Genomic DNA, 72089 nt, shown 5'->3' on the forward strand with positions numbered 1-72089 from the left:
GGTCTATCGATTGTCCATACTTGGTCTTGATAACTTTAACAGCTAGGGGAGGAGGCCCTGTCAAACAAATGTTGGAAGAAAAAAAAGAAAAAACTAGTATCTCAATTGTTTGTAAAACAATTGAAAGGTCTTTCCTGTAAAAGTGATGTTTTCGTTATGTACTTTGTACGACCTTTCGTTTGATATACGACAAGCATACCTTTTCAAACTTTACGCTTTTAACACTTAATGACCACATCCGCCTACAGTTTTGAGATCGGAAGTATGATATATGTAATACAGAGTAGATGAGCTTTCATTTGATATGCGACAACGCCATTTTCTAGAAAGTTTGATTTTTGCACTTAATAACCCTATCCAACTAATTTTTTGAGGTCGGGAATTTGATATTTTAAATGTACACATCATGACCTTTCGTTTGATATACAACAACCCTATCTTTAAAGAAAATTTATATTTTGCACTCAATGACCCCATCCAACCCATTTTTGGGAGACGTCAATTTGAAATTTGAATTGTACGCTTTATGTTCTTTCATCTGATATGCGACAACCTTACCATCTGAGAAATTTGAATGTTTGCACTAAATGAACCCACCCTGCCCACTGGGATGAAAAGGGGGTTTAAAATTTTCATTTTTAGGTAGAGTTTATTTAGACCTTCAATTTGATATATCAGATGACCCCATTTGACAAAGTGCAAATAATGATGCAATGTCAACTATATAAATAGAAGTTATGAAACTTACAAAGTCAATGCAAAACTTGAAAATTTCAAAATGATTTTTTGGTGTATTTTTCCATGGAATGTTTTTGGTATTTGGTCAAACATATAACTATGTCAATCTCTTCAATTTCTAAAACATTTTAAGTGGTAAGCTCTTGTTGATTCAGAAATACATGCCTCCGCTCGCAAAACTTTAAACTGCATTATCTCTATAACGACAATAGATATCTCAAATCTGTTAAATGATAAATGATCTACAGTTGAAGGAAAACATTAAAGAAAAAGAATTGGGACAATTTCAAAGTTCACCAAGGTCACAATTAATCATCAAATATATGATGCAATACCAAACTTGAGAACCGGAAGTCATAGAGACATGGGACTATCACCCTTCAACTCAGGACCACTTGACCTTTCAGAGATCACAATGTCAAGGTCATAGTATAATGTGAAGGTCAAGGTGAAATTGCATCATGACGTAACATTGACCTCAAATTGAAGGTCTTGAATTACTGATCATCTTTGCAGTATATAGTAGGTTGATATCTGTTACATTAAAAAAGATATACACAAAATACTAGATTTTTAAGAATCATCCCGTTGTAACTTTTGAACAGACAGTCGGACATTTTTCGGTTTATAATATAAAATGTAGAGCTCGTCGAGAGGAACATTTTATACGCTGTATGTATGCAGCAAAGTCTTATCGTTTTCCTAATATGTAAGCTTGAAATTGCAGCGTAATTTTTTTTTGCACTCTGTGACCTTTGACCTTGGGTGCATATTGAAGGTCACATGAATTACAGATTATTGGTGAAGGTCCCAAGTCTCTACGACTTCCGGTTCTGAAAATAAAAAAAATCTAAAATTGTTCACAATTTTTCAAGGGGAATAACTCCTTATAAGGGTTAATAACAAAATGATTGTATATGTTCAATAACATTGCCATCTGTTCTTGTACATGTTACCGTTTTCAAATCGATTCTGTCTTGAATACTTTTTGAGAAAAATGTAAAAGAAAGAAATTGCTTCAAGGGGACATAACTCTCATAAGGGATGATGAAATCCTTAGCAGCCTCATATGGTAACACATCATGATAAGATCTAGCTATTTGTCCAAATAAGGTCATGATATCTTTTAAAACATTTAAGGGGGGCCATGTTGAAAAAAAATCAATAAAAGGGAGATAACTTCTAAAGGGGATGATGAAATCCTACAAAAGTTCATCTTGTAAAAGTTCATGATGAGGTCTATCGATGGTCCATATTTGGTCTTGATAACTTCAACAGAAAGGGGAGGAGGCCTTGTCAAACAAATGTTGGAAGAAAAAAAAGAAAAAGAAAAAAAAACATTAGAAAAACAATAAGGTCTTTCCTCACGTAGGGGAAAGACCTTAAAAACAGGAGAAAAACAATAAGGTCTTTCCTCACGGAGAGGAAAGACCTTAAATTAGTACACATTGAATTGATCTCTGAATTACATAACAATTCAACACAACTGTGAATATGTCTACACTATAGTAAACAATGTGGTCACCACTAAACCTCGATAACTGAAAAAACGTGATCCTTTTCTTATATACTACCCGCGAAATTCAAACCGGTCCTTACCAAAGGTACTACGCGACTAAAAATTACTACGCGTAGAGCATATAAATGTATTTATGAGCACTAAGAACTACAATTTAAATAATAGAATTATGACATTTTTTATTATTTTGATTTTTGACTGTTATATTTTAAATGGACAAGATGTTCAATGCAGTCATAGTATGACCCACACGTTTGATCTACAAAAGACTAATCATTTCATGTTCTTGCCTTGGTACAGGCATTTTCTGAATTAAAAATTTAATAATGGGAAGATAAAAGATAATTCTTCTTAAAGCATTCATTTGCAAATGAGCCCCCGTAACAATTTTTGTGTGAGAAAATGGGCAATAATCTCACCGAAAAGAGAAATTCAGGTTCATTTTTGTTTTATCTCTTCAAGTGAATTTAAATGCAAAATATAATGATTTAATTTAGACGAAGAAAAACATCTCATTTACACCATAGACAAATGTATTTCACAATTTTATAGAATATATATGGAAAAGTTATGAAATACCCAAAAATACTGAACACCGAGGAAATGTCAAACAATAAGTCCCTAATATTAACACTTATGATGTTGCAATAATCATGATATGATAAAGAATTAATGAATTAAAAAAGCAAAAGAACTTTCGACGGATTTATGCTATTTACGAACAGGATATTATGTATCTAATCGACTTTTGATGGGTGCATCAAAATCTTCATTTAAATGAAACAAAAATAAAACTTAATTTAAAATCAACTAACCGTCCCCTCCTTAAGGTATAATTTTAGTTTTTTAACTATTTGAAAAATTACGAATCATCATTTCAAGATGTAAATTTCATGTTGATTTTTCCAAGGTAATCAATGATGAATATAAGAGGATGTTAAGTTTCAAGCGCTGTCTCATCCAATCAGAATGCTTATTCAAATTAGGTTATTTTAGTTAAAAACTGCATATATATTGCATTTATAAACCACGATCGTTTAATGTAACACACACATTTGATATTGCAACTTAGATAATGGAGAGTTTGACTTTTCTTGAGCTCTCGGCGCTGTTTTGCAATGTTATTTTTCAAGGTAAGAAATTATGCCAGGGTCTACTTCACCAAAAATATAAGAAATGCTTTCTATTTTGTGACATTACGATATTGGTTCAGATAAGGGCGAAGTGTGGTACCTATTAAAACGTTAAAACCATCTGCATTTGTTTGCACCTATCCTAAGTCAAGAGTCTGTTGTTCAGTAGTTGCCGTTTGTTCATGTGGTTTATTAGTATTTATCGTTTCTTGTTTTTATATATTAGATTAAACTGGTTTTTTTTCCCGTTTGAATGGTTATACACGTCTAGTTATCGTTTGGACCCTTTATAGCTTGCTGTTCAGTGTGATCTAAAGCTCCGTGTTGAATACCGTACTTTGACCTATAATGGTTTAATTTTACAATTTGTGCAGGTGGGTCTATTTTCATGCGCAATTCGGACTAGACAGGTTTTTACAGCGTTGTGTTCGTTTGTTTTTTTATCTTTGTATTTATGTTTTATTTAATTGATACTTAACAGAGAAAGTGTATATTATATACTGTATAAGTCATCGAATACATAAAAACATTTGTGGGCGTCTTTGTCAAATTTACTATCAACTATAAGAAAACATTTGTTGTTAGCGTCTTTTTTAGACATTGCCATATAAATGGGAGGTTTGGCTAGCCATAAAACTAGGCTTTTTTTTTAAATGTCAGGAATGAGGAAATTATGAAATAGTCTATGTATGTTGGCGTCTATTTGTGTTGCAGTTTGGTGTTTCTTTTGGTCCGTTGTTTTTCTCTTGTAGTTGATGCGTTTCCCTCGGTTTAAGTTATAAAACCGAATTTGTTTTCCCTTAATCGATTCATGACTTTTGAACAACGGTATACTACTATTGACTGTATTAACCCTCCATTATTTTCGCAAAATACGTGTACCAATGACCTGTAATTTAAACTGTTATTTAAAAAAAAAATTAAAATAACAGTTTAAAGTACAGGTTTTCATTGATTCTGGATGATGTATAAGTACGTTGCCACGTTCAATTATTTTACCTCATTATACAAAACTTTTTTTTTCAATCACTATTAGACTGCTATTCGTTTGGAAGGCTTTAATATGTAAGTTCTGTTGTAATTGCCCTGCCGTTGTCTAATTTATACCATCCTGGATCGGTTAGGACATATTTGATTTTTTTGTTTGAGGACTGCCCTCAATGCAGCTGTTACATCTCAACTGTCACATCCTTTGGAAATCTAGAGTTGTGCCATTTCACATTGTAAATAACTATTTTTATTTTTGGCATATTTCTGTAGTCTTTGCGGTGTGTTTGGAAATTTTTAAATGGTTCCTTCTTATCACAACGTTTAAATCCTTTGAAACTGCACGTTTTATTCGATGTTTGAAGGTATATAAGGATCAAATACAACTTTACATCTATTCTCCGAAATCATTCCTTGGAGGGAACATCATGCAACAACATATAAATGACTTTTTGGTCTGTAAACGTCAATGTAATTCGCCGTTTCAGAATCTAAAGAATCATGGGTAATTTCATTGTTGGTATCCCAGAATGAAAATAACGTCACGTCATTGGTTGAATTTCCATTGTTTATGACATTTTTAACCAATCACAACGTTTTGGTGTACATTTTTGAAAATATTACAAAGGATGCATTAGATTCTGAAACGGCGAATTACATTGACGTTTACAGACCCAAAAGTCATTTATATGTTGTTGCATGATGTTCCCTCCAAGGAATGATTTCGGAGAATAGATGTAAAGTTGTATTTGATCCTTATATACCTTCAAACATCGAATAAAACGTGCAGTTTCAAAGGATTTAAACGTTGTGATAAGAAGGAACCATTTAAAAAAAAAGACATTAAGGGGGCATTCTTCTATCGCTTACAATAGAAAACAGATTGTTAAATTGAATGGTTGTGGATAACAAAAGGTCCAGCGACAATTTATTTTTAAAGGATGCTCAATTCACAAGAAATGACCTTTGTGATATGGAGAAAATTACTGAATGACTTGCTTCCCTCGAGTGTTCATTTTCTTCAAACTAACGGAGTCAGAGCTTAACTTAGGGCTAGGTTAAAAGTTTGAATGTCCAACTGGTATTTTTCACCCCTCATTTAGATCTAATAGCATAGCACTCATGTATTTAAGCCTCTTATGTGTTCAATTGTTTGTAGTTGTTTGTGCATTTTTAAAGTTCCTTTCAAAACAGATGTTACGAAGTTTGTTCTGTTATTTTATTCCAGTGCAAGCATCCTGTTCCACTAATGCCAAATATAGGACGTATGACGGATCTTGTAACAACCTGGTGTACCCATCATGGGGAAAAGCAAATACGGCACAAAGACGGTTTGAGTATAACGGTGTTATCATGATTGATTACGATGGTAAGTCACATGACTTCAATATAATGGAAATATCATTATTGATTACGGTGGTAAATCACATGACTTGAAGATGATGGTAATTTTGTGATTGATATCGGCGGTACGTCACATGACTTGAATACTGTAAGATATGAGGTAATTTTCGCGCTTTAATTTACTCATTAAATGAAAGATGCACAAGTTACACAAAAATAACCTGTTTTTTTACACATTCACGCATTATTGTGAATGCGAGACAATAAAAACAAAATCCTCCTCACGAAACTTTTTACATAAATTAGGTGATAAACATGCAATTTGTTTTGAAAATTTTAGAATTCCTTTTTAAAGAACAATAGACTGTCAATCGAAACCAACATTTGTTGTTACTTATAATAAACTCATCATAGATACTAGGATAGAAATTTAATATTTGCGCCAAACGCGCGTTTTATTCTACAAAAGACTCATCAGTGACACTCGACTCAAAAAAATATAACAAGGCCAAATAAAGTACCAAGTTGAAGAGCATTGAGGACCAAAACTAATCACACAGCAAAATACCTTACAATTTTAGAAGCAAAACTACACAATCGAGTAAACCAACCCATGATGCATGTAGATAATAAAAGTTACAAAAAAATACCATTACTGCTATTTTGAGTAGAGTTCGATGGCTTGTTTGTCAAGTTAGACAGGTATTTCAAAACCTTAGTCTATGTAAGCTTATCTTACCTTCTGAAGCATTCACAAAATCTAAGTGGTTGGTAAATATGTTCTTGCAGGTCGAAAAAAGAAATCATATTCTGCGATAAATGCATGAATAATTTATCAAACATGTATGTTGTGAATAAAGTTTTATACATATCGATTTCAGTGAAAAACGTATCGATTTAAATGTTATACGTTCCGAGTTAAGTAAAATACGAATCGATTTAAATGTAATTATATCGATACTATAGATTTAAGTGTCATCCTATCGATAATTTCGATTTAAGTGTGTTACGTACCGATTTTATATAATAAGTGTTATACATACCGATTAATTATAATATATATATATATCTGTCGATTTTAAATGTGTAATACGTATCAAATCCATTGCAGATGATAATAGTCCAAGAGGTGGATTTCCAAGTTGTTTACCAAGCCCTAGACTGATAAGCAACAAACTAATGGCAGATGAATTAGGACCTACTGACCAAGCATCTCCGACACTGTCTGGCCAGCATTTTGCTTTTGGACAAGCACTTACCCATGATCTCATAAAGACACAATTAAAGAGAAGTATGTGTAAACCAAATTATCGCTATTTTGTGAATTTTTCTTTTAATCTTTTGTTGTGATCATTTTTCATATCATGCTACTCGCTTGAGATTGAAAATTATCGCTAGAAACTAAGGAGGCACGTCGCATTGCTAAGGAAATTGACTTAAATTTGACATCGTCGTCATAGGTAAAATAGCGATAAACAAACTATCATTGGTCATTTCAACTCGATTGCTTTTCTAAAAAATCTCAACGATAATCTATTTATATCGGACGACAACTACCACAGATAATTTAGTATATTTTGTACTGATGTCCTTTTTAAAACCTTGATATAAAAAATGATGGGAATTTCATAAAATGCTAAAATGAATAGAACGTATTTCTCTTTCTTTGGTCTTGATTTTTCAGTTGCCTCCTTTTAATGGGGAGTTTTTTCTGTTTTTTTTCTTACAGTTTCATGCAGTGACATTTTTTAACGAATGAACGTGGTATTATCATAATAAAAAAGCTTTTGTACAAATGAAGCAGGTGTGTTCTTATCATAAATAGCTAATCGACCGAAGAAGTTTGTCTTAAATTAAATAAATGCAAAAAAATCACAAATGTCGGATGTTCTAAAAATGCACTTTTTGGGTTTAAAAAAATCTTGATAAAGATTCAACCAACAAACTAAGATTTGAAAATATTCGATTTAATGCTTCTCAAGGTATACGTAACACAAAATGGAAAACGACCACAACGCTTTAATTTACCTATATTATCTCTAGGTAAATTTTATTTAAATTTGCATGGTTTGTTCACAGCAAAGCTGTGTGATGACCGTAAATATAAATTTAATTATAATAGAATCTTTTTTGTTTTGATTTTAAATGTTTTCATGTAGATTAAGTTGTTGTAAACATCTTACCTTCAAATACACTGTACATACAATATCCTTGTATTCATTTATTCATTAATTCACTCATTTCAAATTTCAGATCTGAAATGCTGTGAAAACAATGAGTAAGTTAAAAACTACAAAAAAACATACAGATGATTTGAATCTAATATGAGTTTACAAAACAGAGGGGGGGGGGGGGGGGGGGGGGGAATGGAGCATAAATAAAAATGCAACCAAAATGAAGAATTCAAACAATTGGCAAAATCAACAAAGAGTATACAACTAAAAATCAATCTCTATACTGCTTCGGACGAAATTATACAGATCAGCCTGAGAATATAATGTGCCATATGAAAAAACTAAATTAGTCCGTTTCTTCTTCAGATATGGAGTATTAGAAATAACTAGTTAAACAGTGTTTTGGGGATAACAATGATCGATAACTGTTACAAATAAACTCATCATAGATACCAGGACTAAATTTTATATATAGCCAGACGCGCGTTTCGTCTACAAAATTAAAGTATTTGGTTAATCGGTTTCAGTTTCATAAGCGTATGAAACAGCAAAAGAAAAACAATTAGGCGGGGAAATTTTTTTAACCAAAGTGTTCGAGAACAATTGACGGCCTTTTTCACCCAAAATGCACATATTGTTATATGAAGATAATAAAATAGGGCAAATCATTTCTGGTATCAGACAATAGCTTACTTGAAGCTGATTCCAAAAATATATGGTTCATTCACTTTTGCTTAAAGTAAGTGACATACTTGCTACTCCGGCGTACTAAATATCCATTCCATGGCTTTATCATGTATCAATATGAAGTTATAGCATAAGTAAACATCTAACAAGTCTAATTTATCTTTGACCTTTACCTTAATATCAAGGTACAAAAAAAGTATAGACTCATGTCTGGTGCGTTTATTACAATGAGTCTTTAGATTCTCCGGACAGCTTCGGTCAAAACTAAAAGTAATATTCTGAGCTTGAGGATATAACGAGCAATTTGGAATTCATTAACGAATGCAATGGAGTAGTCATAACAAGAAAAACAGTGTTCGGGGAGACAACTCTTACAAAAAAGTGTTAGGTTTAGTGTTGCCATTTTTAAAACACATTAACTGCTCATATTCATATTCCACGGAAAAGTGAAAAGACCTAGTAACTGGATGCTAAAATATATATATTAAAGAGATAGAGAATAATGGCGTACAAATTTAAAGATATGATAACAGGATGTCTAGCATTGATTTCAGCATAATTACCCCATCGATATTTGATATTTTCATTATACATGATAAATCATACGTATGTTTGAAGTCGTTTAAATTGTAAATGTGTTTTGCTATTAAACTTCGTACTTTTGGCCTTTTAAACTCGTTTTGATTCGAGCCTCACTGATGAGTCTTTTGTAGACGAGACGAGCGTCAGGCGCATATACAAAACTCAATCCTGGTATCTATGATGAATTTATTTATTGTACTTTTAATCAAACCTTGTGTTATTTTTATTTTTATTTTTATAAAGCATCGATGTATGTTTCCCTTTTGATATACCTGCTGATGACAAGGATTTCACCCCTGGTTGCAGAAGTTTTCAAAGGACTGAAAGATCCCCGGATGTAACAGGTAACATATTTGCATTATTATTTATGCACAAAACTTCATCTAAAAAGAATTGCAGTTATTCATAACACAACGCAAAATCAGAACAAGTAAACCAAAGACAAAGAATATCAGTGCTTTGCTTTGCAGCTACTGCAACTAGTGCCATTCGTTACTCCACAATTCTTCTTTTTTTTTCATTTTAACAAATGTAAATATTGTTAACTTTTCTATATATATTATTTTCGTATGCTGAGCCAAGGTTTTTAAAAAAAAATTGCAATCAACACTTTTTGCGTCCCCAGCGCGTTTCTGCATATATCAGGAACGCTTAAAGCCAAATATGAGTTCATGCGATTCCCTCGGTTATTCTTTGTTTCTTTATTTGTCTCTTCTTAATCGATTAACAGGATGTGTACATCGGTTAACTACTGTCGCCTTACACAGGTTAACATAACATTTGAATCAAGTGACGGTTTGTGCCTTAACATGGTGAATGATCACATAATCGACACAGTGACAACATGATCTAAGTAGTTTTACTACTGTAATTACGTGCACTAGCCACTCAACACTGAAGTTGTCAGTTCGAACCCCACTTCTGCGGGTGCACTCGACTATAATCTTAATTGACTAGGATTTTCAGTTTTTCTTTCAGAGGCTGGTGGTTATCTCCGGCAAATCCGGTGTCCTCCACCAATAAAAACTAGCCGCCACGAAATAGCCCTAATGTGGTGCAAAAATGTGGCGTTAAACATCAACAATCAATCAGTTAATTATAATCGACGCATTTATGGAAATCGAGCCAATCCGTGTACTTTTGCTCTGTTTATATAAATGCGTATATAATTAAAATCTATTCCGTATGAAATCTTCTTCCGTATAAGCGTGTTTTGTACTTTCCTTTCAGGTTACAGAGAACAGATAAACGATGTGACATCATATATTGATTGCAGCCATGTATATGGTAGTTCTGATGCACAGTTAGAAACCCTTAGAGATACGACAGATTCATGTAAGTTTTTTGAAGTACAGAACTGAGCATGCCTTAATTTTGGTATTTGTCTAAATGATGGCCACTCATGAAAAAAAAAATATACGGGTTCTCTTATGTCGTTTCCGTTATAAATTTCAGTATAAATGTGAACTAAATGCTTTATCAATATAGTAAAGCTGCAAAAGAGAACCATGTCAAAATAATCATGCTCTTCAACAAACCAAATGACTTTATGCAATATAATTACACTCAACATAGATACCAGGGTTACACATGGTATGTACCTGACGTGCGTTTTGTTTAGAACAAAACTCATCAGTGACGATCAGACCCAAAGAAATAAATAGCCAAATAAAGTACGAAGTTGAAGAGCATTTATCTTCGTTTGCCAAGAGTTACGACCCTCTCCTCTCCTCTATACCCTTTGCACATTTTACAGTATTTGTGTATACAGCGTAGTGCAATGTTGTGACAGATGACGCCCGCTCAAAACAATATCATCATAACACCATTTTTACTCTTTAGTTCACAGGTTGTAAAATGTGTCCAGTGTTTTCAGATTTGTACACAGAAACCGCATATATACGTTGATATTCAAACATTTGCACGAGAAAAATACTCAAGAACTTCAATAAATTGTTTAAAAACTTCAAAGCTGTCAATAAATATCGCCCGAAGTTTTGCGAATAAAGACACGTTGCACAATCTGCACATAGCAACTGTTTACTTTTACATGTTTTTTTTTAAATACACGTGACCATTTTAAAGGCAAATTTGATTAGATGTCGCTTGTAACATCTGTGTCCAATGGAAATCATTTCGTCGTGAATCATCAATGCTTACTTAATCTGCTAAATTTAACGATGAACGGGTCGGATCGTTACCCTTGACAGTAGCGCATATGAAAAGCATTGAGGACCCAAAATTACGAAAGGTGTTTCCAAATACAACTACAGAAATATATTCCTTGGAGTAGAAAATCTTTAGTAGTATAAACGATTTTTCTTTTTGTAACAAATTTGTTCAAAACGTGACAAAAGGAAAATAGAAGCTCGTATAAATACTATAATTTCACTTTCTTTATTTCAGCACTTTTAAAAACTTCTCCTGGAAATAATTTACCTGAGAACGAAAATGGATTTTGCGTAAAGATAGACCCAGTAGCGGATTTTTGCCAATTAACTGGTAAGGAAATAACAGTATTCCAAAATGAAGAGCTATGTTTTTTATATCGAATGATTGTTTTATCAAATATCATTTCATCAAGAAATACGGTGAAGGAGGATGTAATTGTTCACATTTTGTTTCCTCCAGTACTCTTTTTTAAGCCTCTATATTAAATGTGTGTTGTTGTACGTGTTAATGCCTAAAGTTTACAATTGTGGGACAAAACATGCTTTTGGTGACGTAATAATTAACACACATGAAGTAAGAGGGTCTGATTTAGTTTTACAAAACAGAGAATAATGACCAAATAATATAATGAGTAGAGAAAAGGAGCAGAAATATAAAGAACAAAAATCAAGGGATTCCAACTTTGGAAATATCAAAGAATAAGGTTTTACAATACTGGTCACAGTAAAAAATGATGTACATACTAACTTGAATAAAGAAATCAAGCAATTGCAGAAAAAAAGGACCCCTCATCCAAACCCTGAGGTAAAACGAAGAATAATTAGATCAATGATAGTGTAAGGGTTCGTAAATCTATATTTATTTATATATAGAAACATGTTGAAAGACTGCACTTTATCAAAACGTTTGAGTAAGTAGTTGTATTGTATTTGATTTTTACATGTATACTAGGACGAAAATAACAAAAATATTTGATATCGCCATCACAATAAACAAAATGTGTTTTGTAAAAGACAAAAAATAACAAAATAAACTGAACAAGGTGTTTCCTCGGATTTCATCTTATTTATTTGTTGCTTTTGTAGGAGATTCACGGACTGACCAGGCACCTAGTCTCCAATTAAACCATCTGGTTCTAGTAAGGGAACATAACAGGATCGCTAAATTACTGAAACAAATCAACTCGGAATGGGACAATGATAGAGTTTTCGAAGAAACACGAAGAATAGTCATAGCGGAAATGCAGCACATAACATATAATGAGTACATACCTGCCATTCTTTCTCCACAAACTATGAAAAAGTACAAGCTTGAACCAAAGAAAAAGGGTTTCGATGACTGTTATAATGATTATATTGATGCCTCTGTGAGGAACGCTTTTGCAGTAGCACCATTTCGAATGGGACATTCCCAAGCGATGAGGGAGCAGTCATTACTTGAAGATGATTACAAAACTATAACTACTGAACTTCTTGCTGACAACTTTAGGGCTCCACATCTAATTCAAACAAATATGGGCGAAAATGTTGAAGATTTCGTACGATGGTTAACCTTTAATCCAGCTAATAGAATTGACAGGTAAGAACTGTTTGTTAAATATGCCTTTTCGCTGTTAATTCAGCTTTATTGAAAGAGGAGGGGAGGATTTTCTTAATGGAGATGAAAATGCACTGAAAAATACGAGATACATCATTGAAAGAGAATAGAATTGAAAACCATGCATAGGATTTCCCGTATTTATAACTGTTTTACCTGTATCAAAAAATGTGTCCAAAATAAAATATAATATTTTCCGTGGAACTTTGTGGCCTAGTGCGCTAATTATATCAAGAGTTAAACTCATGCGATCACCAGCCTATCACCAGTTAGGTTGTGAGCTCGAGCCCTGCACGTGTCAGGTGCGTATGACGCCAATCTTAATTGACTAGAATTGCCAGTTTTCCTGTGGAGAGTCGATGGTTATCGCAGGCCACTTCGTCTTCCTCCACCGTTAAAAACCGGTCAACACGAACATTGCTGTAAGTCGTGTTAATGAACAAAAAATCAATCAATCAATCAAAATAATATTTTCAATTACAGTTTTGGAGTGAATGCAATGCGTAACAAACTGTTTGGTGGAGATACAGATTTATTGTCCATTAACATACAAAGGGGACGAGATCAGGGCACACCAAGCTATAATGACTGGAGGGAATTTTGTGGACTGCAAAGATTGAAATTTAAAAACTTTAAAGTTCCTAACGATATTAAAAATGTCATCAAAGAACTATATGCGTAAGTAATTAATTTAGAGAAACGTAACGTTATTAACAAATTGAAATAATCGATTAAAAAAGAGTGCAAAAGACGATGACACATACACTCGGGAATTGACGCAGGACTTCGGAAAAGTTTCAAGATCCGACAACCTTGCGTCAACAATTGGATTGGAGGTTAATTTCCTTTTTCTGCTTCTAATGTGTTTCTCTGAAGTAGACATTTAGTTGGAATGAAATCATTATTCCGTTTTGCCATATGATTCGTTCCATAACAAAACAAAAGGTCTGATAATAAAGAGACAAGAGTTTTTGCCTTAAATAAAAATCGTAGATAGAACAAGAAACGAAAAACAATATTCAGACGAAAACGACAAAAATGACACAACAGTCCACGAAACACTGGAAAGAAAACTAAGACTAGTGTATCTTTAACCTTTTCGAACCTGAGGTTGAAATAAGACGTTCTGGAAGGGTAAATAAAGGCAACAGTAGCATACGTACCGCTGTTCAAAATTCATCAATTGATTGAAAAAAAAAAAAAAATCCGGGTTACAAACTGAAACTGAGGGAAACACATTAATATAAGAGGAGATCTATGACACAACAGACACACAACATTAAAATGTCACACACAAAGAAACGATCTATAATATAACAATGGCTATTTCATTGATTTGGTTTAGGACATTTTAAAAAAATAATGGATTAATCCAGGTTTTGTGGCATGCCAAACCTCTCGTTTTATGGCAAGTGAGAGAAACACACGAATAAACCTGTTATGTATCACTAATTTCTTTCGTCATGTTGGTTCTTCTTAAAATGAGTCATATCCGATGATTTAAAAAAACGATTGCAAGTAGTATGCTTTCCATGGATAAAATTTAATGTGTTATCGAATGACGTAGTTAACATATTTTATTATCCTCATCTATTTGTTATTTTTCATTTGAACTGAGAATTAGGAACTTTTTTTTATTTTTATATTTTTTTCATTTCAACAGAGAAGTTTGATTTTTTTCTTATTTCAACAAACAATTTAAAAACTTGTATTTAATTTTCCTTTTAAAGTTCTGCTGACGATGTCGATCTGTATGTTGGTGGACTTCTTGAAAAGTCAAAGGACGGACGTGTTGGAGAAACATTTGCATGTTTAATTGGTAAACAATTTTATCTGTCAAAATGCGGAGATAGATACTGGTATGAGAGGAGAGACTCAGATTTTGGCTTTACAAAAGGTATGATGCTAATCTTATTCAATATGGATTATTTATAAAAAGTAAAAGCACAAAAATATGAACTCCGAGGAAAACTCAAAAAGGAAATTCCCTAATCAAATGGCAATATCAAAAGCTCAAAGACAGCAAACGAATAGATAACAACTGCTATAAAAGGTGTATATATTTTGGTAGGATAATGATCGAATGATTTCCAACTGTGTTCAATATGTGTGTGTTAATTCATTGTCATAGTAGAATCATGTATATCTGTGTTCAATATGAGTACGTTAAGATATAATTACTAGTATGGTCCAATCATATGGGTTTTTGTGTTCAATATGTGTGTTAAGGTCTAATTATAGTATAAACATAGAAAAATCTGACTCATATAAAAAAAATAACCTCTTCCTCTCATGAATTTACCAAAAAAAAACCATTCAATTCTTAAATGAATCTTAAGTTAATCATTAACACATAGATAAACATATGCGTGTATATAAAAGATCAAATAAGGGACTGTTGAGAGCAATGGAAAAAAAGATAGTTTTTATGTTACTGATATATATATATAGGGATGAATAGTAAATAAACCGCTATGTTTTTCGTTCATAGTTTAAATAAGATGATAAGTTACTATATACTTAACAAAATTCATATTGCTAACTACTTTTATTTTTTAAAGTGAAAATACATGCATGCTTTACACAACACGAAAGGAATATGTAAGTTAACTCCATAAATCCGATGGAGAATCATTAGCAATCACGATAATATATATTAAGGAGTTAAAAAAAAGTTTATACGGTATGATTGTTTCCTCATTGTTGAAGGCCGTATAGTTGCTTATTATTGTTTACATCAACTTCATTTAAACTGAAGTGGATAACTGTCACATTGTCAATCAAACCACATCCTCCTCATTCAGAATTACCCGTGATTTTAGTAATTCCATATTTTTTTTCAAGGTTTTTAGATGATTTTTTCTCATGTCAACCTATCCGAAACAACTTGGTCAACAAGTTCCATACTGTGGGTGATGTAATAGTCATACAGACAAGAAATACAAACATTCAAAATATATATAGACGTCATGCCACTTGTTTTAAAACTATAATGACAGAAATGTTATTTATTTTTTAGCCCAGCTTAATTCAATCAAAGAGATGACAATGTCCAAAGTGCTCTGTGAAAACCTTGATTTGGATCGTATTCAAAAGGAAGCTTTCATCCGACCCAAAAACAAAAGGTAATTCAAAACAAAGTAAACTTTGTAATATTCCATCATTTCAACATATCTCAGTATGGAATTAGAAATCATACAAACACATTTGAAAGAGTAAGATTGATTAACTATATGTTTACAAAGCTGGTGAATCAAAAGGCAAACTAAAAACGATTTGCACTAAAGGATTTACCTACTGATACGGGATACCAGAGGTTTGAAATGGATCAAACTATACAATGAATACGTGTTTGATACATTTTGTTCTTTATTTCTGCATTGTAATTTATATCGTTATGAAACTATCAAATATGCCTTTAATACTATCATTTATATTTCGAATGTGTTTGGCATACCACTTAACCCTATGCATACATTTCAGCGACTAATTAGAATAAGTCATATAAGGTTCATAACGTTCTAAATCACAATGCAGAAATAATGAAAAAAAGTGTTCGATCCATTCCGACGTAATTATTATGGGCAGGTATTTTTGTCTTTATGTATCTTTTGCAGATAAACAGTTTAACTGAACACAAAGTATTTACATCAATCCGAAATACTGAGACAGGTTCCATCGAAGCAGAAAATTTCTCCTTACATAAAATGAATGCAACTCACTGTCTGCACTGTTTAATAAAACCGCTAAAATTTAGAAAATTGTTAAACTTTAATATGATTAGAAATAATCAAGAAAAACAAGAATAATCGAAAATGGTGACGTTCGATAAGCATGACAAATGTCTATTAACCATATTACCAATATTTTGACTATTTTATTTATTATGTCTGTTTTGTTCACGCATCTTTGTAAATACAATGGAATTTGATGCGACTGTCATACAAGTGAGAGGTTTATCGCTATAAAACCAGGTTCAATCCACCATTTTCTACGTATGAAAATGCCTGAACCAAGTCAGGAATATGACGGTTGTTGTCCATTTGTTTGATGTGTTTTGTCATATGATTTTGCCATTTGATTAGGGACTTTCCGATTGAATTTTCCTCGGAGTTCAGTATTTCTGTGATTTTACTTTTTATACAATGTGAATGTTCCAGATATTCAAAATGTCCATGTATTAATTTTTTTTAATATTGTCTATTTGTAGAAAACTAAAGAAATGTAAGAATCTTCCTGACTTAAATTTAAATCTGTGGAAAGAAGATACTGGCGGCCAGCAAACATAATAACGAGATATCATGAAATGTTTGAAAGATTATGACAGTTGCACACACCATTTTGAACAGGCTACCATTACTCTGCATCAGTCAATTCTTTAATAAAATGTAAATAGCATTGAAATAAATCGCATGGTTATCAAAATATTGTCAATGTTGTAGTTTTTCATAATTAGTATTAGTGAAAAGATATTATTAATTTTGCAGCTATAATTTTACTGTGAAACAAATGTTGGTAGAAGCCTTTTTTTTTCAGACAGAAAACTTCATAACTTAGCCGTGCAATATTTATATAATATCATCAAGATATCTTCCATAGAAAAAGACATGACTAAATTATGTGTACCTTCCACGGTATAATGATTCTACTATGAATAATAAGATAAAAGCAATCAATTCTTGCAATTATAATATATGGGAATGCATACACATTGACACAATCAAACGCTATTTATAAACTACAGGAAGGAGTACAGAACAATCGTCATATTCTTGATTTGGATCGGTCAAGTGTTTATCATGTTAATAGTAACGTTATTTTGACAAAATAATGAAGATTTAGTATACAAAACTTTCTAAACATTTATCACAGACAACTGACTTGAAAATTGCAATACAAACAAAGACTTAATAATTCTTTCTGTAGTTGACAGTAAATTTTGGCGTTTGTTTGTTGTTTTTTTTGGGAGGGGGGGGGGGAGGGGTTGGCGGATTCTTTTATCCCAATTAAATATTTTGGCGGGTACTGAAATGTTGCAGTTAAAAAGTGTCTGTTTTTGTGGTGAAATTATTGTTTTAAACACCTACATTACCACCCGGCTGAGATCTCCATGGATGAAAATTGAACGACTTAGGAACTTTCACCATGACAAAATCTCGCGTCTACGGCGTGGCGTGATCAAAAACATGTCATTCCTTCATTTCAATGCAAGAAAATTGAACAGGCTGGTATATTGCGTGTTTTTGTTATTTCAATATAGAATTACAAATATTTACATTAAATGTCTCTTGTAACAGTTCTAATGCCAAACATGCATTGCTCCTCCTTGGTCAAGAATGATAACAAGCTGTCCTTGTGAGTCCCACTTCGTTTTCTTGCTGTTTTGGTAATTGTATAGCCCTTCAAAATTGGTTAATTGTTTTTTCATAGTCAAAGTCAGAAGTCATGAACTGGTATCGACAGTTTGCAGCATCAACTACTAGAAATTTCGTATTGGTTTTGTAACTTCTGAAGAAAAGATTTAAAGGGAAAACGTTTACATTTTAATATTTTTAATGACAATAGATAGCTATTTTTTTTAGAAATATACTATGAAACAGTCATCTTAAAAATGATCTTTCGATTCTGAATGAAAACTGGAAGACCGGATGTATCAATATGATTGTAAACTACGGAATAAATTCGGAATTACGATACGGAATTTTTTCAGATATTATTAATCTTCATGTATTCACTTTTTAACTCGTAGAGATTTTAATAGTGTCAATAATTGCTGTGCTCGTGTTATTTTTACATAAATACTGTTTTACGCTTTTTTGTACTCGTTTGAAAAGGATTATGCTGATTGCGTAAGTCGTCAATATAAGCACGTGTTCGACTTGTAAAACTTTTCCGCTATTACTGGATGAAACATTTATTTTTTAATCTAACTTTCAATTTGCATTTGCTGAAAATGAAATCAGTCGACTATCTTGATCAAGAGTTCTCTGTCGATCTACCGGTACAAGTGATTTGTGATTTTTAGCCGGATATCCCTCAGGGCTTGAAAACTGTAGTCAAAGTCCTTTTATAATATATTACAAAAAGCCTAAGGGTTAATTGATTAGAATTGCAACAAAAACGGTGTCTAGAAAAACGAAATTAAATTTGTACAATGGTGGATATCATGTGTGATGGCGGAAGATGATTTAACGATGGCGGGGATAGTATGCAGTGGCGGATGAAATTTTAGCGATGACGAGCCGCCATCATTTAACAGGTCATGGATATGAGATGTCTAATTAATTGATTATATTTTTATACAGTTTGCTTTAATGAAAATGAAAAATCTTGCTTCAATAGTGCAGAAAATAGATAATCTGTTCTCTTAGTGTACAAAAATAAATAACCGATCCAAAACAAATCCTCCTGAAAATCGTGAAAATTTATTGGCTATTAAGTCTAAAAAATTATGGTAAGTCCGCAAATTCTTTTAAAAACCTTTTTAACAAAAGGATATTAACATCAGTTTCTCCTTGAGGTTAAAGTATTGCGGTTCCACTATTGACAGTTTCCAATATAGGACTTAATTATTTAGACATCAGTTTGCCGTTGTACAAGTCTCAGAAATGGAATAGAAAAAAAGAATAATCAAGGTAGCAAATAAAAACTAAGGGATTCGCATGAACTCAAAACGAGCCGTTACTACGAGCGAGACTTAGTACGTCGACAAGGTATGCGTCTTCCGTTAGGCATGCACCACGACAATGCGAATCAATACTCAATCAAAGTGTCACTATCTGGAATTAAAAACTACTTTATAAAATCGACGAATACTTATGCGGACTTCGAAAAGATCAGCAAGGTCAATGGACATCGATGTTGAGGATAATATGAATATTTCCACTTTCAAATAGCAAAATGCCATGAAATAAATTCTTAAACAATTAAATTCATATATGTATTGCGAATTATTTTCCAATGGACACAAATATTCGTTTAATTATTGCCATTAATTATGCTATTAAAATATTTAAATGCGATTTTTATTTTTCCGAAATCTGTCATGTCTAGATTTTTCGCAATAATTTCTGAATTTACAATTATATAGGTGTGAAAAGTGTATTGTTATCAGTTCGTATTATTATCTACGTGTTAAAAAGTAAACGTATTATTATCTACGTGTTAAAAAGTAAAATCAAAAATACTGAACTTAGAGGAAAATCAATTCGGAAAGTCCATAATCACATGGCAAAATCAAATAACAAAACGCATCAAAAACGAATGGACAAGAACGGTCATATTCCCGACTTGGTCATGTTGGTACATGCATTTTCAAATGTAGAAAATGGTGGATTAAACCTGGTTTTATAGCGCTAACCCTCTCACTTTGATGACAGTCTCATCAAATTCCGTTATATTTACAATGATGCGTTAACTAAACAGACACAATAAATAAAATAGTCAAAATATGGGTACAGCAGTTATCATCGTGTAACAATTTTAAAAGGAACAATTTAACAGAACACAAAAACATCTATCTACAAACACATTCATTGATTTGCGTGTCTGACGTCAGAAAATTGTATACGTCACGTATATTTAACGTTCAATGTACAGACAATCAATTTTAAAATTTCACAAAGGCAATGTTAGCATACAGGGTTACGATCAAAGAACTTAATAAGTTTCTGTTGCCAGCTGAAAGATAGACAAAAATTCGTAATTCAACTTAAACAATTTTAAAAATACAAGTGTTCTCTTCTTTACCAGACGCAACAAGGCTTTGACTTCACTCATCCTTTTTGTCATTTTTATTGGGGTGTTGTAATTTGTAAAACGAATTACAAATAATGTAAAAAAAAATCAGTCTGACGAAATATTCAAGATAATCCTATTTTTTGTCTTCTATAATTGCTGCACAGAATATATCGAAATCTTTCGGAATCGAATTTTTCCAAACCAAATTTCCTGGACATTACATATTTTATTTAAGGAATGACTGTAAAAAAAATTCTGTCTATGCGCGTAGCGTGTTATTACAAACTGTGCACCACATTATTTTTTTATGATATTTCGAATAGACAGAGAAAAAATATTACAGTCATTCCTTATATTTTAATTCTAATTTCCAATTAAAGCCGGAGTAAATCAGAAAAAAACGTTGATGACGTCACAGTCCCATGACAAAATTATTTCTATGGGCTGATAGTCAAAATGTAACATAAATATTGTTCTCAATGAATATTGTCTGTCGGAAAAAATTGCATTTAAAATACTGTCCACAGACACTATTTTATATTTAAATACTGTCTAGGAAAATAATTCATATGGAGTAGTGTCCTTGTCTATAAAGTATTGTCACCTCATCCTTGACAATATTTCACTATGAAATTCTGTCCATGACAATATTGCACAATGAAATAGTGTCCACGGACAATATTTAATATGAAATTTTGTCCGACGGACAATTTTTCATGGGGGACAATATGTTCACTGTAAAATACTGTCCATAAAAGTATTTATTAATCAAATTAATAAAAAATAAAATAAAAAACTGTACACTTAAGCATGAAGAATGCACATTTCTTTATTTATAACTGAAATCAATTTGTAAAGCAAGTACTTTTTATTTCAAACTAAAATTTATTTTAATATAAGCTCGATTCAAATTTGCATAGATCTTGATCGATTAAAGAATAATCTAACATATGTTCAATGGTACAATTTAATACTGTATAGAAAAAGTAATTTACTGACAATCCAAAATTGAACTCCTAATAGTATCTGTATAAACTAGATTGGCGGATCTTTTTCGATCACGTTTTGGAGGTACACGAATAACATGAATAATTGGAATGTCATTGTCTAATACTTCGTTTACATTTCCACTGATTATCTCCCCTTTATGAGACAAAATTCACGACAATCTGTCTGAACAAAGAGACAACAACCCGACCAAAGAGAATTCAATATACAGACAAAATTTCACAATGAAAATATGTCCTTCTCTGGACATAATTTCATAGATGAGGACAATATTTCATGATACATAGTCATAAAATATTGTTTTAGTGGACAATATTTCATAGGACAATATTTTGCTTAACAAAAACACTGTCAGCCTATGAAAAGACGCGTTACATCCAAAATTAAATGATTTTGCTATATTTAACAACATTTCTTAAGCTTATCCCCAAATAGCTTATTGACCAATTCTGTAATCGACTCTGTCATTATAGATATATTGCTACGAGTAATGTCCCTTAGGAGGAACATAAATTGTCAATGCCACTTAAGATCAAGCGGAAATAATAAATTAACTCGTGACGTGTAAAATAATTTTTCAAATCATTCAATATCATATAATCTTTTGTTTACATCTACATCTACGAAATAGCTGCAAAGCTATGTCGTCACTCAAAAAAGGTTTTTTGACCCATCAGTATAAAGTTTAGTTTGACGTCTTCTAACATGACAACTTTTCGTGTCTATAGTTATTTTGCAAAGTGAATTGGGTAATACGCCCTAATACCCCTTCAAATTTATCTTGCTAAGTCAAAACGGCAAAGAGACAAAAGATGACTGATGACATATAAAAATTAGAAGTTTCATAATTATGCATCCTTGGTAATATTTTTTAAAGTGTAGACCAAAGCGTCGTGATTGGTTTAAAGCGTCATAAACAATTTAAATTCAACCAATGACGTGATGTTATTTTCATTTTCTGGTACGGACAATAAAATTACCCATAGTCCTTCTGAAACGGGCTATTGATGTAGGTATTGATGTTTTAAATGTTAAATTTACAAACTTAAGACTGGTCATGAAGTAAAATGTTTAAATTTCTGCAAACCAAACTAACTGACTGGAAATGGAGTGCAGAATTTCTCGTTATAGATTTAGTCACAGTTTTTTTTCAACTGAAAACATAAATAACACAAATTAATCAAGATGTTGTATTTTACAGCCATGTTTGTACTAGAACAACCTGTTTCATGTAAACTAATGTATATATAGAACAAAAGTAAACACATGCCAATAGTTGTTCTTTTTTTTTTAAGTATTTATGTTTTCAAAAACACCGCTCTGTGGTCGGGTTGTTGTTTGTTTTTATTAGTAAAAACTATAAGGACAAGAGAATGATTAACAAAAAACATAGATAAAAGAGAATTATTTGCAAAAACCTTAAGGAAAAAAAGAGAATAGTAAACAAAAAAATATAGACAAAAGAAAATTGTTGGCAAAAAATATAAGAACAAGAAAATAAATGTCAAAAAATATAGATAACAGAGAATTATAGGCAAAAATTATAAGGACAAGAGAATAATTGACAAAAATATAGCAAAATGAGAATTATTTGCAAAAATTATAAGGACAAGAGAATAATTGACAATGTCCTTCTCTGGACATTATTTCATAGATGAGAACAATATTTCATGATACATAGTCATAAAATATTGTTTTAGTTGACATTATTTCATAGGACAATATTTTGCTTAACAAAAACACTGTCAGCATATGAAAAGACGCGTTACATCCAAAATTAAATGATTTTGCTATATTAACAACATTTCTTAAGCTTATCCCCAAATAGCTTATTGACCAATTCTGTAATCGACTCTGTCATTATAGATATATTGCTACGAGTAATGTCCCTTAGGAGGAACATAAATTGTCAATGCCACTTAAGATCAAGCGGAAATAATAAATTAACTCGTGACGTGTAAAATAATTTTTCAAATCTTTCAATATCATATAATCTTTTGTTTACATCTACATCTACATCTACGAAATAGCTGCAAAGCTATGTCGTCACTCAAAAAAGGTTCTTTGACCCATCACTCAAGTATAAAGTTTAGTTTGACGTCTTCTAACATGACAACTTTTCGTGTCTATAGTTATTTTGCAAAGTGAATTGGGTAATACGCCCTAATACCCCTTCAAATTTATCTTGCTAAGTCAAAACGGCAAAGAGACAAAAGATGACTGATGACATATAAAAATTAGAAGTTTCAAAATTATGCGTCCTTGGTAATATTTTTTTAAAGTGTAGACCAAAGCGTCGTGATTGGTTTAAAACGTCATAAACAATTGAAATTCAACCAATGACGTGATGTTATTTTCATTTTCTGGTACGGACAATAAAATTACCCATAGTCCTTCTGAAACGGGCTATTGATTTAGGTATTGATGTTTTAAATGTTAAATTTACAAACTTAAGACTGGTCATGAAGTAAAATGTTTAAATTTCTGCAAACCAAACTAACTGACTGGAAATGGAGTGCAGAATTTCTCGTTATAGATTTAGTCACAGTTTTTTTTCAACTGAAAACATAAATAACACAAGTTAATCAAGATGTTGTATTTTACAGCCATGTTTGTACTAGAACAACCTTTTTCGTGTAAACTAATGTATATATAGAACAAAAATAAACACATGCCAATAGTTGTTCTTTTTTTTTTAAAGTATTTATGTTTTCAAAATTCGGTCAGTAATATATTATTTGAAACATACATCTAGTTTGCATAATACCTTTTTCTCATTGTTTTTCTTTTTTATTAGTTGGGCAGCTTACTACAAAAATCATGCAAATGGTGATACAAGCATGAAACTTTGTATGAACATGCCTTTTGGTGGATGTAATCATATTAGGGGGGTAGCCACGAAAAAAATCCATCCGATCATGGCGGCCATCTTGGATTTTCTAAATGAAGTCTATCCAGAGAAAAGACATCAAATGTATGATTCCTTTTGCTTGTATTGTAACCAAAATGTTACAAGCTGGAGTAAATGAAGATAAAATATCACTTCCGGTCAAATACCGGTCAATAACTGACTTCCGGTTTCATAAATATCCCGAATATAACTGTTTTATAACCCGAATAATGGCAATCATTATATTCAGCCGATCTCCGACTAATCTCTGATTGCTACATTACGCTCGATAGGCTATAGACCTCTTACCTAGAGGGCACCAAATTATTCGAGTTAACTGTTTTTCTGAGTGTGAATTCGCATCATTGTTATAAGACGTGACTCGGTATTTGTCTATCCACCGTTCATGTATATAGTTACGAAGTTTTATTTGTAATTCTGATCGGATATTGACTTTAAGGAATTCTATCCCTATTACTAACACAAGTCTATAATAATATTGTTGTACTTGTTATAAAATACATCAAATACCATAATTAGAAAACTAATCTTGAATTCTATCCAATTTCTAAAAATTAACCCGTGACGTTACAATTGGTTGCGTAGATTCATTCATGTTACAGACACACACTTCGTGCACTTCTCTTATAGTTGATGTGTTTCACTCGGTTTTAGTTTGTAACCCGCGATTAGTACTGTTGCATTTATTTATTACTCAGATAATATTTGCGTTATTGTTCTATTATTACACTGTTGATTACTTTTATTTATTTATATAATAGTTATTTAGTTTTTGAAATGGCGAAAAGAATTCGATTATCGGCAGATAGTTGTGAAACTGATTGGACAAAATGTGGTTTGTGTCAGGGAATCACAGCAGACCTACTGAAATCGTCCCATGAAGGATATACAATGTTGGCCAAACATATCCCCCTTTTTCATAAATAAAATACACTCCCTATCCCTCTAAATATTCGGCGATTAAACCACGGAGGGGGTATTTAAAGCACAAAGAAAAAGGAAAATGCCAAGTACCATAATTTGTGCAGAATAAAGTTCTACAATACAAAACTTGAGAGAGCCCAGAAACGCCATATGTCACCGATGCCCTCTGGAAGTTCGAGTTAATGTAAGTCTCCTAATTTTTTTAGGTGTATTCCTCGTTCTAAAGACCAACAACCAGATCCAGTTGAAAATGTGCATAAATGTTTCATTTGTGATAAAGAGTCGCCTTTATCTGTCTTAAGGGAGGAAATGACAATGAAACTGAACCAACGACTAGTGAACTGTGCAATAGTTCTTCAGGTTAACAACTGTTGGCAAAGCTGAGTAGTGGTGATGATATATCACATGAGATGAAGTATCATCCGTCTTGTCTCGCAGCTGTATACAACAGAGAGAGATCAAAGAAGAGACAAATATATACCGAAAGCAGTTGTACACAGGAGGAAAATATAATGAAAAAAACTGCATTAGCTGAGCTGGTAACATACATCTTTGAAACTCAAAGGAACTCTGAAGAGTCGGTGGTATTTCGATAAGCAAACCTGGCAAACCTATAGGAAGAAAGATTGACACAGTATGTGCCTGTCCCAAGTCAGGAGCCTGTAATTCAGTGGTTGTCGTTTGTTTATGTGTTACATATTTGTTTTTCGTTCACTTTTTTATATAAATAAGGCCGTTAGTTTTCTCGTTTGAATTGTTTTACATTGTCTTATCGGGGCCTTTTATAGCTGACTATGCGGTATGGGCTTTGCTCATTGTTGAAGGCCGTACGGTGACCTATAGTTGTTAATGTCTGTGTCATTTTGGTCTCTTGTGGACAGTTGCCTCATTGGCAATCATACCACATCTTCTTTTTTTTATACAGCTTGGTTCTTCTTCTGCACAGGTATATTCTACTTGCCTTAAGGACAAGCTTTAGCAGAAGATGCAAAAACTAAAAGCACACACAAAAGGCAGAGATGTACTTTTGATGTTTGAAAAAAATATATCGCGTTTGCTTGAGATTATAATGAAACCATGCATACACCATGTATGGCAAAGGCGGCCGAAATGATTCGCTTCCAGTTAGCTACTAAGAAGACAACATTTTCTGGATTCTTGGTCTCTGAAGATAGCATAACCACTCCTTTGTAACAGTTGGCGAAAATGATAGAGCGTGGAACATACACTTTTGATGAATACGCAAAAGATGTGATTTTGTCGTACATTATCAACCTTACTTCAAAACAATCAAGAGTAGACGTTATCTACGATATTTAAATATAAAACAGCTTTAAAGCACAAACACGTAAGGCGAGGGATGCTAGAACCAGGCGGAAAGTTGTCGGCACCAAAAAGACTCCGAAAGCTTTGTCAAGCTTCCTTCGAGTGGAAGAAATAAGACGAAATTGTTACATTTCTTTGTCGACAAAATTTGCTCGATTCCATCTGACAAAATGATTTTTGTGACAAAAGTCGAAAATGTTATGACACATTATTATGATGACCATAATGATCTCAGTCCTTGTACTCACAAGGAGACAGAAACAAGGATATGTGTTCATATCAAAAGTGCAGCTGAAAAGGGGTGTAGGTCCTCACTGATAATCAGCTCAGACACTGATGTAGTGGTTTTGGCGGTGTCTCTTTCAAAACACTACAATTAGAAAACTTAGGGTTGCGTTTATAAAAGGAAAAGACCCGCGATGGCTTCCGATTCATGAAATTAATCATGCTCTTGGTTCTAAATCAGAAGCTTTGCCATGTTTTCATGCTTTCACTGGATGTGACACTGTCTCCGCTTTTCCTGGAAAGGGGAAGAAATTGGCATGGCAGACGTGGGAAATATTTAATGATGTAACCGAGGTTTTTGTGCGATTGAGTAAGAAACCTGTATTGGTCAGTGAAGCTGATATGGAGTTGATAGAGGTATTTCCCGGTTGTGGTTATGTACGACAGAATTACAACAACATTTGACATCAACGAATCCAGGCTTGAACTGTTTGCACGCAAACAAAGACAGTAGGAACAATTCCACCCACTTGAGCTTCACTGCTTGAACATACCAACCGAGCTGCATACCAAGGTGGCCATGTGTAGGGACAGGCAGTCACACATGAACAATATCTACTTAGTCCTGGTGATTGGGGATGGAATCAGGAGAACGCAGATGGGTTGTGGATTACTCATTGGACACAATTAGCAGCAATTGCTGCATCTTGGCAGAAAAACACAAATGTGGCTGCAAGAACACTTGTTCTGGTAGATGTAAGTTTTTCAAAGCTGGCTTGACCTGTACAACAATGTGTTCCTGTAGCTGTTAAACGGAATTCATTGGAAAATGTGGTAGATTACATTGATCAATCATCCAGCGTGTCTTACATAATAACCGATATATCAAACGGACATTTTTATCGCATATCCTTACCACTATTATTTCACTCGAATGTATGAACTTTTACTACCCTAACCGGAAGTGGTGATTTATTTTTACAATTGCTGTCTGTTTGACATATTTTCATGTCATTTTATAGTACATGTATTTCAAGTTGTTTTCATGACCTATATCACGTTGAAAATGGTTAGGATATTTTTTCAATCTCCACTATTGAGCAAAATGATGTCAATTTTTAATTCAAGATGGCCGCCTTAAAAAAATCAAAAACATGTTGGCTACCCCTCTAATATGATAAAGTACACCCTAAAGAACGTCTGTGCCAAATCCCACCATTTGCATGATTTTGTCAAATTTCGGTACTAAGCCGCCCCACTATATGTAGTAAAAGCTTGTTAAGGTATAATGTAGCCTTCGGTAGTGGGATTTTCTCGCTGTGTTGGAGACCCATTGGTTGCCTTAAACTGTTTAACGCTCTTTGGTCGGGTTGTCAAGAAAGTGATTAACAAAAAACATAGATAAAAGAGAATTATTGGCAAAAAAATAAGGAAAAGAGAATAGTAAACAAAAAAATATAGACAAAAGAAAATTGTTGCCAAAAATTATAAGAACAAGAAAATAGTTGTCAAAAAATATAGATAACAGAGAATTATTGGCAAAAATTATAAGGACAAGAGAATAATTGGAAAAAAATCTAGATAAAAGAGATTTATTGGCGAAAATTATAAGGACAAGAGAATAATTACCAAAAATATAGATAAGAGAACTTTTGGCAGAAATTATAAGGAGAAGAGAATACTTGGCAAAAATATAGATAAAAGAGAATTACTCGCAAAAATTATAGGACAAGAGAATTATTGGCAAAAATATAGATAAAAGAGAATTATTGGCAAAAATTATAAGGACAAGAGAATAATTGACATTAAATATAGATAAAAGAAAATTATTGGCAAAAATCATAAGGCTTTTAGAATTAGTGAAAATATCAATGAAAGAGCATAATTGGCAAAATTTATTGGGAAAAGAGAATAATTGACAAAAAAATATAGATAAAAGATCATTATTGGCAAAAATTATAAGGACAAGAAAACTATTTACATAAAATATAGATAAAGGAAAAATATTGGCAAAAATCATAAGGCTTATAGAATAAGTGAAGAAATATCGATAAAAGAGCATAATTGGCCAACATATTAGGACAAGAGAATAAATGACAAAAAAAATAGATAATTATAGATTATCGTTGATCATCTCAACAAGATTGATTTTCTCGCTTGAGCCGGTACGGCGAAAGTGTGAAAAGATATCAAGTTGGGATGACCAATGATAATCTGTTTATCGCTATTTTACCTATGACGACGTTGTTCGATAATTTTTCATATCACTCTACTGTGCTGAGAAAGGGAAATTATTAGTCGGTGAGATCAAAGGAAAATTTCGTAAAATAGCGATAAAAGAGAATTTTTGGCATAAATTATAAGGACAAGAGAATTATTGACAAAAATATAGCAAAATGAGAGTTATAAGCAAAAATTATAAGGACAAGAGAATAATTGTCAAAATATCGATAAAAGAAAACTATTGATTAACAAACAGACATAAATAAACTCATCATAGATACCAGGACTAAATTTAGTATATACGCCAGACGCGCGTTTCGGCTACAAAAGACAAATTGTCCACTCAAGACAGTTAAATTTTAATATTTAAAGCGCCGATCTTTTTAAATATTTAAATGTAACTGTTGAAAGTGAAGAAATATCATATAACACGATTTATAGTGGTGGGATCTGTTTCTCTAAGGATTTTAAACTTTCCTTTTCAAAGATTTGCAAAAGTTGTGTTCTTTGTACGTGACGTCATCAGGCATGTCCGCCTTTTTTCACGACGTCACAATAGGAATTCAGAAGAAATCAAGAAAAATTTAACGTCATAATCAAACTTCGACTAATCATTTACTGAGAATAGATATTTCATAAATGAGGAGAAATAATTTTCTCACACCGCTAAAGAAATGTGAAAATAGCACAAAAATTAGAGAAAAATTAAAGAATACAGAAATGATGACAGCCCATCCAACCATCTTTTTTTCAGATTGTTCTTATGCTTTACTGTTATGACATTGTTCTAAGTAAGAGGAGGGTTAAACTCTCCAATACATGTTAAACCTTATACTAAATCCTAAATTGGATGTGTACTGAATATTGTTTTATTCTGGAATTGATTTATTTGGGTTTCCCGCTACCTTCAATACTATTGTGATATTTCTTTGTTTTCAGTTTTATTGGTTGGGGAATCCTGAATGCTTGGAAAGATCCATTGACCTTTGTCTGGAAAATTGACAATATAAGTCAACTAGATTGGAGTCGAGTGCACCTGTCACGAGATTGTTGTTTATGTAATTCATGTTCTACGATGAATCAAGCCCATTTCTAAATATTTTTACAGTGTGTTTATGTTTCTCCATTTGTCTAGATTAGAGCGGATTAAATCCCAACACATTCTGTATGCGAGTCTCGTTCAAGACTGTAATTCGGTGTTTGTTGTCGGTTGCTGTCTGTCGTATTTCGTTCATTGTTGGGAAAACCAGACTTCTGGTTTTCTCTTTTTTTTCTTTCTTGTTGTTGATTATTTAACATTTTGGTCATGCCGGGGCATTTTGTATCTTACTTAACAATACCGGAAGTGTTTTTGCTGATTAATGATGGTCGTACGGGCAGAGTCATCTCTACTTATTGTCCGAGTTGTCTATATTTGTCTCCAAATTGAGCAAATAATATACCAGCCATGCTCAGTATAGACAAGTTATCTGCGATCAGTGTCAATCTTTTATCAGATATTGAACTCTTAGTGGTGATTTTGCCGCTTATTGACTTGTATAAATATTAATGTCATTCGCAATAATTAATTCAAATTGTATTTTCGGTTTATAAGTTGATGTATGTTAATCTTTTATCTACTTTTCTCGTTTCATTTTCAGGAAAAAAAATCATTATATGAACACAACCTTTCAGCAGATACACCAAACAACTTCGAAGAAAAATGTTAACAAAATTTTAAAAATATCTGATTCCATGATGTTTAATTATGAACCGGTAATTACGTTTCCCCCATCGCACCAACCAAAAAGTGTTTCAGTTTGTTCTGTTTGTTTCCATCAGCTGACAGGTTGGACTCCAATCTTATTTGATTAGGATTGTCAGTGTTCCTACCGAATGTTGGTGGTTCCCTCCAGGTACTTCGGCTTACAAAATTTCAATCCTGGTATCTATGATGAGTTTATTTTTCACACAATAAAACATGGCCGGCACGAAATAACTCAAAAGCAGTGGTGACGTTGTTTGCTTAACTGTGCAGTGGTTAAGTCAACGTAGTGTAGCAAGGAGGACTTAACCACTGTTTTGGAGTTTGAATATAACCAAGAGTGAAGTAGTGGCTTGAAACGCTAAAAACAATCAATAATCTGCTGAAACACCAGTTACAAACGTTCAGTTACATTATGCTTGAGTGGTAAATTATCCTGAAATGAGTAAAGAGTAAAACAGAAAATTGTAAAAACGTAATCAAAAGGATTATTTGCTTTAAGATAACTACAAGATGTGTTTGTTTTTTTACTTTAAAAAATCTACAAAAAGGAAAAAAAATCCACATACTGCTGTCTTTTTAAAGGAAAAAAATGGCCGATGTAAAAAAACAATCATTTTATAGAAGGTAGTCCTTAAAGAAAGCACGATTTTGCAAACTTTAAGACTCAAGTATGTCAGTCATGTTTGTTCTAGTCTTGAAACCAACGTCAGTTAGTCCGCTTTTCTGTAATTCGAACTGTATACTTTATGACTACTTTAAGTGCATGTTGTACGAATGTTACATTTGAAACAATGGCCATTATAAAAAAAAAGAACCAAGTTACCTTGTCAACAACATTTAAAATATAGGTTATTTGTTCAGTACTAATTCAAAAAAACATGTATGAGCACGTGTTATTGACGAATTCTTCATTGAACACATGTCGTATATACTTGATATTTAAAGAAACTTACTGTATACAATATTCCATAAGACACATACAGCTGAATATCCATTCGCACCGGTAAGTCAGTTTGGTATAGAAAAGTGGGACTTGAATGAAAAATCATAGTTGTATTAAATAAATGATATAATCTCATGCTTATTGGTGGGGTCTGTGCTGCTCAGTCTTCAGTTTTCTGTGTTGTGTTTTGTAGACTGTGGTATTCTTTTACGAGTTTCGTTTTTAGAAATCGACTCATAAGTTCTACAGCGTGTATAGAAAATTCTTGTTTCTTCATGAAAGCCATTTTTTTTTCAATGAAAGTATAACATTTGAGAATAACATAATGAGTTTGTTCATTTGTGGATATTTTTCACAATGGCTGTAACACTACGTTCCTGTTTTCCCTTATGTCAAAATACATACCCTTTCATAAATCAAATTGTGATAATCGTCGTCGGGGCATAAATGGGGAATTTGCAATATAGTGAGATCACATCCGGTTTCTAGTGAGATCACATCCGGTTTCTAGTGGGGGTCGTTTTACTCCGTCCTTAGTTTTCTATGTATTGTTTTATGTACGTAGTTGTCGTTTTGTTTGGTGGTGTTCGTTCATTTCAATAACGTCGTCAGTTTTCTCCCACTTTTCTTATATCCCCTTCAATCGTCAATCCTCGGGTAAATCCGCTACTCTTCTATCCGTTAGATGAAGGTAAGGAATCGGACGAGTTGGGACGAATGATATCCCCTTGTTATCTTCCGCCTCTATTTTGGCAAATTAAAATGTAAATTGTTTTTATGATTTGTGAAATTAGAATTAAAATGAATCGTTGAAAAAAACGGCATTGGCCAGTAGGTGAAATATTTGTAACATATCAAAATACCATTGTTTCATACTAAAATACTTTTGTTACATATTTAAATACCATTATTATATTTAAATACCATTATAACATGTTAATATTCCAGTTACATATCAAAATACAATTGTAACACATTTAAATACCATTGTTACATGTTAAACTATCATTGTTACATGTAGAACTACCATTTTTACATATTAAAATACCATTATTATATATCAAAATACCATTGTTACATATCAAAACAATTATATTTAAATGCCGTTCAAACAAGTTTAAACGTTATTGTTACGAATCAAAATCATTGTTACATATCCAAATACCATGGTTACATATAAAAATACCATCGTTACTTATCTGAATATTATTGTTACATGACAAAATACCATTGTAAGATATCAAAATACCACTGTTACATATTGAAATACCTGTGTTACATATCAAAGTACCATTATTACATATCACATATCACATAACCATTGTTACATGTTAAAATATCATTTTTACATATCAAAATACCAAGTTTATATATGCAAATACCATAATTATATTTAAATATCATTCTAACATGTTAAAATACCATTGTTACATATTCAAATGTCATTGTTACACATCAAAATACCGTTGTGACAAATTAAAATGTCATTGTTACATATAAAAACACGTTGTTACATATCAAAATACCATTTTTACATATCAAAATACCAGCATTGTAACATGCTAAAATTCCAATGTTACATCACAATACCATTGTTACATATTAAAATACCATTGTTACATATCAAAATACCATTGTTACATATCGAAATACCATTGTTACATTATGAAAATACCATTGTTACATTATGAAAATATCATTGTTACATATTTAAATACCCGAATGTTTACATGTTAAAATACCAATGTTACATTTCAAAATAACATTGTTACATATCAAAATGACATTGTTATATATTAAAATACCATTGTAACATATCAAAATGCCATTGTTACATCTAAGCTAACATGCCTTAGAATATGAACCAACCTATTGTAATTAAAATTTAAAATTGTTAATTTGTGCTCATGCATGAAAAGTTATTACTGAACGTAAAGCAAAACACCAATCCATTAATCAACCTCAAATGATCTTTGCAGCGTTTACAATTTACAAAACACGATAATTTAACTTTTCATCACTTTACTCTGTCTTCAACATGTTATCCTCCGTCTACTTAAATTGTTCTTATTAATTAAGGGCGTTAGACGGGGTGCTCATTTCTAAATTCGTCTTTTTGTCATTTTTCTATCTTCCTCGGTATTTTTTCATCTTTTTTTACCAGATCGCACATCCACTTTATCCAACATACCCACTTTCCCCCCTTTATCCCACATCGGAAAAGCGTTTCGTCCCTCTCATACTTGGTAAGACAGGTTAGAAGGGAATATTTAAGTGATTTTTTATTGGACCCTTCATGATGAATTTGACTGGAGCAATACTATTTCGACACGGTTAATTTCATAATGCTTGTAGATTAAACATTTGTTTGTATTAACGTTTGCTCAAGCATTGTAATTATGATTGACATCTACAAACAATATAGATTGCGCGCACTTACTAACATTGTCAACATGTACAATTGGGTGTTCGTTACCTCCAGGATGAGATCCAATCAAATTTAGTATAATGTATAAAGGTTTAACTCCTCCTATTTTATATTGTTTCTTTCGTTTGCAGATGTCAATCTTAATTACAATTTTTTTAGCAAACGTTATTACAAAAAGCAAGCAAGCCAACCAAATCTGTATTTACAAGCATTGGGAAATTAGCTCTAATGAAATAACAAGGTTTACTTCTGTAGTATTTCTTTTTCGAGAAAGGCGTAAGGAAAGATTTGGCGACACCGTCCATTAAAATGTCCATTATAAAAACAACTAAGTGCGGCCATAACAATACATTTGTACATGAACAAGTCTGCTATTAAAGGGACGCAATTGGTGCCAGTCAAATGAATACTTACAACCTGCCCATAACTTTATTGCCGAAACGTATACAGATATTTTCAAGGAGACAATTTACAGTTTCAATCATCTCGTTACAGATCCAAGAATACCTGTATCTAGCATACTTCCCTTTTTCTTTTAAAGTAGAAGGCTTTATATGAGTTGCAGCAAATAAATTTACAACCAGAAAGAGAACTTCAGTTTGATAGGATTGTATGGCAGTATAGTACTATGTAGAGTCAAAAAGTCATAACTGTCAACCGAATTGAAATGACCATATATTTTTTTAATTGCAGTTGACGTATCACCATGAATTTACTCATCATTGCATTAGCAATTCTTTTGATATTTAACTCAGAAATTAAGCAAGGCGCTGACGCTGATGAGGAAGGTGAATATCATAGTTTTGTTCAATTAGATATCTTCCTATTCATACAGACACATTTTCATTTTTATTTCTGCAACAACATCTAAACAGAGAATACGTTCTTCAACAATTATATACCCTCATTTATAAAAGTCACACTAAATAGCACATAAATATTCATGTCAATAAAACTTGGCTGCCATGAAATAGACAGATCGCGAAATTGGGCATTAAACAGCAACACCAACAAAATCTCAGACAATCATATGTGCAAGTCTTCGTCTTTGTTTGTTTCCTTTTACCCTTTACAAATAGATGTTCCAGGTATTAATTCCAGATTTTCTTTGTTCTCATAGTACAAGGAACCTGTAACTCTTATGCGAAATATAGGACATATGATGGATCGTGTAATAACCTAATGAACCCCTCATGGGGTAAAGCCGAAACACCACAAAGACGATTTGAATACAATGGCCATAAAATGGTTGATTACGATGGTAAGTAGCTATAATATGCATAGACCGTTGCAGAGACTAAAGACTATGGTTAATTTTATTGTTCGTACACCAAAATGAAAATAACGTCACGTCATTGGTTGAATTTTGATTGTTTAGGACTTATTTAAACCAATCCCGACGCTTTGGTGTACACGTTTTAAAATAATACCAAGAATATTCAGGTTCGAAAAAGAGGCAGTCTCAATAAAAATGTATATGTATGACGTGTAACACACTACCAAAAATGGACAAAATATGAAAATACGAACCCATTGATATTGATATTCAGAAAGGTCTATTTAGAATCTGTTTTTTTTATTAACTTAGCTCTTTTTTTTTTCTTGTCAACTAATCTGAAAAAACTTAACAGTCCCTTAGTACTCAATGTTATTCTATCTTTTTAGACTCTAATTGTATAAGTCTTGAATTGTTATTCTGTTGACAACGTAAGTGTGTTCAGTTAAGAGCTCTTTTGACAGAAACAACCCAATCAAATTACTGGAATTGAAGTTTCAAGCACACATTTTGTACTCAGAGTACTCAGTTAAGTTTTATGACTGAAATAACAAATTTGAGTCTCAGAAATCAATCAAATAAAATAGTTTGAGTACAAATTTTGTACTATGGTATCTTCGTCATAAAACTTTACTCAGTACTCTGAGTACAAAATAAGTGCTCGAAAAACCAAATCCAGCATTTTGATTGGTTGAATTCTGAGTCTGAGTACGATAATCCTACTTCAATTGTTTTATGACCGCAATGTTTGTTAAAGAGGGAAAACGTAATGCTTCTGTTGACTACGTTGTCATTTTCTGAGCTCTGTTTATATAGATGTAACCAAGGCAACGTTGCCTCACAGACATAAAAAGTCAGTTTTAGTAGAATTTCATAATATAAAAAAATGAAAATGTACTCGTGAAATTCTGTTTATTCTGTTATGTCCAACATAGGTACTTGGGGACAGGACGCTTTGTTAAGCCCTCCCCCTTTTTTCTAAAATACGTTATTTTTTTTTCGTTTTCAATTAATTTCAATTATTTTCGCGTTTTTCTGTATTATAAGAACATAAATATACTTCTTATAATTTGTATTTGCTATTTACTATCAATTCCAAGTTTACTATCCACAGCGGTCACGGATATATTATATCTAATGTATCTTAAAAAAAAAGTGTCCTGTTCCCAAGTATACCTATGATGGCCAATGAATTATTTACTTAATTGTATTACCAAATAGTATGCTATAGTTTAAGTATAATACGTACCGAATCCATTGCAGATGATGTTGATCATCCAAGAGGTGGACTTCCAAGTAAATTACCAAGTCCAAGACTTATCAGTAACAAATTGATGGCAGAAGAATTAGGACCTGCTGACCAATCGTCTCCGACACTGTCTGGACAGCATTTTGCTTTTGGACAAGCACTTACCCACGATTTCATCAGTACAAAGATAACGACTGGTACTATTTTTTTAATTTTTTTTTGGATTCTGTATACCAACTTAATATTTTCGCGGATACTCTATTCGCGTTTAGTCCTTTTTAGCCACCTTCGTGGACATTAATTTCGCGATTTTCTTATTCACTTGATGTAGTTAGATAAGAAAAGAAAAGTTGTAAAAGTTTTCGCGACGGATTATATTCGCGTTATTTTTTTCAACTCGCGAAAGTCGCAAAAATAAATTGCTCGCGAAAATTAGTCGGTTTACAGTTTTCAATAACAGCTTAAGGTTGAATCAATAAATTTACAGAGAACAAGAAATTGTCCATTAGTTATACTATCGTGTACTTGGCCTGGGGAACTATTGCAAAAACGACGAATAAACTGCACTTCACACTTCACTTCATTCAATTTTAACACAGGACACGCTGTATACTGCACCGGCAGACGACAACAATCTCAATAACTAGTTGCTAAAACATGTTATACCTTTCTGGAACTAAGAGCTATAAATTGTGTGAGGCAGTCCCGATAATCCGAAGACCCATTATAGAAATATAACAATACTATTTAGATTAATTAATATGTTAGTAGTCCTTCTGTAAAACGAATGAACTATTTGTCTCTTGAATTTTAGTTCATAATTGTATATTATATATTCTCAAAAGAAAATTCTCCTACAAGATTAATCATGTCAAGATACCAAGCATGTCGAGATTTTGGAAAAGTTTGACGAAGTCAGAGATTAGAGATGGTCTTTGTCGTCCAATACCAAACATAATCTGTTTGCTACTATATTAAAATTTAACGGTCCAAAAATATGTTGTCATTTGTCGCATTAAATTTTTATCTACCATAATTTGCGTTCAATGGAGTAACTTATATTCATCGCTAAAAAACGCAATTTAAAAAAAAAATGGACTTGCTCTATCCAAAAAACAGTGTGGTGTACTACTTTTGGAACAAATATTTGGAAGGTGTATTTAAATGATCGCTCTCTTATCTATAAAAAAAAATATAAATTAATACTTAACAATGCTTAATGTAACAACGATATTGTCCGTACAGTATATGTCCCTTTTCCATCTCCCTTTTAAACCACTGAAAATCCAAACATTTTGTAACTTTTACTTTAAATTAAAAGAAAATCATGGTTTTTAGAAACCGTTGATCATCACGACTCGTATATTAAATCTTTTATTTCAAGATCGACGTCTAAACTGCTGCGATAACCAGGAGTAAGTAGAAATAAACAAAATAAACTTTTGTTGTAGCTTATTTGTTTATTTGCATGAAATATACATGTAGTGCATGCTGAGTATGCCTGTTTTGTCGGTTAAAGAGCTTTTATGTTATTGTTTTGAAACATGCCGTCTTTAAATAAAGCTTTTGATTTGATTTGTTTTGCCTTGCATGAATTGGTATATCTGATTTATTTTTTCAATAATTGTACTCTATTATACTTTCACCTAACCCGAATATATCAGTCCCGCCCAGTATTCGATCTCACCTCATTTCTTTTACACTAGAAACTCTTTACGCATCTTAGACTTTGGTTGGTGTCCTGTTGGAGCGGTGACTAATAAGCAGTCAGCGCAGTTTTATCAAATATATTATATCAAGGTGGTACCTAACACTACAGGGAGATAACTCTGTCAAATCAGCTAAACGTTTTAATTACGTTGTGTTGTTGAGGGAATATTAAGCTTCTCAGTGATCAAAATTAATGTCTGTCAAACTCCTATATAACCTGTGTAATTTTTCTGATAAAACGGTTGGTTCAAATATTTTGATATTCTTATATTTTTGTCAAAGTCAAAGTAAATAATTTGTCAACATTTTATAGAAATTAAACGAGCCAAATTGATTTTAGTGAAAGTGTTGGGTACCACCTTAAGGTAATCTCCAGCTAATTCCGAATGATTGATTGGCGATTGTTCGATCATTGTCTATGCATTCAGGCGTTAAAGGAGCCATCGACGAGAAGCGAAATATAACGACTGAATTATTCGAGTTAACCTGCGCCTGGAATTGTTTGATTCTTTAATGCCAATTGTACAATTATTTAGATATCTATACTTTTATATATTAAGCTCCTATGTCTGTCTCTCTATTTGCTTAGTTTTTGGATTGCGCATTTAAATTATATTTTTGTATTATTCCTTGGTGTGGTGTTTGCTTGTTAGTTTACCAGAGTATTATCGATAGAGTTGTATGCCGGGTTTTTTTAAATTCAGTTTGTTTTATTTAAACTAATCATATCATGGTTATAGTAAAAGAGAAGAGAAAGGTACCTGAGGGACAGTCAAACTCATAGATCGAAAATAAACTGACAAAGCCATGACTAAAAAAAAAAAGACAAACAGACAAATAATAGTACACAAGACACAACACAGAAACCTAAAGACTAAGCAACACGAACCCCACCAAAAACTGGGGGTGATCTCAGGTGCCCCGGAAGGCTAAGCAGATCCTGCTCCCGTGACATGTGGCACCCGTCGTGTTACTCATGTTATTACAAACCCGGTAAATAGTTTAATTCGGTAGGGTCACATTCGTGGTGAACAGGGAAATGGATTGTAATAACGACATAAGGAAACGATATCCGATATAAAACTTGTATACTGTGAACATGGTGAAAGTAATTTAAGTCGTGGGTATCAATTTTCGTGGTTTTAGAAAAATTTACATGTTCGTGTTTTTTTTTAATTTGTGGTTAATTTTTAGTTTTCTCAAGAAAAAAACAAATTGAGTGAAGAATTAAAGCCATAAGAAACGAAGATTATTCATAATCACTATACATGAATGTTGTTTAATAATGATTATAGGACATGGCAAAGTGAGGTGGTCATTTTCACCTATTTGTTCGTCTTAAGAATTCAACATTTTTTTGAAGCATGACATTTAAAATGAAAAGGGGCAAACTATATCATTTTTGACTTATATTTCTCATTTCATAGTGTTATATATAATCCATTTGTTTTGATGTTTCATTTAAGCATTAACTTATGTTTCCCATTTGTTGTACCTGGTGATGACAAAGAACTTACCCCAGGTTGCAGAGGCTTCCAAAGAGCTGACAAATCCCCGGATGTGACAGGTAAATAATGTTACTTTTATCATATATGGGGATCTGGATGGGGCTAACAAAAGAGAGAAAAAAAAGTGTAAATTACGAGCAAAGAAGTTAAAAGATCAGAGCAAAATATTATATATATAGAGAATAATTGGTGTGAAACGTAGAATAAAGAATACTGGGCAAAGAAGTTAAAAGATTACAGAAAAATATAAAATACAGAATAATGCGGTGTGAATTGTAGATAATAAAGAATACTGGGCAAAAAAGCGATCCTAAAATATATTTTTTCCCAATCAAAAGCGGGTAAGTCCTATTCGTACCTTCCTTCCTTAATCTGTGACTGAGAGCAATTACTCCTTTCAGCTTACAGAGAACAGATAAACGATGTCACATCATATATTGATTGCAGCCATGTATATGGTAGTTCTGATGCACAGTTAGCAACCCTTAGAGATACGACGTATTCTTGTAAGTTTAATGTATACGACGGATTCATGTAAGTACATGTATTATGTATACGACGGATTCATGTAAGTATTATGTACATACGACAGATTCATGAAAGTACATGTTTTATGTATACGGCGGATTCACATAAGTATTTATGTATACGACAGATTCATGTAAGTATAGTGTATGCGACAGATTCATGTAAGTATAGTGTATACATACGACGGATTCATGTAAGTACATGTATTATGTATACGACAGATTCATGTAAGTTTAGTGTATACGACGGATTCATGTAAGAACATTTATTATGTATACGACAGATTCATGTAAGTACATGTATTATGTATACGACGGATTCATGTAAGTACATGTACATGTATTATGTATACGACGGATTCATGTAAGTACATGTATTATGTATACGACGGATACATGTAAGTATTATGTATACGATAGATTAATGTAATTATTATGTATACGATTAACTGAGCAAGCTATTTAATGTACATGTCTATCTATATGCTGTCAATATTTCTATTATAAGACAAAAGTCATTAAAATATATATTCCACTTGCTTTTTTGGTTATTAAAATTGGTATGTTGATGATACAATGTACAAAAATTTCCATTTTTAACGAAATAAAATACAAATGTAGTTATAGAAAAAAAAATGAATTTTATGAGTTTGAGGGAAAATATACCTATGCGGATGCAATTCTTCAATATTGGCAGATATTCAAAAGCTCAAACACATCAAATAAAAAGAAAACTACTGTCATCTATTATCTTCCTGACTTATTGAAGCCATTTCCTTATGTAGAAAGTGTAATTAAAAATAAACAACTTTTTCACATTACTTTAATTTCACCAATTCATTTGCAGTCCTTTTGAAAACTTCCCCTGGAAATAACTTACCTGAAAGTAAAACTGGGTTTTGTCGCAGGAAACCAGAATCAACAGATTTTTGCCAATTAACAGGTAACAAAATATTCAGTATTCGTTTTTGGGATGGACTTTTTTTGTGTTTTATCGCCACTTTCAGCAATATTTACTATTTTATGGTGGCCATTTTTGTTTTTGGTTGTTGGTGGAAGCCGAAGGACGACCAGAAGAGAACCACCGACCCATTCGTCTCAACTCGGCCGATTCCTGTACCCTAGAAGGAGAGTAGTGAATTCTACCGAGAATTACCGAATGCCATCGACCTTCGTAGGGAAAGATAAAAACTTTAGTCAATTACGATTGAAGTCGAACGCTAACTACTTTTTCAATTTCATTTTGGCAGTTATACGACATATCCTCAATTTTATGTTTAGCATATGTGGAAGGCATTAGATTTTGACGTGTTTGCTTTAAACAAAAAAAAAGTACCTTTTAGTGTTTTGATAACACAACTTGATTTGAAGTTTTATTCAGCAACAATGAACAATGACATTATAATACAAATAAAAGATTCAAAATACAAGATACAAGATTTTATTGTAAAGCAACGATCAGATACATATATGTGTAACAAGAGGTAAATATACAATAATAATAAACATAAACCTGATTAATAGTACAATAGTAACATTTAAAAACAAAAACAAACAAAAATTCATACAAATCAATATATATCACAATAAGTTATTTTGCTTATATATCAAAAGTTTTAGATTGGCTTAGCTATCAATTTTTTCTTCTTCTGAATAAAGGAGATTCAAGGAATGACCAGGTACCTAGTCTCCAGTTAAATCATCTTGTTCTAGTAAGGGAACATAACAGACTCGCCAAAATGCTAAAACAAATCAACCCGTACTGGGACAATGATAGAGTCTTCGAGGAAACACGAAGAATAGTCATAGCTGAAATGCAGCACATTACATATAATGAATACCTACCAGCCATTCTTAGTCCAAGAACTATGAAAAGGTACAACCTAAGACCAAGGAAATGCGGATTTGATGACTGCTATTCTGTTAAAATTAATGCCGCTGTAAGGAACGCTTTTGCAGCAGCAGCATTTCGAATGGGACATTCACAAACAATGAGGGAACAGTCATTGCTTGCAGATGATTACAAAACCAAAAATACAGAACTTCTTGTAGACAACTTTTTCATGCCGCACCTGGTTCAAACAAATCAAGGCGCCAATGTTAAGGATTTCACGCGGTGGTTGACCTTTACACCTGCTAATAAAATTGACAGGTAAGATATATATATATTTAACAGCAGAATTGTCCGATAGAGGCCAATACGACCCATATGGCTAATCCCGTGGTGCAAAAATGTGTATTAAAGATGCGGATACAGGATTTTGAAAAAGGGGTACACAGGGCCCCAAACTAGGCAACGTTTGGAGTTGGACATGTAAAAAGTATACGCATTAACCATATTTGAAGCTCCATATGAGTGGACCGGGCACTCAGTCCCCCCCTACCTAAATCCGCCTCTGTTTAATCAACTGCAATCAGTATGAGAGGCATATGTCATCGAGTCAATAATACATCTTATGAAGGTCACGCTAGATGGCAGCACGTGTCTTCAAAACACGTATATAACCCATATGTTATTATATATTTTTCAATTTTATTAATGTTTAACCAGTCTAGACAATGCTGTATAACATTTAGAATGAACTAATTTTACTGTTCAGTTATTTTCGTGGGTACCAATTTTCGTGAATTGAGGGGTTGGGGTGGGGGGGGGGATGTGTTTTCGTGTATATTTGATTTCGTTGTTTTGCCAAAGTCTGCATTCAAGCCTATAGAAAATGTGTACTTCGTCGAACATAGAAATTCGTGGTTCACCTATACCCATGAAATCGACGAAAATTGTTATCCCACGAATAATAATTAATCCACAGCATGAATAAGAGTGTGTAAAAATACGTAGTGAATATCAGAACACGGATTACTACTAATGGCTAAAGTGTACATTAAAAGACGAAAAATCTAAAAATAAAAAGATGCATCATGATTGCCGATAAGACCACTCTCCAACAATGACCAAAAGAAGTCAGCAAATATAGGTCACAAAACGTCTTTCAACAATGAGCAAAACCCTTGCCACACAGTAAATTATAAAAGGCCTCTATCGGCAGTTGTATCGTCTTAGGGCTTGTAAATCAAAATAAGACTGACGTGTGACTGGATGTATCTTTAGCAGTCCCGCTAGTAATTGATTTTTAGAGAATGGTTTGTTACACTTTCGTCAGAAATATTTAGTTCACAATCTCTTTCATTATAGCTATGGGGTAAATTCAATGCGAAACAGGCTGTTTAATCGTAGTTCAGATTTATTTTCCACCAACATACAAAGGGGGCGTGACCAAGGTGTACCAAGCTACAATGACTGGAGAGAATTTTGTGACCTGAAAAGATTCACGTTCCAAGACTTCCCTAAAAAGTTACAGTATGTCCTTCAAGACTTATATGTGTAAGTAATGGCAAAAGAAATGACGATGAATTTTAACTATTGACATTTTTTTTCAACTTATGGCTTTTGGTTACCTTATATGTATAGTCCCCTTTATTCTATATATACAAAAAAAAACAACAGATAGTTATAAAAAAAACCAAGAATCATTTAAATTAAGTTCGGTAAGCGTTAAGAAATCTTATAACACCAATAACACACAATGTAAGTAAGTGGGTAAGTAAGTAAGTAATTTTTATTGACTTTGGACGGTATATAATTTATACGTCTTGTTTTAAAGACAGATTCATATCATGAATCTTGTTGACACCTAAAATAAATATTTTACATACATTTAAGTCATTACTGCTTACTATAAATTTAAATTCCTCAGGTATACTGACAGAAATAATTTTGTGACATCTAGAAATACATTTCGGTTATGGTATACTTCCTTTAAAAAAATTACAACAACAAAAACAAGCTTAGTTCGCCATTATATTTCATCAAAATCGGTTTAGCGACGAAAGTGTAACACTACAAAACAATTATTGAGTCCTTTTTAACATTTATGGAGTATATATTAGAATATATCAATAAAGCATTCTGTAATTTTCTCGATGGGAAATAAGGGCAAATAGCCAATGACTTATTTAAAAATAATAACATGCATATTTACTCGCAACATGGCACTTACAATTGACTATTATAGAACGAAACGACGCGCTCTAAGGTTGAATGACACGTTGATAGTAAACACGTCCTAACGTCAATTCTGATTCGATTTACAATGCGCGTCATATTCGCTTGACTGTCCAAATGACGTTAACTTTTAATTCGTATTGACAAAAACGTATTTCTAATTCGAATTGGGTAATTCGAATTAGCCAATTCGAATCAATTCGAATTAAAAAAAAGAAGTGTGTGTGAACGCGATTAGCGAATTCGATTCGCATTCGATTCGAATTCAATTCGAATTAAATGTCCGTGTGAACGAGGCAATAGTTACAGAAAAAAATATGGCGTATCGGTATACATATGGTACAAATAATTCATATATATTGGTAAATCGGGGGTTTATGATAACTAAGGAGAGGGGGCTCAACACATGGTCCTGTCCTCAAGCACATATCATGCTTATTTATTTTTCGTACATGTACGCCACAAAGTCAGAAACTGACGACGTTACATTGCATATATTATGTGTATTTGTCCATTGTAATTTTACTTTAAAAGTTAGAAAATTATATTGATATCATAGATCCTGTGACGATATCGATCTATTTGTTGGCGGACTTCTTGAGAAGTCCAAGAACGGGCGTGTTGGAGAAACATTTGCATGTTTAATTGGTAAACAATTTCATCTGTCCAAATATGGAGATCGATACTGGTATGAAAGGAAAGAATGTGGTTTTACAGAGGGTATGATTATCATTTAGTTTAACCCAATATTTATATGGTTGTCAAGTAAAGGAGACAACAATTAAATTTTCGGGTAGGGAGTAATTTTTTGGAAATGAACAATCTAAAGACATGATGTAAATGAAATGCAGGAATTAATCGTGTACATTTCCCTCAGCAAAGTAGCGGGAAAAAATGAAAATGAATAGTCGATTTGAGTAAAAAAATCGCATGCGTAAACTGGTCATGCATAGGGTTAAGTTATTATATCAAAATATATAGGTTTTTGGGTAGGAGGAAGGGGGTGTCATATTGATTATATCGTTTTATATTTTACCGACCGGTTGAAAGTTTTAATTCTTTCGTCCAAATTCTATAACGATGTAAACCTTTCTTAGATTTCTTCTAGATTTGCTTTTGTGATGTCATTGGAAAATAAAACCATGCCTGATGACGAAAATATTTAAGGAGCTACTTAAAATACAAATTATCCCATGGGACCCCAAAATATCCTATGGGATTTTGCCCCTGTCCAATGGGATATTGAAAAAGTTTTTTTTTTAAATAAAATTGCAAAAGATATATGATCATATATAATAATAACAGCAGAAAAGCAATGAAATTATTGAATCCCATGTAATTCTGCACATTTTGTTGATACACACGGCACTGTAGCTCTAAGGATAGGCGGCGGCGGATTTACAAATGAGTGTTTTGCAAATTTAAAGTGTCCAGTGTTAATAACTTGACAAAATCCTTGTCTCAAAATGTGGAGAAAAGTGAAGAAATTTCTCCGTTCTCGGCATTTAAATTTTAAAATACACAAAACAATCACAGAATAATATTTGATAGTCACACGAGAAGGAAAAGAGGAACGAAAGATACCAGAGGGAGAGTCAAACTCATAGATAGAAAATAAACTGCAAAATGACATGGCTAAAAAAGAAAAGACAAACAGACAAATAATAGTGCATAAGACACAATATAGAAAACTAAAGACTAAACAACACGAACCCCACCAAAAACTGGGGGTGATCTCAGGTGAAGTTAGATGTTAGATTAAAAATAAAATTATACATGTAAGACACCAGTTCCAATAAATGTGACATGTATGTTTGACTGATTCTTTCCAGCCCAGCTTAATGCAATCAAAGAAATGACAATGTCGAAAATTCTCTGTGAGAACTTTGAGTTGGATCGTATTCAAAAGAAAGCCTTCTTACGACCTGAAAACGAAGGGTAAGCTTTGGTGAATATAGAAAATATTCAAACATAAATAGTGCAAAACTAATCATTTTAAGAACCGAAACCACACAAACACCTTGAATTATGTGTCTTAGAAGGGAGATGATCATTAATTTGTTGACTGCACTTAACGGTTAATATATATATATATATATATAAAGCAGTTGATAAAAGTGAAGCAGAAATAATTGTCGTTTAGGAACTCTAGAATCATGCATTCCATGTTTTAGCGCTGTATGTCTTCCATCTTTAATTTGTATACATATATATGAAAAAGAAGATGTGACATTGTTATCAATTAGACATGTGCAATTTTCCACAAGAGACCAAATGACACAGAAATTACCAGCTATATAGGTCAACGTTCGGCCTTCAAAAATCAAAGCCCTTACGTTTGATTGTTGTTGGTTTTTTTTTATGAAAATAAAGTTTTGGTAGAAAGAAATACTACCAACGAGACAACTCTCTTTCAGAATACAGATGATATAGAAGTTTACATCTATAGGTCACGGTTCGGCCTTCAACCATGAGCAAAATGTATTGATACTGTCTAAACTTTTATCAACTTTTGTTTATATAATTATATAGTTTCCACTTAACATATAACATCTATCACATTATCTCTCTTGATGCATGTTTTGTTTTCCAATATGGATATGTTTTCATGATCATTACATTAAAAGGATAAACTTCATCATGAACACAGCATTTTATTTTAAAACAAGCAAAGCATTAACACATACAATACATCCGTCAGTATATTTCACCCAAAACGAGGCATCGGATGATTTATATTTATATATTATATATATAAACCATATGTATTATATGTTTGTAGAAAACTTCGGTTTTGTGACACTTTGCCCGGTTTGAATTTGTTCCTCTGGCGAGAAAAAGAATGGCAACCATAATATTAATATGCAGACATCATAGAACATTTGAAAGAGTATGACACTAGCACTTATTATAATATATGATATAATATACGGTACAAACTCATAAAATAACGGGTTAGGGTAAACAATTATTAGGTAATTAATTAGTGAATAATTTTAACTCAACGGGGAGTTCAGCAAGGGGATTGTTTAAGCCCTACTTTTTTTTTAATTTTTATAAATGGTGTACATCAGATTTTTGACAATACTTGTAAACCTTAAGTCCTTCAAAAATCTGCATTGGCCAGCTTATGTTTTGCAGATGATTTAGCAATAATGTCAAGTTCACAGTCATGAAAACTAAAGAATTACTGCTATGACTAGCAATTTTTAAACAGTCAATACTAAAAAAATACAGTTATGACTTTTTAGAATTAATTATCTCCCATCCCTGTGATACACTTTAAAAAACATAGTATTACAATTAAACGAGACTAAAAAATACATTTTTGACAAACATTTTTTACTATAAAATAACATAAAGGCAATTTTGAAAAAGCTATCCAGGAACTATCAAATAAGGGATTGAAATATGCTCTAGATATATTTAAAGAGACCAGATTAAATGCTGAAGATTTGTGAAAATAATGATAAAACATAAAATTAAATTAAATATTCATTAAAGTTTGACACATAAAGTTCATACTAAAAAAAGTCTTGAATAAACCTTTTTCTGTAACAGACAGTTCAAAAATATTTCAAGTAGTCAAATAAGATCTGACATAAAAATTAAGAATTATTTATTAAAAGAATCAAATTTTAATACCAGAAAATTAATTTCTAAGTTAAGCGTTAGTGACCAAACCAAGAAGTTGAAATGGGAAGATACAAAAATGTACCTAGATATCAAAGGTTATGTAAAATTTGTAATAAACCATTTTTTTCCCTATATTTCAAACTGAACTCAACTTTAAGTGATTGTTTATTTTTAAAGATTGATAAATAAAATATAAACCCTGATTAAACAAATTATCGACCACTTTTAAAGCGAAAACAACTTTTAAATCCTGAATCTGAACTTTTGGCAGAAGATAGAGACTTTATAAATCAATCTTTAGAATTGCGAAAAAGAGGTCCATACCCATCAAAGGTTACATTCATAACTATGTTTTTTTATGTTTACATTTGTAATTCTCCAATGTCTGTATTAGATATATTTGTATTTGTGTTTGCTTAACGTGTATTTTTCAAATAAAATGTTTTGCATAATGATGACAGCGCAGGCGAGGCAATGGTAAGGGTATTGTGTTAGATGTGAAAATAAAGATATTTTTGAAATGTTGTAGTTGTTGGTTTTTTTTTTTTTTTTATCGAAATTACCTATATTTACTTATAATGTATGTATTTTGATTATCTCATTAGTGGATATATTGTTAGAGTCGGTGTCTATATATAGCTACCTCCTGAAATTTATTAATAAAGAAATTCTTTATTTTTTTTAAATGCTATTATTAGTAATAAATGGATAATGCTTTAGACACTTTAGACTCAGAATCATTGTTCTTACCCTTGCGGAGCACCTAGCTGAGATTGCTCTGAATGTTGTTTTTCTATACGTTTTGTATTGTACATTGTTGTTTTTATATTTTAGTCGTTTTCAGTTTTTGGCATGGTATGGTGGAGTCAGTTTATTCGACTAGAAAGCTATCATTTGTTTTTAAAGAAGGGGTGGCTTTGATGAAATTGAAAAAAATACTGCACAGGAGTTTTGAGTTCAAAAACAAAAGACAGGACGAGCAACCTAGCAAAAAAATCAGGTTGACAATTTGCTCAACAGCAAAAATTGTTTCTAAAATACAAAACTGGTAGAAATTATTGAAGGGTAGAAACTCTTGTTAGAAGTTATTTTGCCTTTGTTCTGTCTATTTAGTGTACTATATACCTTGTATAGGTTTTTTTCCCCCCAAAACGCAACAAGCGAAAAAATAGAGTACTGACTCAGTGTGTTCTGGTTTTGCTTTTTTCTGCAATTTTTAACCATTTCTAAAGATTTGATTGCAATGGCACCGAATGACGTAGAGTCACATAACTACACATAAAATTCAACAAATTCACCATTCACAATAAGTTTAAACGTTTTTATTCGAGACAATATTGTTTGCTTTCATATGGACGTATATTATTCATCCGCTTATATAACCATTAAATCTAAAGACAGTTTTCAAATCAAGATTTCATTTAAAACAATCTTAGTTTGTAATGGCTTAACAAACAATACATCTACCAATTATATTGACTTTTGAACAATGGAAACAATAGACTCGTTACACTTATACAATACCATATAACAGTTTAGGTCGCTTTATTAGTACAGTGAAGCCTGCCTAATCCGACACCTGAGTATTCAAACATCCTGCTTTAACCGACACATTTTCATTGTCCCACAATATACCTATCCTTGGAGAAAAAACCTGAGTATTCCGCCGCCCTGCTAAATCCGACATTTGTTTTTTTGGTCCCCAAATGTGTCGGATAGGGCAATGTTACTCTGAGTTATTCTTGCATTGCGTAAAATTAGAGTTTGGACCGAGCTGAATTATATTATTTTGATTGAGACGTTACATTTATAGACTGACAGTACGACAAAAAAAGTAAAGATGCACAAAAACTAGCAATGTACCAATTACAAATTCAAAAATCAGTCCAAATTATCAATCATGATTCCCAAAATATCCATTCAATAACATAACAACTACCTGACAATAACACATTAGAATTGGTTCATTATTACGTCGGAATAAACAAAATCACACTGATGCAATTTTGCCAGGTCATTAGTTAAGTATCTCGTCATGACCAGGTATCATGGTCACGTTAAAATTTGTCTCAAATCACCAAGTAACTTTTTTTGCAATTGGATATTTTTTTAACATTAAACATTGTTTTAACATCTTTGAACGATTGTCATTCCGTTTTAATGGGACGGCTATGTTGCAATGTCGACCACCTACCCTTATCCCCCCTCGATGATTGAATAATATTGGTCAATCCTACAGATTTTAGTGATGAAAGCTTATTTACTAACTCACTCGCTCTTTTCTTTTCACTCTCGCATATCACTTTTGCTAATTGTCTCTCTCACAGTCGTGCATTCATTCTTTTCCCTCATTTACTCTTCTCTGTCCTGTCTCTCGCACAATTTTCTCGCTAATTTACTCTTATACAACTATCTCGCTCATGTTCATTCTCGCTCAATCAGTCTTCGTCTCGCTCATTCACACACCCTGTCTCCCTCATTCACAGACCCTCTCTTCTCTCTCTCATTCACACACAGTCTCTCTCATTCACACAGTCTCTCTCTCCACCTCACTCTCCACCTAACTTTCTCTCTCGCTCATTCACACACTGTATCTCTCTTTCTCTCGTTTCACTCTCTCTCTCATTCACACACTATCTGTCGCATACTCTGTCTCGCTCATTCACACACCGTCTCTCTCTCACATTCATACTCTCTCTCTCTCGCTCATTCACACGCTGTCTCTCGCTCGTTCGCACACTCTCATTCGAATTCGCACACTTTCACTCGCTCATTCACACACTCTCTCTCTCTCTCGCATTTGCACAGTTTCTCTCGCTCACCTCTCTCTCTCTCGCTCATTCACACACTCCATCATTCACACACTCGCTCATTCTCTTTCGCTCATTCACACTGTCTCTAGCTCATTCACACTTTCTGTCTCTCGCTCATTCACACTCTCTCTCTCTCTCTCGCTCATTCACACATTCTATCTCGCTCGCTCATGCTCACAGTCTATTTCGCTCGCTTGTTCACACACTCTCTCTCGCACGATAAATCACTTCCTTACTCGCACGAATACTAACCTTTCCGTATACATCCTCCTGGGCACCTTGCAGCCCAACAGGACGTCTTGCACTACTTATTCGATGCAGTGTTATTGCTTACATGATGACTGGTTATGACAATGCGTATGTTCTGCTCCGCTGTGAAATAACACCACTGTCTACCAGTATGTAAGAAAGGTCGGCATCATCACCTTCAGTTGGACTTCAATAGGGGAGGAGCAAGTTTAACTTTAAACCTCAACCAAAATGTTGTATGCTTTGGTATTTTTAAAATTGACCTTTTGCAGTTTTATCTTACAGAAGGATGTTTCTGATATTTAGCTATCATTTGCATAATGGGTTTTCATCATTCTATGTACTTTTTAGATTTAATAGACAAAACATATTTTAAATAACATAACAGATAATTGGCAAAATTGCAAACATCCATATTCAAGGGTGGTAACTGCGCATGCAAGTAATATTTTACCTAGTTTGCTATTACATGTCGGTACGTGTTTTGTAGATACAGTTTTCAACCATGATCCTTGACTTTTCACTGAAAGCTAGCGCACATTAAGTTGTGGCCTTTACACAGGTTTTGGTTTATTCCGTCAGACTTGGAAACATAGAAATACATCAGCTAAATTTTGACAAAAACTACCAAAATTGTGAAGCCAACCTAAAAATTACATTTTACCTTCTTCAATATTTATTATAAAACATCTAGTAGCTACGTTTTTTTTAGTGATTCATTTCTAAATATTAACGTTTAGAAAAGAAACCATTATCATGGTGGCTTTCACAGATTCATTTACAACTTGTATAGCCCTGCTGGGGACATTTTTCAGCTTGACATATATGGTATACGAATGCTATGTATATGCATTGTATGATCGTATGTGTTTTATGTTAAAGTCATGAGAGTTGTGTCCCTTTGTATAATAATGCATATTTTTCGTGTTATTTTATCTGTCTCTTTTGAATTAAACGGCAACTAACATGTTTAACTCCGCCACATTATTTATGTATGTGCCTGTCCCAAGCCAGGAGCTTGTAATTCAGTGGTTGTCGTTTGTTTATGTGTTACGTATTTTTTTTCCTTTCTTTTTTCACATAAATAAGGCCGTTAGTTTTCTCGTTTGAATTGTTTTACATTGTCTTACCGGGGCCTTTTATAGCTGACTATGCGGTATGGGCTTTGCACATTGTTGAAGGACGTATGGTGACCTGTAGTTGTTAATGTTTGTGTCATTTTGGTCTTTTGTGGATAGTTTTCTCATTGGCAATCATACCACATCTTCTTTTTTATATGGAAATAGATGTGTTTTTTTATGCTTTAAAGCAGATATACCTTTAGCGCGCATGGAGAGGCAAGTATGAGATGAGATAAGATATATCCCCCATCATGCCCATGTACGTAATACTAAGAACATGTAATTGTATATTGTTTCAAACTGTGTACTGATATATACAGACCTGTTTAGCTCACCGTTCCATCGTCCGTCGTCGTCCGTCGTCCGTCGTCGTCCGTCGTCGTCGTCGTCGTCCGTCTGCTGTAAACTATTTCAAAAATCTTCTCCTCTGAAACTACTTAACCAATTCTAACCAAACTTAAGCTGAATGATCCTTAGGGTATCTAGAATCAAGTTTGTGTTTTATTTTCTGTTTCGTCAAAAAAAAATGGCCACCATGGCTAAAAATAGATCATAGGGGTAAAATGCAGTTTTTGGCTTATATCTCAAATACCAAAGCAGTTAATGATAAGGATAAGCTGTAAACATCAAATCTGTTCATCAAAGTGGGGGGAGGTAAGGATGAAATTTGAAAAAAAATAGGCAGGACAGGAATTTTGAGTAAAAAAGTCAGGATGAGATACTTGCAAAAAAAAAGTCAGGATGACAATTTATGTAAGAAAAAGTCAGAATAAACTAAAAAAAAAAGGCAGGACCGGATAGAGTGAAAAATTAAAAGGCAGGACAGAGATTACAACTAAAAAAATGCAGGAGCCTCTTGTTTGTGATGCTTGTTGTTAGGAAAATTTCGCAAGACATACTCCCACAACTATCATGCAGATCTATCTTTAAATATAGCAAAGGCTTTTTCTTTTTGACATAAAAAAAACATATATCCTTCAGTGATGCTATCGACTTGTCTCTCGATCGTCCTATACAAAAGTGACGGGACAAAATACCATGGGGATATCAAACGCATAAGTCGAAGACATTATGATCATGCCATGGCACACAAAAAATATAAATAAACGACTAAAAGACAAACATCAGTGTACAAAACTAGAAACCGAGCAACATGTAGACCATCCAAAGAGGGAGATACCGTTTGCAACAGAAGTTTAAAAAAATACTTTCCATGCTAACTTATTCGTGTTATTTGTTACACCTTATTTATTCTTTTGGGTTTATATAAATCATGACGATCGCTACCAGCATCTAATGGCAGAGGAAAAGATATTTCCTAGTAGGGAGAATAGTTTCACTGTTCAAAATTAAGCCGATAATTATTTTACTATTTTACTAATTTGAACTCGTAAACACAGCATATGCATTAAAACTTATTTTGGAACCCATATCTGAAAAAAATATATATGTTCCAAGCAACAAAGCCGGTGGTACCTTGGTCGACGAATTTAGAAAACTAAGTCCTGTAAATATTCCTTTTCTAATTTCCCGTGGAAAAAATACATGATACATTGATTTCCCCATATTCAGTTTAACGTGTATAGACGTGATGCCGTCACGTGTTAATATGTCCGTCTCAAGTCAAGATTCTGTAAAAGAGAGGCAGTGGTGATATCAAAGAGATATTCAAGATAGATTAACAACTCAATCGCAAAATTAAAAAAAAACGTAAAACGATGAAAAGACAATCTACAAAACACAACATAGAAAAACTAAAGACTGGGCATCACGAAAAACAGGATTTGATCTCAGGTGATGGGAAGGATAAACAGATCCTGCTCCAAATTATTTCACACGCAGTGGTTTCCTGTTGCTGGCTGCTGTGTGTCTTTTCCTTTTTCGTTTTATTTTTTTCATATTTTGTTGCATTATTTCGGGGTCTTTGATACCTGCGTACACGGTAATGGGTTTGCTCATTGTTGAATCCGTACGGTGATTTTCAGTGTCATTTAGACTCTGGTGGATAGTTGTATAATCGACAGGCAGTCATATCTAGTTCTAGTTCTCAAAATGGGTCCCGGTTTGAAATATTAGCCGATATGCATACTGAATCTGATTAGGAAACATCGAGAAGTATTTCATCATTGTCATTTCTGTATTGGAACATTAATGGGGGTCTACATGACAAACTGTCTGAGCCAAACTTTTTAAATTATATTTTTTCTTATGATGTAATTATTTTATCTGAGTGTTGGATTGATAATGCATATGAAAATGTTATAGATGGTTTTACATGTAAAGCCGTTCCTTTATTAAAAGTAAATATAAACAGGGAGGATGTATTTTTCTCATGATTAAAAACTGTTTTTCTAACTTTATTAAAGTTGTTAAAGTTCTCCATGATACAATTATATGGTTACAAGTATCAAAAGATGCGACAATTTGTGGTCAAGATTATTATGTTTGTTGTGTTTATTTACCACCAGTTAGCTCAAATTATTATAAAATGTATGAATGTGATATATTTTATGAACTGATTAATTATGTTGAAAAATATTCAACTAAGTCTTCTAAGGTATTTTTATTAGGTGATATGAATGCTAGAACTGCAATAGGTAATGATTTTATTAAACATGATAGTTTGTATGGATCAATTTTTGACGATTTCAATCACATTTTTAACTATATGAGTGACAATAATCTACCTGTTCGAAGGAACCCTGATCAAGGTACTAATGAGTACGGAACAAAACTGTTAAATTTGTGTAGAAGTACTGGACTTCGAATTGTGAATGGTCGACACAAAGACGGAACAGCAAACGACTTTACTTTTTGTGGTTCGCAGGGTATGAGTGTCGTTGATTACCTGAAAGTACCGTTTGACTATTTTCACATTGTGGAACAGTTTATCGTTAGTAACTTTACTTCGTTCTGTGATCATGCGCCTCTTCACATACGTCTACAATGCAAAGCGCTGTCTTATACACATGAACAACAAAACCTTAATGTATCTTCAAGTACATTTGACAGTTTTCGGTGGAACGATGACTTAAAAGAACAGTGTTACGAATCCTTAATTTTGAATAGTGGGTTACTCAGCCAAAAAGTTTTTTGTGATGCTAAAAAATCGCAAGATGGTATTGACAATTATATTGAAACTTTTACTACTCAGTTAACGGATATTGTTGCTCCATTTTTTAGAAGTACCAGTAATAAATCTATTGACTGTCAACGTACGAGCCGAAAATTTGTCATGTTTATTTAAGTGCATTAAATATATTTAATAAGAACAAAATAGCAGAAAATCATTTGCTCAAAGTAATAAATTTCTGGCATTTTGGAATGTCGGTCAAAGGAGCAATTGGACATCGGGGCTCTCAGATGATAGATAATTGACAAAAACTAACAAGAACTTCTGACATCCAAGTCATGCTTTCTTATCCTCACTATGCAAATTTGATTTTAAGCTTTCATTACAAAATTTCCTAAATATTATTATACTTTTGATATTTCTCCGAAAAAAAAGTTTATCGTTATACTGTTACAACTGAATAATTTAGATAACATCATCGTTTGAATGTCAGAGTGTTTTGTGTCTTTTTCGTGCTGCGTCTGATCTGTAATCTTTTGTATGCTTTGTTGTTTGCTGAAATTACTGATATATTGTCAGGTGTCCCTTACATCTGTTCATCCATATGTGTGTTTGCCATATATGGTACGGTTTGTGGAGGTCAGAATGGTCTTGTTCAGATTACTTTAGTTGATGCATGGCTGTATTCAATTGTATGATTAACTTGTACATAAACCCGCTGCATTTATTTGCCTCTATCCAAGGAACCAGTTGTTCAGTAGTTGTTGATTTTATGTGGTTTATACATTTCACAAGTGTTTTTCGTTTCTCTTTTTTATGTAGATTATTAATATACTGTTTGTTTTTTAAATTTTGATTGGAATTTATTTTCCCTAGTCATTTTGGACCCTTTATAGTTTGCTGTGCAATGTGGACAAAGGCCTATGTATTGTTTGTTTATGGGTGACATCCAGAACTTTTCTTCGTATACAAATGTACTTTGCAGAATTAACATAAAGTTTTCATATATCTATTCTATTGTTTTCATCTTTCCGCGCGGTATCAATATTTATAGTATTACCGCCGGGAGCAAATTTTTTTTGTGATTTCAGATGTGTTTCTTAAGAATCACTACATTAGTTGCAATAAAATGCAATGATTCATTTGGCCAATAAACGGCGATATTTAAGGAGAAACAGAACTGTAGTGAAAGTGTCAAAGGCAGTCGGCGAAATTCATTTTTGTGGCGATTTGCGTAAATTGTAGTCGATGTATATATATACGAACTGGGAAAACTTGGATCCTCAATATAATAGAATAAGTATTGTTGTATAATCCCCCTTGTCCTACAATCAAGGACATTTGAAGCGGCACTCAAAACAATGTTAACTATATAACATAAACTATGTGTGTATAGCCCGAGTGACCGTTGAAATCGACCGTCTATACAAAAACCTTTTTGAATTATACTATTGATTTGGAAGTCACTCCGATTGAATTTAAAGGAAGCCTTTTATATGGCCTATATATACATATAAAGATAAGCTAAATTTTAACGCTTTAAATTTTTACAAGCGTTGGTAACATTTTACAACACATTGAATGACGCAGCCTCTCTCGGACAGAAGAAAAGATTCAAGATTGGTAATCTCCTATACAAAATTGAAGTCTGAACACTTAAAGGTTGCAATACCTAAAAATAATTAAATCAATTCCACAAAAAGACAAAAAAAACATTCAAATTCGAGCAGTTTACATATTCCATCCTGCAAAACACATAACAGAAAAGAATCCTCTTTTTCTAAGAAAAATAACCGACGGGAACAATACCTGATAATGATTACATTATAAATTACACATCTGTATATCATGAGACTCTTTCAAATCTTTGATAATACATATGTTTTCCTCTATTTTTAATTTGTATGAGTTTCCATGATCCTCTTGTAACAATTCATATTATCTTCAATCTGTTGAAATCAAATTGATCTTATCAAGGAATTGTATATTAAATATACAATTCCTTGATCTTATATGACTCTTATATGGTAGAAGAAGTGAAAATGCTAAATTTCCGGAAGCTGATGTTGGTTTCGTCCGTCATTGAATTAGATTTATACACGCATCACCGGAAGTGAAGGTCACAAAATAAATTTCCCAAAACCTTATCAATTCTTTAGGAATTGTATGCCTTTATGTAAGTTGACACACAAACATTGCTTTCAGTCAGATGATATTAAACTTTATTAATCTATTTTATATGTTTATGGTGCATATTTGTTCCTTCATACTTCATTAATTTATATATCATACCGCCGTCCATCATTGTCCATACTCATGATACAAAAATGTACTATCAGACTCTCATTTGTACCAAAAAAAATCATAATTAGTTGTGACTTGGCACACTCTAGTCCAAATAATAATGACGTCTGGCAAGGCAAAAAATAAAATAGCCGTCCCAGACATCATAATTATTTGGACTAGGCGCACTCTTATTATTATGGCAGTGTCTGCGCGTAACCGCATGCGGGTACGAATAGTAAAATTGCCGTTCTAGGCTGCGCGTACCCACATCCGGTTTTCTAATAAAATGCCATTGGATCGGGTATGAAACGTGAAATATTTACGGAAATTATCGATAAAATGGATATATCATGTAGAACGAGTGAAAAGTATGAAAAATAATATTTTCAAATTGTATTTATTAAATAATGATACATAATAATCATTGCAAAATTAAATGCACAATGATGGAAAATGAACCTGTACAGTCCCTGTAAAAGAAAAACATGATAGAAATTAATACTATTATAAAATTTTAATGCAAATTTAAAGAATTTTTTTTTTATAAATCAAAAATATACCCATATGATATTTTAAAATAATCTTTAAATAAAATGTTACACAGAAACTAAAATTTTGAAATATATAAAACTACTAAAATTAAAGCATGAGTTTATAAAAATTAAAATTTAAAGAAGCAAGTAATAATGATTAATGAAAGTGAACGGAGGCTGGCAACATTTGAAATGTGCAGCCGGGTTGAAATCCGTGCCAAAACAATCATATTTGATATGTAAAATGTGTTCCAAATCTTAATTAGTTACATGAATCTTTTGTAATTGGTTTAAATTGATATTATAACTTGCTTCTTTAATTTTTATAAACTCCAGCTTTAATTTTAATAGTTTTATTTTACTTTTTTCTTTTCAGGGACTGTACAGTTTCATTTTCCATCATTGTGCATTTAATTTTAATTAATAAATACAATTTGAAAATATTATTTTTTCATATTCTTCACTCGTTCTACACGAAATCCCTATACTATCGATAAATTTCTTACATATTTCACGTTTCATTCCCGATTCGATGGCCTTTTATTAGAAAACCGGATGTGGGTACGTGCAGCCTAGAACGGCAATTTGACTATTCGTACCCGCATGCGGGTACGCGCAGACACTGCCTATTATTATAATGATGACAAACAAATCTTGATTAAAAGTGGATACCATCAGCTAGTACAAAACAAGGTTCTCCTGAAAATAGCAACAGCAATAACAATTATATTCATGATATTGATCTATAGTCCAGATTACGCTGTCAGACCTCCAATGGCTGTTTTGGCAGACAAGGCTGTGGCCGAATAACACTGTTAATATCTGAATAACACTTGTAATGACCAAATAACACATGAAATTTTAATATTAGCACATATCGGTGGCCTTTAAATAGTATATTATCGATGCATTTGATAACTTAAAAATGATTTACAGAAATTAATGCAGATACATATGTACATTGTAAGTTCATAATGATCTTTTTAAATATAGTGTGTACATCCAACATGGCGGCCATTGTAATTTCCGTGGTCACCATGTTGGAAACGTCTGAACCCTTCGATATCATTGCAAATATGCCAAGGCGATGTTGTCAACAGACTACCAGAGCTTATCACCCTGCAAACTCCACGCAGCAGTATTGGAAAGTCTTATTATATTTTGCGTGCATAGATCACATGATAATGGAACTGGAGTCGCGTCTGATATCATCAGAAAATCACTTCTTTGCGAATAATCTGCTTCCTTGTGTTGTAGAAAATATAACTAATGAAAAAATCGCTACATTATTTGAGACATAGAGACTGACCTGGCATGTGATTTCAATAGACAAATTCAATCTAGTGGTAGGTCACTCCATGGCAAACATGCTGGTGAATAGCAACTCCTGATCAGATGCAAACTTTGCTGTGTGAATCCCTCCATACAGTAAGCCCGGTGTTGTATCCTTCTAAAGATATTATTTTGATTACTATGTTGATAATGCCAGTAATAAGTCATGAAAGGGCTATATGTACCTTGGAGCAAAATCGTTCATTGTACTACGGCAGTTAAAAACATAAGTATGATCAACCATGTTGAATAACAACAGGTTATTGTCGCTAGCATTAACGTAATTAATGCATATTCATCTGGATTTCAGTGTGAATATTGACAAAGTAACAGAGAAGTTCATCTAACATGTCTAATGACCGAAAACCGAAAAAAAATAATCTGCATTTGGGGTCCATAAAAAATTTAGTTGCTTGCACTTCGTTTTAATCTAGCAATACCCCTATTAGTCATTGTAGTTTTGAAGTCTACTTCATGTATGTACATTAATGGTGAATATTTTATAATTTTCAGACTTGTGAGGCTTAAAACTACAAGAAGGATGATGTGACATTAATAATATCCATCAAAGGTGAGAAATTTCTTCAGACTGGCATTATGAAATAAAACGTACACTTACATTTGTCTACATTTCTCACAAGATACTAAGCCATGTTAGTCATGTTAGTCGAAAATAAATATGAAAATATCTGACTTTTTTCATCTTGGTCATGTTTGTATATTTTAAACAAGATTTTGAACCCCTGATTTCTGGTTGGTATATTACAATTCTAAGCCTCTTTTGCCTGAATATTGTGCAACATTTTTAACGTGTATAATAGTTATAAACCTTGATATTTTATACACTACATGTACTTTAATCCCCTGATATTTGGTTAGTGAACAGCAAATCCTTGATATCTGGTAGGTAACAACAATTCTTAGATCACTAATGTTATGTTGGAATACAACATTTCAAAACCCTGCTATTCTTGTACATGATCAGGGTTTAAATCTCACAAGGATTTTTATAAGTCCAGGAACTCATCATTTTTGGCCATGGTGATGTCCAAAAGTAAGGAGAAAATATTTTATTGCAATACACATGTAGAATTTATTATTTTAGTCTCCATGACCTAGTAGAGCAATGAAATGATGTTAAATTCAGATTATTTTTAAACTTTTACTATGAAATGATGATATTTATGTATAAAAAAAGAAGATGTGGTACATGTAAGATTGCAAATGAGACAACTCTCCACAAGAAATCAAAATGACACACAAATTAACAACTGTACATATAGGTCACCATACTGCCTTCAACAATGAGCACAGCCCATACCCCATAGTCAGCTATAAAAGACCCCGAAATGACAATGTAAAAAAATCAAATGAGAAAAGTAACAGCCTTATTTATGTACAAAAAAGGGAACGAAAAAACAAAAAGGTTACACATAAACAAACAACAACCACTGAATTACAGGCTCCTGGCTTGGGACAGTAAACTGAGACAGTGGTATAACAGTACAACATAAGAACAAACTATAAAAATCAGTTGAAAAAGGCTTATATGTTTGTATAAGTGTTTCAATCTTGATGCATCTTTGGACTAAACAGTTTTTAAAATGGTGAGCCCAGAGTGAAAACACTTGATGATATCTCTTTTTTTTGGCAGATATATAATGATGGCTTCTTCAGGTCTCAAGGGACCAAGTGAGGCCTCAGAGGCATTGAAGAAATATGTCCAGAGAAATCAGAAGGGGCAAGAGATGCTTGTGGTTCCAGAAGGAAAGTGGAAAGGCTGGGTTCCTCGAAGCATCTACTCAATGAGGCTTGAGGAAGTATGCTTACCTTTCCTTAAATTACAGTCCTTTCCAGTAGGTGGCACTGCAATAGGAAGCTTAGTTTCAATGAAATATTTCAATGCAACTGGCAATTATATTCAGAGGCTTCCAAATTCTTTTGGGACCTGCAATGACCTTGAAAGGTTGAATCTCAGTTTTAACTTGTTAGATCAGATACCGAGTTCTGTTTTCTGTTTAGAAAATTTAACAAGTTTAGACATTAGTGATAACGATATTTCATTTCTATCACCAGAAATTGGAAGATTGAAAAAATTAAGAGAATTGAATGCATGTGGAAATGTTTTATCAGAAGTACCCGAAGAACTGGCTGAATGTCAAAATTTGCAAAAATTGAATTTGTCAAGAAAGTGGCATCCAAAAAATGGTGCTATTAAAGTCTTACCACCAGCTGTATGTCATATAAAAGAATTAACAGAACTTAATATAAGTTGGCATCAAATTAACACCATACCAGACGACATACAAAACTTAACAAAATTGCAACGGCTAATTATGAAAGGCAATTTTCTCAAATATGTTCCAAGTAGTATTGGCAAATGTTTGAAATTACAAGAGCTGGATTTATCAGGAGCTATGAAATTAAATTCTTACATTCCACCAGAACTATTTTTATTAAAAGAATTGAAAGTTTTAAATATAAGTGGGAACTATTTTACAGAGATATCTAAGGATATAAAGGGACTGAAAAATCTACGTAAATTGATTATTCAAAGAAATGCTTTATTGAGGTTACCAAATGAACTTTTTAAATGTAAGCGATTAGAAAGTCTACAATTTAGCGATAATTATTTAGAAGAAATACCTCCATTAGTGAAAAGATTGAAAAATCTTAAATATATAGATCTCCAAGGAAACAAGCTAAAGTCACTTCCAGATGAAATTTGTGAATGTGAAAACCTTGTTCAGATAAATGTTGCAATGAATGTGATGGAGTCGTTACCAGATTTGATTTATTTATTAGAAAATCTGCAGGAATTAAATGTTGAACAAAACAGACTTAAATCTCTGCCCCCAATGATGGATAAATTAGAAAAGTTAGAGAGATTGAGTCTCCATAGTAACGTGTTGTCAGTACCACCCCAAGAAGTTTGTCAGTTTGGCATAGAGACAGTATTTAAATTTCTGAGAGAGTTAAGGATAAGTCGGGCTAAGCATAGAAGGAAAATGATATTGATTGGGGCAGCAAAAGCTGGCAAGACTAGCTTACGAAATGCCCTTATGCTTGGAAAATCAAAACTAACCGCTGAGCATGAGAGAACATGGGTGTTAGAGAGGCATCTCTGGGAACCAGAGTCAGATCTTCGTGTCCAGTTGCTAGACTTTGGTGGTCATCATATATACTCAGCAGCACATCATCTATTTCTCACGCCTGAAGCTCTTCATGTGCTAGTTTGTGATCTATCCAAGTACAGTCCAGATTTGTATGATTATATGGTGGGCAGCTGGATTGATGCTATCATTGACCGTGCACCTGGTGCAACTATCCTACTTGTTGGAACACATGCTGATATGTGTGAAGACCATCAGATCGAGGAACATACTATTAACATCATTGAAAAAATGCAAGCTGACGAGAAGGAAAAAGTTCAGGATCTTCAGTTTGAAGTTGAAAAACTGAAAATGGATTTGAAAGCAACTACTGGAAAAGATGCTGGTACAAAATTTGAGGATATAAAACCTCAGCGACTACGTGAAAAATTGAATCATCTTCACAAATTGTTAAACGAGAGAGTACCACTTCCTGACAAAATGTATGTGGTCAGCTGTGCAGAAGATTTCCTTAACATCCCTGAATTTAAAGCAGATCTTACCAAAAAACTGAAGGAGACTGATGAACGACCTCTGCCAAAAGCATGGTATTTGTTCCTGACAAAACTACATGAAGTGCCAGATAAAGTTCTTCACTGGGAACAAGCTATAACATTATTTGAAGAAACCATGAGTACCTTGAAGCAGTCCATGATTTCATTAGAAGGATCAGCAGAAAAGAGCCTTGATGTCATTCTGAGGTATTTACATTCTACCGGAGAAATTATTTGGTATCACGATAATCCAAAGCTACGAGGACTTGTTTTCCATCGTCCAGAAACCCTGGTGGAAATGTTGCGTACGATTTTCCACCATGATTTCAAGAAACATGTCATATTCGATGACAGCCACTCTAGAATGGCAGGGTTGAATAGGAATAAATTTGACTTGATGAAAGAAGATTTCCTGACGAAAGGTTTGATGACAGTTGAACTGATGCATTATTGTTTACTTCATTTCAAATTGTCGGCTGACGCAAGAGATATGTTCATTGACCTTATGCTCAAGTTTGACCTTTGCTATGAAGTTCCCAGAATCCCAGGGTTACCAAGCACTTATGGAGCTAGTAGAGTATTGAGATTTCCATGGTTTTTAGAAGCAAATAAACCAGTTTCTGTAACATCAACATGGCCAGAAAAGACACCATTTGACACCATTGAAATCAGATACCAGTTAGAATTTGTGAAGAAATTACCTCCAAATTTCTTTGAGAAATTAAATGCAAGATTGCAGTCACATGTCTTAAACAGAGAGGATTGGAAAAATGGAACATTAGCTTTCAGAAATAGATCAAAATTACTTGTAGAGAAAACCACAGAAAATGGCAACGTCAATGTAAATGTGTCAGTGAGAGGAAGTGATATTCAGGAGTTATGGTTCCTGATTTTAAAAGTCAGTGATGACACATTATCGTTATTGTTGGAGTGGCCATTTGTACGATTCGAGAGATACTTATATTGTTCTCATTGTGTACTAAGGGGAGATAATGATCCTACAAAGTACCCTGGAGAAGTACTAGAAATGAGGTGCCAGAAGGGGATATATGAGGTCTACCCATGTAATAAACAGAAGGATGCCATGGTGCCTGCTTGTCTTGTAGTACCACTTGATCCAGGTAAGGATTTTTTGTGACCTTAAAAGTGTTTATGATAGATAGTGTTGAAGATGGAAGTGTGATATAATGTATTTATTTCAGACGAAAAATTATTTATATTATATGTACATCACAGTCATGACAGTGGCAAATAAACCAAATAAAACATTTGCACTAAAATTCTAATACAAAATCTTTACTTCCAGGCTATGGAAACATTTCTAGAAAATGTTAATAACCATTGAAACTTATGATCTGCGTTACATTGTTCAAATTGTAGAAACTGTCAATAAATAAAAAAAAAAAAGTTCCAACATTATCTCATTATATTTTCAGTACAGTATTGACAAAAAGGAAGATAACTCATACCAAATAAAACAAACAAAAATAGCACAAATGTCAAATTTTCAGTGCAGCATTTACAAAAGGGGAGATAACTCATGAGAGTATGTTATTATTTTACAGAGTATGTGGAAGATGCTGATCTTTCTGGACATATAAGAACTGTGACAGAATTCCTTAGGAATCTTTGTGATACAGTTGATGGCCCAGGTAGGTTGCTGTAGATATATTTGTTGCTTCATGAAAATATTGCTATTAAGTTTATTTTACAAAACATCGTCAATCTGCACACTTTTTTCCCTAATAAAAAACAATGTGTAATGAATGTTAGATTTTTGTACCCCACAGAGATTGTTCAGTAGGGTATACTGTTTTTGACCCATTTTTCCCTCGGTCAGTCAGTCAGTCCTTCTCACCTGTTCTTGTGAAGTTCTCATCTCAACTCCTCTAAAGACACACAACAGAAATTCATGAAACTATAGATAAACTATAGATAAAAAAGACATAGTCTTTATGCACAAAAAAAAAGTATCAGTCTACTGGTGTTACAGTTTAATACATGTAATATGAGTCTTCAAACTTGAAAATCTTGTGAGATTTTATTTGCTCAGTGACAATGTGGGGTCACATGGGGTATGTGAGGATGCTCACAAATGACCTATTATTTTGTTCAGAAAAATTTGTAAGTTCTGTTTTAGAATTTTTACAGTGGGGATGGGGGTAGTAATTGAGGCACTTTTTTTTAAGGACATTTATAATCCATAAAGTAAAAACATAACTTTACTTTGATATAATTCTTAAAAAATATAAGCACTAGCTGTACATTCATTTAAGGAAATTGATTTTTCTTTTGTCAAAGTAAAAATCTAAGCAATACAATCCCATAAATATCATTTATAATTTTTACAATTTTTAGCAGATTATATTGATGTTCATGTATTAGAATAATATATTATACTTTTTTCTTTGATGCTTCACCAGTCCAAAAACAGATTATAATTGATGTTTATAAATGTTTTGCAGGTCATTTACAGCTGTTCTCTGAAATAGGTTTGATGTATGTAGCATCCAAACTAGGATTTGAATGGACACAGGTAGCTCTAGCCTTAGGCACTACACAACCAGAAATAGAACAGATCCAACTAGATAACCCTTACCAGACAACTAGACAGATTATAGTGGTGTTGATTCGATGGAGGGATCGACAGATGAATAGGTCACAGGAAGAATCAATAAGGCAGCTGGTTAGAGCATTAGAGATTCCTGAGAGACAAGATCTTATTGATGATCTGAGGAAGAAATATAATCTACCTGTTGATATGTATGTATGATACTATGGACAAGTTGATGTTTGAATACTTTGTACTTTAGTTTGTTACGCAAAATTAAACACTAAAATAAAGAAGTAACGTCAAATAGATTCACATAAAATTGTAGTTTTGCACACACATGTATCATATATAAATCTAAGAATGAAAACAATAACTTTTGGTTAACATCTAAAGTATTCAAATTTTTATAAAAAGTTTCAGCAACATAATAGAAATGGTTTCTAAAATTGTCATTGTGACGTCATGAAAAGAGACAACCATGCATGATGACGTCACATAAAAGGAACAAATCTTTTGCAGATCATTTAAAAAGAAAGATTATGATTGTTTGCATATTGTTTGAATGAGAGAAACAGATTCTATAACCAAATCTCACTTAACACAATATGTATCCTCTATCTACAGTAAAATTTTAAATATTTAAAGCGCTCAGTGGGCCTCAAAATATGATTTGAAAATTTATGGAATATTCTGCACAATTTTGTTAAGAATTTGAAATTCTTTTAACTTATTTTTAAATATTGTTTTACTCAAGGGACATTTTATAATAATTCTACAGCAGCACACATTGTAGTACGACTTATTCTAAACCAAAAACATACACAAAGAATTGATCAAGAAGACCATTTATTTACTTGTATATTTTATATGTCTATTTCAGATGAAGAAGACAGGTTTTAGTTGCACAAAGAATTGCATCAACAGTCAAGCTCAAATTGATAATAGTGCTACTTCCATGGGAAAAGAATCATAGTGCTAATAACTACATTTTTCTCTTTACATTTACATTTTGTATGATAATTTGTTGGGTTTCATATTTGTATATCGTTAACATTGAATTCATATTTTTGAATGTGCATCTATTCTTTAATTTTAATTATTTGAAATTATGTAAAGAGTATTTTTGAAATGGATAATGCAGGGTTGACCATAGTCACATTCTAGCTATATAATATTTCATCATTATCAAATAATGAAAAACTGAGGATAAATTGTATTTAAAAGAATGAAACTCTACATGTATAAACAAAATGTATATAGGTTTTCAATCTCTTTTTATATGATAAAAAGTGTTTTGGAGTCAAGGGCATGAATAAAGCTGGTGCTCCTAATACAAAATGAAAAAGTAGCTACTGCAGTAATTTTTAAAATTCTGGATTTTTTTTAAGAATTACCTCCCCTCTCTGGCATATTTAAATGTGTAAAAAAATGAAGATTGATTTAATTTTTCTTAAAAAGAATTATTCAAAATTGATAAAATAAGGAATCTTAATAAACAATTTCCAAAAATTTTAGAATCATAAAATAAATCTGTAATTTCAGACTGATTTTATTGTCTGGAAAAGGGGAGATAATTTTAAAAGAATAAATAAAAATGATTTTAATTTGTAGATTAAAATTCATTCTTAAAAGACTAAAAAATGGTGCATCTTTTGATTATATGTAATACTATTTAGCAATGCCCAACTATGGGACTTTAATTAAATTAATATATGTGTTTTAAAGGTTCTTTCTTGATTGAATTACATTGTAAAATCATGGTATAAATTATTTCATAACAAACTATTTGTGACACTTTAATTGCATCATCTTTCTTATATATATGGAATTATAATATGGTTATGCTGTGTTTTTTTTGGTACAATGTTGTATTTGTAAAAGAATTCAGAGGTTCCTACAAAAGTTAGTTATAAATTCAAATGTTAGTGATATGAATCGGGAGAAAGTACTGAGTTACAGAGATATCAATTTTTTTAAACCGGTGTTATAAAAATATTGACCAATATTGATTCTGGCAATCAATGCTTAGAATAGACTCCTTATTTTCATAGTAAAAGGAAGCATGCAATTAGGAATTAGACAAAAACATCCAGTAAATAATTATTCTTAAGTTTAGTGTGTGATATTGAGTGTTAATTATAAATCCATGTTCAATATCAACTTTTTACCCTACTTCAAAAACTCAGGTTAATCTCATATTTAATACATCATTCATATTACCAAACTTTTATCAAAAGTATAGTAGAAAAATAATGTGGATATAAATGGTGGTTTATATGTAAAACTGGGATTTTTTTCTGCTATAAATACATCACATCAAGATAATTAGAAAATCCCAATAATAAAATGCTAAACTAGAAAGGAATAAAAGTGAAAAATAATTTGGCGAGTTTTTAGGCTTTCATTATTACCATTTACATTCATTTTAATAGCATAGCCCTAAATCTATACAAGAAAATAACCATGGACAGTATTTCTAGGTATTGACCTTTCATACTTCACAAAGAAATCTACATGTCCGCAGCACAATTTTTGGACAATTCTGTGGCCTGTAAATATGATTTTTACAGGCCCAGAGCACTATACAAGCCTTGGCTGCTGGGCCTTTGGTATAGTGTAAAGACATTTCCATGGCTGAAGAGATCTTCATTATTTTGCATACATGACCAAACCATCTGAAATTAAACTTACAATCATAATTGCAATTATATTTTGAGATTTATAATTACCTCCCTTTCAAATACTCTTTTAAAGTAGAAGTAAGTAATCGTAATTTTTCACACCAAATAAATCCCTGTTGTGTCATTCATGTTTCTGTTCTTATGAAAAACATTTTTACATTAATGAGTATAATTTTACTGACGTCAGGTAGAGAAAAATAGACGACATTCTATATGAGCTGCCTCTGATAGAAACCAACCTTATGCATAAGAATTTCTTTACATGTGTTAAAGTGGTACCCAACACTTTCACTAAAATTAATTTGGCTCGGTTAATTTTAATAAAATTTAAACAAAGTACAAATGTATTTACTTTGACCCTTAGACAAAAATAAAAACAATTCAAAAAATTTTAACCAACCATTTTGTCAGAAAAAATACACTGGTTATATAGCAGTTTGACATACACTTATTTTGATCATTAATAATAATAATAATAATAATTCTTTATTTAAAGAGGGTTACACAGTTAGCTATAAAGCTAATCTTCCCTGAGGCCCTCATGAAATACAATGAAATATAACAAACAATTACAAAATATCAAACAGACACACATACATGAATAATGAAATAAAAAATGAAGTATACAATTTTCACAACAGGTAAAAATTACAAATTCACATATGACATATATTTATAGTAATAACATCAACAATAACAAGTTTGAGTAAGTGTGTGAAAATAATTATGCATATAAAAAACACAGCTTCTTAATGTTCCAACCAGTAATTTTTTAAATCTTTTTTTAATGAGCTTGTACTTGATGTTGATTTTTTCATGGATATTGGTAAATTATTCCATAAAATAGATCCTGAATATATAAAAGATTTTTTATAAAGCTCTGTTTTGGCTTTTGGAATTTGTAAATTTTTGCAAGAGGCATTTCTCAAACAATATTGCTTTATTTCTGGCATTTCTTTAAATTTTTTGGTGAGATATACAGGGGCTTCATTTTTAAGGCATTTCTGCATCAAAACTGATTTGTGGTATGAGATTCTGTTCTCTACTGTCATCCATCCAAGCTGTTTAAACAGTGGAGCTGATGATGAAAGTGGATCAGCATCTAAAATAATTCTTGCAGCCCTTTTCTGCAATTTTATTATTCTGACTAGCTCATTTTTAGCACAACCACTCCAAATAATACAACAATAATCTATCAGTGGGAGAATATAACCATTATAAAATAATTTTCTTAGATCAATATTTAGAAATTTCTTGATTTTAGAGAGTTAAAAAAGTCTAGATGAAATTGATGAACATAAGTAATTAATATGGCCTGTCCAGGACAGATTAGAGTCAATTTAACACCTAAAAGTTTTTCAATTGACGATTTTTTAAGAATATTATTTTCAATAGTTAGTACTGGTTCTGCTTGATTTAAACGTAGCCTTTGTCTTGTACCTATAACCATACATTTCGTCTTTTCCGAATTTATGAACATGCTATTTTCATGACACCATTTTTCAACACATTGGAGATCATCTTGTACTTTTAATTGCATATCAGCAATAGTCTTTCCTGAGAAGCTTAATATTCCCTTAGACACAATGTAATTAAAATGTTTAGCTGATTTTACAGAGTTATCTCCCTGTAGTGTTAGGTACCACCTTAACCATTTTTGGTGTGAAAAAATGTATTCAAAGACTGTAACTGTTTGAAAGTTTAGTTGGTTTAAAAACCTTTCAAAACAGACCAAAATTAGTCTTTGATTTTGTATTTGAATATTCCAAAATCAATCAAATTGATAACAGAAGATGTGGTATAAGTGCCACTAGTCTTACTAGTGTACATGCATATGTGCCCTTACATATGGTCAACTTCTATCTGACGTAGCTCATATGTTATCAGTTCTGTCAAATTATATGCATGTCCATTATATTATACTATTATTGTAACTTTATATTGTATTATGGAGAAGACTTCAAAAGTATGATTTACTTGTCTCTAATCCATTTTGCTTTAATTCAGCAAATAAAATATGTTTAAACTAAACTTCTGTCAAATTGTTAAGTTCTAGTTGTAGACAATAGAAATCAATCTAAAAGCATGCATTTTTGTACTCGTTTTGCTTAAATGGTGATAGCATTTTAATATGGTAATTTAAGGTTAAAATCCTTTTAAAATTATTGTTGTAATTATCACCTATGGTTAAGTTTTTGTTTGATTTTTTTCATTACAGTTGTATTACATTATTAGCATGATTAACCATTTTTACGATTAATCATTAGGATGATTACTGTTGATTCAATATATTTTTTGAGGTACCTAATTTTGTAGATTTCATTGTTACACATGTATGTAAACTGCAAATGTAAACATTCAGTAATAATTTAATTTTGGATGTAACATGTCTTCTGACGTTATTTTGTTATGAGCCCATAGACATAACTTAGCCATGTGACCGTGACGTCATCAACGTTTTTTCATGTTTTTTTACAGTTTAAAAAGGAATTTAGAATTAAATTATAAGAAAGGACTGTAATATTTTTTCTGTCTATTCGAAATAACATAAAAAATGTGGTGCACACTGTAAATAACCTGCTATGCACGTTATTCAGTGTGCACCACATTTTTTGTTATTTCTTCATAGACAGAAAAAATATTACAGTCATTCCTTAACTACATATTTTTTTTAGGCTTTGTATGCTGACTTAAACAAAATCATGAAATGAAATATCTCAAACATTTTATTTTTCTTCAATCCTTGAAAATGTTACCAAGAAAAGAAATGAACATCTACAATAATTCATATATCGATTAGAAAATCTCTTCATTTGAAATACATAGCTAAGGATCATTTCATACTATTGTTTATTTTGTCCAGGATTGAAAACTTTAGTAATAGAAAAACAATTGAAAAGGATATATGGACTCTTGAATATTGTATTATTTATCAATTCATAAATGTTTACATATTCATTTATATACTGTTAATTCAGAAATTATTGCGAGGTTTTTATTATTGAGAAAAATGCAACTGACATGTAAACGCAATAATTTAAACTCACATTTTGAAATATTTTATAAGAATTAAACAGGATTTTTTTCAAAATGGTAAAAATTAAAGTCACATTTAAGTCTTAAATGACAAAATCGCAATAATAAATGCACGCAATAATTTCTGAATTTACAGTATTCATTCAAAATATGCTTTTATACTGTAAATTCAGAAATTATTGCGAGTGTTTGTTATTGCAATTTAAACATTTAAAACTGAAATGCAATTGTAATTTTTGAAATATTGAGAAAAATCCTGTTCAATTTTAATAAATGCCAGTGTAAATAATTGCGATTATAACCCTGTCACATTTTTCGCAATAACATCTGAATTTACAGTACTGATTCTAAAGTTCATGTTCTGAATTCTGATTTATATATTTGTTTGA

The 72089-nt window shown here is 32.4% G+C and overlaps 3 protein-coding genes across 3 annotated transcripts; all 3 read left to right on the forward strand.

Annotated features, from left to right (window-relative positions):
- Positions 1-3292: 3292 nt before the first annotated feature.
- LOC134699780 (peroxidase-like protein) lies at positions 3293-17359 on the forward strand. The gene is made up of 12 exons (XM_063561195.1): positions 3293-3390; positions 5606-5746; positions 6833-7012; positions 7975-7999; positions 9408-9508; positions 10395-10499; positions 11571-11666; positions 12422-12914; positions 13416-13610; positions 14663-14829; positions 15952-16057; positions 17143-17359. The coding sequence occupies exons 1-12, from the start codon at positions 3333-3335 to the stop codon at positions 17219-17221; spliced, it is 1746 nt and encodes a 581-aa protein (XP_063417265.1). The 5' UTR covers positions 3293-3332; the 3' UTR covers positions 17222-17359.
- A 17754-nt stretch (positions 17360-35113) lies between these two features.
- Positions 35114-47733, forward strand: LOC134699841 (peroxidase-like protein 3). The gene is made up of 11 exons (XM_063561250.1): positions 35114-35195; positions 35528-35668; positions 36947-37061; positions 40109-40209; positions 40552-40656; positions 41525-41620; positions 42337-42829; positions 43871-44059; positions 45300-45460; positions 46573-46678; positions 47523-47733. The coding sequence occupies exons 1-11, from the start codon at positions 35114-35116 to the stop codon at positions 47593-47595; spliced, it is 1662 nt and encodes a 553-aa protein (XP_063417320.1). The 3' UTR covers positions 47596-47733.
- Positions 47734-61441: 13708 nt separating this feature from the next.
- LOC134699802 (malignant fibrous histiocytoma-amplified sequence 1 homolog) lies at positions 61442-69133 on the forward strand. Its single transcript, XM_063561216.1, has 4 exons — positions 61442-64550; positions 64995-65081; positions 65895-66192; positions 66864-69133. The coding sequence occupies exons 1-4, from the start codon at positions 61445-61447 to the stop codon at positions 66865-66867; spliced, it is 3495 nt and encodes a 1164-aa protein (XP_063417286.1). The 5' UTR covers positions 61442-61444; the 3' UTR covers positions 66868-69133.
- Positions 69134-72089: the final 2956 nt, after the last annotated feature.

The sequence above is a fragment of the Mytilus trossulus genome, unplaced genomic scaffold, assembly GCF_036588685.1.
Source record: "Mytilus trossulus isolate FHL-02 unplaced genomic scaffold, PNRI_Mtr1.1.1.hap1 h1tg000085l___fragment_1__unscaffolded, whole genome shotgun sequence".
NCBI lineage: Eukaryota > Metazoa > Mollusca > Bivalvia > Mytilida > Mytilidae > Mytilus > Mytilus trossulus.

Excerpts from the sequence above, each read along its gene's own strand:
- LOC134699780 (XM_063561195.1), top strand. The coding sequence starts at position 3,333 with ATGGAGAGTTTGACTTTTCTTGAGCTCTCGGCGCTGTTTTGCAATGTT. Across the intron at positions 7,013-7,974 it reads AAAGACACAATTAAAGAGAA|ATCTGAAATGCTGTGAAAAC; the intron begins GTATGTGTAAAC and ends TTCAAATTTCAG. Across the intron at positions 10,500-11,570 it reads TAGAGATACGACAGATTCAT|CACTTTTAAAAACTTCTCCT; the intron begins GTAAGTTTTTTG and ends TCTTTATTTCAG.
- LOC134699841 (XM_063561250.1), top strand. The coding sequence starts at position 35,114 with ATGAATTTACTCATCATTGCATTAGCAATTCTTTTGATATTTAACTCA. Across the intron at positions 45,461-46,572 it reads AGAATGTGGTTTTACAGAGG|CCCAGCTTAATGCAATCAAA; the intron begins GTATGATTATCA and ends GATTCTTTCCAG. Across the intron at positions 46,679-47,522 it reads TTACGACCTGAAAACGAAGG|AAAACTTCGGTTTTGTGACA; the intron begins GTAAGCTTTGGT and ends ATATGTTTGTAG.
- LOC134699802 (XM_063561216.1), top strand. The coding sequence starts at position 61,445 with ATGATGGCTTCTTCAGGTCTCAAGGGACCAAGTGAGGCCTCAGAGGCA. Across the intron at positions 64,551-64,994 it reads TGTAGTACCACTTGATCCAG|AGTATGTGGAAGATGCTGAT; the intron begins GTAAGGATTTTT and ends ATTATTTTACAG. Across the intron at positions 65,082-65,894 it reads TGATACAGTTGATGGCCCAG|GTCATTTACAGCTGTTCTCT; the intron begins GTAGGTTGCTGT and ends AATGTTTTGCAG.